This window comes from Zingiber officinale, chromosome 9B (genome assembly GCF_018446385.1).
Source record: "Zingiber officinale cultivar Zhangliang chromosome 9B, Zo_v1.1, whole genome shotgun sequence".
NCBI lineage: Eukaryota > Viridiplantae > Streptophyta > Magnoliopsida > Zingiberales > Zingiberaceae > Zingiber > Zingiber officinale.
The window spans coordinates 9,440,518-9,512,606 of NC_056003.1; the positions used below are offsets into that span (position 1 = coordinate 9,440,518).

The 72,089-nt window shown below is 43.9% G+C and overlaps 3 protein-coding genes and 1 long non-coding RNA gene across 4 annotated transcripts; 1 reads left to right on the forward strand and 3 right to left on the reverse strand.

Annotated features, from left to right (window-relative positions):
• Positions 1–29,240: 29,240 nt before the first annotated feature.
• On the reverse strand, positions 29,241–29,818 carry LOC122025007. Its single transcript, XM_042583763.1, has one exon. It carries the CDS (start codon positions 29,751–29,753, stop codon positions 29,541–29,543), a length of 213 nt encoding a protein of 70 aa, XP_042439697.1. The 5' UTR covers positions 29,754–29,818; the 3' UTR covers positions 29,241–29,540.
• A 5,533-nt stretch (positions 29,819–35,351) lies between these two features.
• On the reverse strand, positions 35,352–44,209 carry LOC122022549. Its single transcript, XR_006123011.1, has 5 exons — positions 44,120–44,209; positions 43,898–44,042; positions 43,627–43,778; positions 43,439–43,527; positions 35,352–35,750 (listed from the first exon to the last, which is right to left on the reverse strand). It is a non-coding gene; the product is annotated as an uncharacterized LOC122022549 (long non-coding RNA).
• Positions 44,210–45,282: 1,073 nt separating this feature from the next.
• LOC122024829 (senescence-specific cysteine protease SAG39-like) lies at positions 45,283–46,648 on the reverse strand. The gene is made up of 2 exons (XM_042583547.1): positions 46,137–46,648; positions 45,283–46,041 (listed from the first exon to the last, which is right to left on the reverse strand). The coding sequence occupies exons 1-2, from the start codon at positions 46,597–46,599 to the stop codon at positions 45,449–45,451; spliced, it is 1,056 nt and encodes a 351-aa protein (XP_042439481.1). The 5' UTR covers positions 46,600–46,648; the 3' UTR covers positions 45,283–45,448.
• A 22,201-nt stretch (positions 46,649–68,849) lies between these two features.
• Positions 68,850–70,643, forward strand: LOC122022490 (omega-hydroxypalmitate O-feruloyl transferase-like). Its single transcript, XM_042580511.1, has 3 exons — positions 68,850–69,037; positions 69,112–69,537; positions 69,615–70,643. Exons 1-3 carry the CDS (start codon positions 69,035–69,037, stop codon positions 70,476–70,478), a joined length of 1,293 nt encoding a protein of 430 aa, XP_042436445.1. The 5' UTR covers positions 68,850–69,034; the 3' UTR covers positions 70,479–70,643.
• The last annotated feature ends 1,446 nt before the right edge of the window (positions 70,644–72,089 follow it).

Consider the following 72,089-nt stretch of genomic DNA (forward strand, 5'->3'; position numbering starts at 1 on the left):
GCGAACAGACCCGGACCAAGACGAGGATAACTGAGACGAGCTGAACCGGAGCAGAGAGCCTGGACCAGAGTCAACTTTGTTGACTTGACAGGTCCGGGCGCCCGGAACCATTCCGGGCGCCCGGGGGTTCATATTTGACCAGATCGAAGCTGATCGCGAGCTGACCGTTGGGGGATAAAATTTATCCCCCCGGGGGCGCCCGGAACCCCTTCCAGGCGCCCAGACCAGTACTATAAATAAAGTACTGATCCGTACATTCAAGACAACTAACTTGTAATCAATTCCTTCTGTGCTTTCAATTCTGTTCTTTTCATTTGTGCTGTCAACGTTGTAAAGAGGCTACTCCGCCCAGAGGAGAATCAGATAGTGCGCTTACATTCCTTGGATTAGCAATCCCCTGATTGCAAACCAAATAAAACTCTGGTGTCTGCTTTTCTTTACTTAGTCTCTTTTATTTATTTATTACAAATGTTCATTATATAGTTGAAATCCGAGAAAGGTTCAAGTTTTATTTTGTAGGGAAATTCACCCCTCCCCTCTTGCCGGCCTCCAAAGGGACCAACAGGTATATGGTGAAACAAAAATTAACTCAACATCGCTTCTATAAAATTTTACTATTAGATAGGAAAACATGAATTACCAAAAATGACCGAATGTATCCACATGATAACACTAATATTAAACACATTAAAATATTTCTTAATGGACAAAGAATGCATAGGTGCTTCTATTCGAATCCAAAACATCAACAAGAACCAAACATAATATGATACAAGCTACAAGAAAATTTTATTATGTAAAGAGAAATATGACAAAACTAACTAACACCCAACATATATGCACCCCCCAGACTTAAATTTTTCAATATCTCAAAGAAATCATAACTCTAATTTGGAGAAAGTTTAGAGTGAGAGGAGTTACCAAGTGATGCACGCCAAACGTTTGAGTCATTCATGTACTGAAGACATCCCTCTATCTGATATTCACATTCTTCCTCAACTTTGAATTCTAAAAAATAAAATTAGACAAGAAAAACTAAGCAGGAGGTTAGGATTAGGAAAAAGAAAGGAAAGAAGAGAGATCAATAGAGGCACGATCCGTGCTTGCTCTCGGTAAAATTTGGCACATAAACTACATTTTTATAATTTATTTTTTCTTCAAGCGCCCGACATGACCCGTCTTGGTGGGCACAGGTGCCCATGTCGAACGTTGTGAGCTTCTCCGGACTCAGCCACGACCCGTTCTAGCTGGCACGAGTGCCTGTAGCGAGCTCTAGAATTGGCCACGACTCGTGCCAACTGGCACGGATGCACGTGACATCTTCAGGAAAACTGTCCTTGTGCTCTTTCAAAGAAAATTAACACAAGCCACTTTTCAAAATCATGCTCCTTCCCTGAAATTAAGTAAAACATAAAGTTATAACTACGAAACAAGAGAAAAGCATAAACGACAACAAGAAAGAAACTTGGGTTACCTCCCAAGAAGCACTTGTTTGCAGTCATATGCTTGACCCCTTATTATGATTACCAACATGTATCTTTAAACTTCGCTCATGGAGGAGTGAGATATTTCAAAACCCTTCTGCCAAGGGCCTAAATTGTGGAGAGCTCTTTCATCATGAGATCAATATCGTGAAGCACTGCTCCCTCCATTTTCATTTCATTGAAGGTTTTTTCTGGAGGTCGAAGATGATTCAGTTGAAGCATCCACCCTAGGAGCTTGATTATTACAACAAATATTGAGGCCTTGTTAAGTAGAAATAGAGGCTTTAGCAGTAGTGGAAGTGTCCAACCTCGAGGTTCTTGCTATCCATCACTTCCCACTCTAAGGGTTGCGTAATAATATCGTCAACCAAATCTAACATTGTAGCAACTTTACCAAAGTTTGATATATAATATCATCCACAAAATTATTGATATCAATATCTATCCCATCTATATTCTCATCGGCAATCAAGTATGCATTATCAAAAATTTCATCAGGAGCTATAATAAGAACATCAGCAAAGTTGGTTGGGAATGCATCTAAGTCTATCAATATCTGAAATTTCATCAACTATATTATTTCCATGAAAAACAATAAAGGAGTCCTATAGAGAGCCACATAATCAGTGGTCAAATTGCTATCGACTTTATAATCCATTCCCTCTAGCACATGATCTAACTGTATATGTAATTTTAGACTTGATGCATTAATTTGCTGTTGAGATCGGAGAAACCTAATTGCTCATTGCACCATGAGCTCTTCTAATTCTTGTAGTGTGGTCTTCATCTGACTAGGAGTAGGAGTTTCTAAGTCTTCGAATTCTCCCAAGTCAGTCGGCTCAACATGTTGAACTTGAAGTGGTTCGTTCATCATTGAATCATCCTGAAATCCTAATAGACTCTGATGTTCTTAGAAAGATTGTTCAACAAATTACATACTTCTATAATCAAAATGTTGATGACCCATCCAATCTTGATTGTATCGCTAAAGTGGGTTAGGAATATATTGCTGTGTATTTTCATACTTGAACCACGAATGATCCTTCCAACCATAATAAGATGTATTTAAAAATGTTTTGTACATAACTTGTTGTTGTCCAAATTTCTCATTTACTTCAGATTGGACTGCTATAAATTATTCCAACATCTTCTCCAAATTATACTTTTGTGGTGTTGTTGAGGCAGTGAATACTGGGATTCCATAGGCATAATATTAACTTGTTGAAAGATGTGGTGTAAACAAGACGGGTGAGATGAGCTGCTACAAACTCTACAAGCGTACTCCACTTGATCATTACTAGAATTATAAGTTTCATTGAAGCCTCCAAATTATCGAGAATATGGATCCATGGTTGCATAGAAATTAATTTCATGGTCACCTGAAGCAAAAGTAACAAAATCACAAGACACAGGCAATAATCATTGCATAACTCACATATAGAAAATATAAATCAATCAAGATATCCAACAAATTTTGGATTACATTTTCAATGCTATAAAAAGAAAAACAATGTAAAAATTAAAAAAAGAAAGAAGTCTAGAGTAACTATATTGCAAATCAACTAGTGTTAACTAAAATATCAGGCCTGATAATGGTGCCAAAAACTTGATGTGGGAAATCGTAAGTGCACAATTCTATCGTCAAGTAATAAAATATCACATCCACAGGTGTTGTTAATTAAACATTAGATGAGTTTACAAATCTAGTATCTAGAAGATAGAAGTCATGTTTGGTCACGAGAACAAAAGATTTAGAGAGGAGAGAGAGTAAGAGGAGAAGGTTTGAGACAGGGCCTAGTGTAGAAGGAGTCAAGAGAAGGCAAGTGGTTAAAGGGAGAAGTTGGATTTGGGAGGAACGATTCTCGGACTTTGGTTTCACTATAATGTTAGTTGATGTCTCCAAGTATTTTCCACTTTCCTACCTCTATGTTTACATACTTATAGACATTCTAACCAAATTGTCGATACGATCTTGAAGTATCAAAGTGTTTACCCCATATTCAAGAGGTAACACTAGAAAGTTCGCTTAAAAGATTATCCGTTGTCACGTGAGGACCAACAGTAATACAGTCTAGATTACTCAATCCACTTTCTAACACTAATTTAGAGAAAACCCATTAATCAATAGTTAACTATCCCTTACAAAGAATTAGCCTTTATTCAAAGTAATGACTCTAAAAAGTTCGCTTAATTACCCCTGTTACGTGAGGATCAACGGTCATAAAATCTAGAGCATTTCCCTTTCATAGTGACCAAACTCCCACATTCAATTGCACACACATTCAATCAAACAAGAACAAGACATAAACATATCATAGAATAGGAAAATACCAAATGTATAATTCATACATCAATATCACATCATATTTACTCTCTATATCCTAAAATTTAGAGGATCACTCTACAGAGAAGGAAATACATCCACAACCATAGAAAATAGCAGGCTATAACTCAAATCAGAAAGAAAAGAGAACAGAATACTTATCAATGTGTTCCCGATATCTTCGAATGAATTCCTCGCTTTGGTGGTAGATGGATCGTCGCGATGACTCCTCGATTGGTCGCTCTAGGGTTTGTCCAAGAGGGGAAAACCCTCTCCCAAGGAGTGGCACAAAGTCCCCTGGTCCAAGATGAGTCAAGCAAGGATTTTCTTGACCCTTTTATACCTCCCTTATATTTTCTAGATTTGCCCTCATTTGTTGGGCTCAGACAAAATCAAATTTTCACCCCTTAGACTCAGTTTTCTTGGGTTAGATTTTGAAGCAAACTTGTAGAGTTTAAAAGTATCTACATTTTGATAGGTGGTTTGAGTCCTGGCTCCAATCGATCCAAAAGTTATAGCACTTCAAAATTTGGTCTGTAGTTTGGGTCGGGCAGGGCAGATCTGCTAGATTTACAGGGTTCCGCCAAAATAGCTTTTTTTGACCTTTAGATCTGGGTTTCTCAAGTTGAACCTTAAATCAAAGTTGTAGGTCTTAAAATTATCTAACTTTTGACATGTGGCATGACTCGTGGGTCTAGATGAGCCGAAAGTTATGCCCATTTTAGTTTTAGTTCGTTGAGCAATCCAGAGGCTGACATGGGTCGTGTCCGCTAACACAGACACCCATGTTCAGCTCTGAAAAATGGCCAAATTCAACACTAGTCATTCCCACCAGCACGACCCCCCGTGGTGGAATATGTAGGGAGGCATTTTAATGTTGTTTTACGCCTGATTTCTTCTATATGAAGGCCAGAACATGTGGCTCGATTAAAATTTTATTTTGATAGTCTTTTGAATATCTTTTTCTTCCCAAACACTTCATATGTTGGCTCCATGATGAGGCTCGATGATGAGGCATGACTATCCTATGTTAAGCCTTTTTGTGCTCCATTCTTTCTCATTATTGGCCTTAGGAGCACGTCCGTGTCATGAGACACGACCAGAGTGTGCTCCATGCTCCAACTTCATGTTCTAAGGGGATTTTGTTCCATTTTTCCTCTAAAAATACGTCCTATCAATGAAAATAAAAAAGAGCAATTTTTCAAACTAAAAATAATAAAATGAAGAACATTGAGATGAAAACATAAAATATATTCATATGAACAAGATGTGCATAAAATTATATGAAATAGCTCATCACCTATCCACAAAGCAATGGTTAAACTGAGATGGTCAATGAAGAAATAGCTCGAGGACTTTAAATTAAATTGGATCATGTTAAAGGCAGCTGGGTGGATGAATTGCCAAGCATCTATAGGATTATCGAACCATGCCAGGAGAAAGCACCAGAATGACTCATTTTCATCTTGTTTATGGAAGAAAGGCAATTGTCCCAGTAGAGATTAGAGAAGAGTCATTCCGAAGGGGCAATTATAGATAATATAATTCTGAACAATGTCTCCTATATCTTGATTTAATCACTAAGATACGAGAATGAGTAAATACTGGGCTCAAAGCATACCGACAGTAGATGTGCATTAGGTATAACAAACGAGTCATTCCTTGTACTTTTTAAGTTAGTGATCTGATTTAGAATAAGGTTAAACCGGTGGGAGACGTAAGCAAATTGGAGTCACAGTGGGAAGGACCCTTTTAGGTAATTAACAAATAGAGTTCAAGGTCCTATTACCTAGAAGATGTAGATGATAAAAAACTTGATCGACCATGGAGCGTCAACCACCTTAAACCTTACTTAGAGAAATATTTTGCGACTTTAAGATTATCTCTCCAGGCTTATTTATGTTTAGCACTTCTCTTATTGAATAAATGGTTATTTCTCTTTTAGAACTCAGATATTGTTCCAAATTCTCCTAGACTTAGACGTAGTTGGGGTTGAAATTCTCTAAGCTGCGGAAGCAGACTCCCTTTCGTACAAGGGTCAAGCAAGTATCATATCGCCTTATCATTTTCAGGGCTCAAACTCTCCCAAACTTGAACGTACTCAGGGTTGAGATCCTCCAGACTACTATAGTGAACTCCCCTTCGTACAAGGGTCAAGCGAATATCATATTGCCTTATCATTTTCAAGGCCTAAACTCCCTCGGACTTGGGCGTAGTCGGTTAAGATCCTTCAGACTGCGATAGCGGACTCCCCTTTGTACAAGGGTTGAATGAGTACTGTATCGCCTTATCTATTTTAGGATCCAAACTCTTCTAGACTTAGATGTAGTCAGGGTTGAGATCCAAGGTTGTGATTGCGGACTCCCCTTCGTACAAGGGTTGAGTAAGTACCATTTTATCTTATCCTTTTTAGGGTACAAAATTCCCCTAAACTTAGACATAGTCAGGATTGAAATCCTCTAGGCTACGGTAGTGGACTCCCCTTCGTACAAGGATCGAACGAGTACCATATCACTTATCATTTTTAGGGCTCAAACTCCTTCGGGCTTGGACATAGTCGAGGTTAAGATCCCAGGCTGCAGTAGCGAACTCCCTTCGTACAAGGGTTGATTAAGTACTATATCGCCTTGTCCTTACCTAAGCCCAGATTCTCCCAGATTTGGATGTAGTTGAGGTCGAGATCCTTGCCTCCACAATCATAACAAAGTACATCATAATCTCAAACATTCGTTAATATGAACAAAAGACTTACAAAAAAGATAGATTCATTTTAAAGCTTAAAAGTCAGTAGCATATTCATCAAGGATAATCTCATTAATATTCAAAATATCGATGATTGGGAGGGGGGAGTTAGCCGAAAGCTTCTCGTTCTCTACCAACTGCTTCAAGGTGTCATTGATGCCATGTCACACCATTCAATCGAAGCGGATGCTAACCATATCATAAATTCCTCTGACTGAAAGAATTCCTTTTCTTGATGGCCCAACGCTCGTCTTCTCCTGCTTGGTACTTCTTAAGCTCAAACACCTGGCCCTCCAATTGATCCTTCTGGGTCTCCGACTCCTGGACATAGGTTTGCAGCTCCGTTAGGGAGACCTTCTGGCTCCGCACCTCAGCTCGAGCATCTTCAATAGCGATAAGGGCAGCCTCTAAGTTGCAGTGATAGGTTTCCGCCAAAGTTTTGGTCGACTCAACCTCCCCTCGAGTCACTCCCAGTTCCACCTTTAGGATCGCCACCTCTTGTCGACTGACGTCTAGACTAGCTTAAACAGCTACCTCCTTAGCTATGGTAGCTTCTAATTTCATTTGATGAACATCTGCAGCAGTCGTCAGTGTGTCTATCTCCACCTGTAGCTGACTCATGCTATGTGTCAGGCTGATTCTTTCCACTGTCGCTTCAACTATTTCCCTCCTTATATGGGTGATTTTCACCTAATCAGAAGCGGGGTATAATTGTAGTTGCTTTAAGTGATCAATCTTTGAATGCGTAGCAATTATTACCTTCAGGATTGCCATCTCTTGAATGTACTCGGGGTCGAGATACTCCAGTCTATTGTAGTGAACTCCCCTTCGTACAAGGTTCAAGTGAGTATCATATTGCCTTATCCTTTTTAGGGCCCAAACTCCCTCGGACTTGGACGTAGTCGATTAAGATCCTCCAGGCTGCGATAGCAGATTCCAGGTGGTAGTCTTTCAAAGTCGAAGAAGGGGCAATTCCCACTACCAATGAATTGTCCACGAGATGGATCCAGGAGGTTTAACAAAAAAAGAATTTGGGTTTTCACATCCCTTGTGATATAAAGGGAGCTCCTTGATAAGATTAATCCTAGAATGGGAAGAAAGGAAGAAGATTTCATCCTCCATTTTCTTCAAGTAATGGAAAAAGGAAGGAGATAGTGGAATACGATACAAATGAAATAGAATCACGATCTTAGTCAAAATATGAAAGGAATTATAGCCAAGCTATGATAACGAGATATGAAAATATTGTGACACTTTATGAAGAAAACAAGCATAAGAAAATGTAGACCACTTAGCATATATATGGCTTCGGAAGAAGGTTACAAAGCCTGGAGGAGGACGGTATGATCAATCATTGCTATTTAAAAGTCTTAGCAAATAATCAGCTGGAACTCCATAAGCCATCCTCAGTGGATCCAAAGACGCCCTAATAAAACTCGAATCGGTAGATCTATACTAGAGAGAGGAGGAAGATTCGCTAACCATGGAAGGTAGTACTAAGGGATCGATGAAAGGAGGGGTTGTAAAGGTGGACTAAAAGCACTTACTATGTGAAGAAGAGAACTTGAAGATAAAGCAGACAAAGAAGTGGCGATGAGAGAAGCAGTAAGTGCATACAAAAGTGTTCTTATTTGTCCTAGTATAGCCCAACTTATTTAAGAGGAATCGTTGGATCTCTGCTATTAAAAGACGAGATCGATTTTCCACCGTAGGATTGAGGAACAAATAAAAACTCGAGATAATCATTACTTGTTGAAAGATGTTTAGTTTTCTTGGCCATAAGTCCTATCACATTAATGTGATGTAACCTCAGAGGTACGCTGGTGCATTATGGGTTTAAGAATCAAGGTGGATCATGAACGCAGAGTGCTTAAGAGGAGTGGTTACATTAAAGGATAAGACGACTAAGACATGCTAGCATTTAATTTATAATCGCTTCGTAAATATACAATAGATTTTGCCAAAGGGCTTAAGCAATCGAAGTAGATGGGTATTATTTTGGTTACACTACAATCCAGTTAATCGGACTTTGTCTCTTTTGACTAGACTTAAAGGCGAGACTTGTGATCTGAGGAGTGATCAGTAGGCGCTACATGGATAAGAAAGGATTGGTGAAAATTGCCGAAGTGGTTCCAAACAAAAAATTCTTTGGCCTCCTGGCCTCTCTGCCCTCCCAACTCCACAACCTCCCAGCCTCTCGGGCCTCTCGACTCCACAACCTCCCAGCATCTCGGGCCTCCCGACTTCACAGTCTCCCTGCTCCACAACCTCCCGACTCCTTGGGCCTCTTGATTTCTAGAGCCTCTTGGCCTCTTAATTAGACCTCCTAGCTCCTAAACGATGTAGAATGAAGGACCGTTTCAGGAAAAGAATAATCATCGCTCAAATCTTAGATTATATATTATGGGAAAAGATAGCGAGGAGAATAAATCTGACATAATTTAAGGAATTAAATAATGATAGCGTGAGGATCGGAAAAAAAAATCTATTAATCTCAGTTATTATAGGAAAAAGGCAGTGTGGACAATAAATCTTACCTTATTTAAGGAATTAAGAAAAAACAGTGTGAGGATTAAAACATAAGAAAAATGTCTATTAATCTTGGCTATTATATGGAAAAGACAGCGGAGTAAATAAATCTTACCTTGTTTAAAGAATTAACTAACGACAGCGTAAGGATTGAAACAGAAGGAATAGATCTACCTTCTCTCTATAAAAGGTAATTTTCATTGGCATCCAAGGTACGTATATGCACACCTATGTATATCAAAATTCTAATACTCATCGTCATTATTCTTTAACTTAAGCGTCAAAGTGGCTGCGCCAGAGAACCCCCTAACTGTCATTCTAACATTCTCCTTCTTATTTACTTTCAACGAGGCTCCTGACCACTCCATTTTGACCCATTATTACTTGACGATTAGTGATCAAGTTGGCAATAGAGCTAACTCACTAGTGAATCACACGCCCACATTTCGGGCAAGATAAAAAAATATGCATGTTATAGTAAAAGATGAAATCGTCATCTCGACGGTCCCTCTAGGTGATGCAAGAGGATCCGTAGATTATTGTTATTATTTTTGATAATTTTCACCTTGTTAATATTTAAAGTATTTTTAGTAATTTTTATTTTTTTTATTTTTAAATTTTTAGTCTGCTGGGAATTTTTTTCTTCATATTTTAGAATTTATTTCCCTTTTTTAAATTGTGATATATATATTGAGATTTATTTCCTTTATTTGGTTTAGGGTCTAAATTTCATATAAACATGTATTTAGCTATTTGAGAATTAATACTCAAATATTAAATATTTTTTTTTCAAAAAAATCGAGAGGACACCGGTTATTTCTTGTTGTCTTATCCTCAAATCTCCAATTCTCGTCAGCTCGCAGTATAATCGCTATCTACCCCGTGTCAATTGGTATCAGAGATGATAGGTTCTGATTGAAGAAGTCGAGCATCGGATTTAATGGAAGGTTATTTACAACTTTTTACCTTAAACTATCCATATCTAGAGCAATTGAATATCTATAGTAAGTACTATTATACAAATTGGAAGTTTCTTTTGTTTATTCAGGAATTTTTGGGTGGATTAAAGCAACTTGGTAAAGCACCATCCTTGTTCTTATTATGTGCCACAAGCAGCCGGGTTTTGCTATCGGTCAGTTGTGCAAGAAGTGTGATGGGAAGTGAGTTATCTGTGACTCGTACGTTCACCCTCGTCTGTGTTTGTGTTGAAATTGGTGAGTATTTTGGTAGAGCTCTTGAGGAGAAATAGATAGTTTTTCTTGATACTTAAACTTTTGATTACAAAGCCTTTATATAGACTTGAAAGAAACTTAGGGGCAAGTAATCTAGCAACTTAGGGGGCAAGTAACCTTAGAAACTTAGTGAGCAAGTAACCTTAGTGATGAGTAAACTTAAGTGATAACACATTAACTTTAACACTCCCCCTTAATGTGTTGTCGGATTCCAAGTTTGGCTCGGAGCTGTTGAAATCTTTCTCTCGGAAGTGCTTTTGTGAAGATGTCAGATAATTGCTCCTCAGATCGACAGAACTCAAGTTGAATTTCTTTATCTTCAATTGCCTGTCGAATGAAATGATGCTTGAGTGCTATATGTCGAGTTCGGTTGTGGTGAACTGGGTTCTTAGCCATAGCGATTGCAGATTTGTTGTCGCAGTGTAGCACGGTTCCTTCAATCTGATGGTGACCGAGATCAGCCAAGATTTTTCGAAGCCAAATTGCTTGTGAAGTGGCTACTGATGCTGAGATGTACTCGGCTTCCGCAGACGATTGTGCAACACTTTGTTGTTTCTTGGATACCCATGAGAATATTGCTGAACCAAAGGAGAAACAGTACCCCGAAGTGCTTTTCATGTCATCTAAGGATCCACCAAGATCACTGTCACAATATCCGACAAGATTAAGTGCGTGATTCTTCTGAAAGCTTAGACCGAGGTCAGTTGTCCCTTGAACATATCGTAAGACCCGCTTTGCTGCACCGAGATGAAAATGGCTCGGACTCTGCATAAATCTTGAAAGTAGACTTGCAGCATACATGAGATCAGGTCTAGTTGCTGTGAGATATAACAAATTACCAATGAGGCTACGGTAATAAGTGACATCCGCTGCTTTTCCTCCATCTTCCTTTTTCAATTTCTCCCCCATAATGAGTGGTGTAGAGACAGGATTACATCCTAGCATGTTGAATTTCTTCAGAATCTTTTCTGCATATATCTTTTGGCAGATAAAGATTGTCTCTTCTTCTTGGTAGATCTCCATGCCCAAGAAATGTCGAAGTAGACCCATATCGCTCATTTCATACTTTTGAGCCATGTCATCTTTGAACTCTTCGATCATCTTCTCGTTGCTTCCAATGAAAATTAGGTCATCAACATAAAGAGTGACTATAAGAACATCATTACCTTGCTGCTTGACATACAAAGTTGGTTCACTCTTGCTCTTTTCGAATTTTGTTCGGTTGAAATAGTTGTCGATCTCACTGTACCAAGCGCGAGGAGATTGTTTAAGTCCATATAGCGCTTTCTTAAGTTTGTAGACTTTCTCTTCTTTTCCTTTGAGGATGAAACCCTGAGGTTGATCTACATACACTTCTTCCTTCAATTCACCATTGAGAAATGCTGACTTGACATCAAGCTGATAAAGTTTCCACCCTTTGCTGGCGGCGAATGCAATTATAGCTCGGATTGTGTCTAGCCGAGCTACTGGGGCAAACGTCTCCCCGTAGTCAATTCCAGGCTGTTGAGAATATCCTTTGGCCACAAGTCTTGCTTTGTGTTTTTGAATGGATCCGTCTGGGTTGTGCTTTACTTTGTAGATCTATTTAACACCTATAACTTCTTTGTTTCTTGGTTTATCGACGAGCTGCCATGTCTGATTTTTTTCAATTACACGAACTTCCTCCTCCATCGCTTTTTTCCATGGTTCTTCTTTGATTGCTTCAGCAAAGTTCTCAGGCTCAATTGAGCAATAATTGCATGTAGCATATATATCGCTCAATGATCTGTACCTTTTTGGAGTTGCGCTTGGGGATGAGGAGTTTGATGAAGTTGGATCAGTTGAGCTTTCTTCGTTCGGTTGAGATGAGCTTGAATCTGGTGTGCTTGGCTCAATTTCATCTTCTTTGTCAGTACTGATCAGAATGTCTTTCTTTTCAACTTTGTTTTCTTCCCAATTCCATAAAGCATTTTCATCAACTTGAACATCTCGGCTAATAATAACTTGACCCAGCTGTAGGTTAAATAGTCTATAACCTTTGCTCATGGTGCTGTAGCCGACAAAAATACATCTTTCGCTAGATTCGTCAAGTTTGCTTCGTTTCTGTTTTGGAATTTGAGAATAGCAAATGCTTCCGAATACCTTGAGATGGTTCACCGATGGTCTTCTACCACTCCATGCTTCAAACGGAGTCTTGTTTGGTATGGCTGTGGTTGGGCATCGATTAGATAAATAAACGGCTGTGTAGACTGCTTCAGCCCAGAAGATTTTGGGTAAACCTTTCTCGTGCATCATTGATTTTGCCATTTCAACGATTGTCTGGTTTTTCCTCTCGGTAACACCATTTTGTTGAGGGGTGTACCTTACCGTTAGTTGCCTTTCTACTCCTTCATCTTCACAAAAATTGTGAAATTCTTTAGAAGTGTATTCTTTGCCTCTGTCACTTCTTAAGGTTTTGATGAAGCATCCACTCTGTTTTTCGACGAGACTCTTAAACTTCTTGAATATCATGAATACTTCGGACTTCTGCCTCATGAAATAGACCCAAGTCATACGAGTGTGATCGTCAATGAAAAGAATGAAATACCTATTCTGAGCATGAGAAAGGGTGTCCATCGGCCCGCAGACGTCGGTGTGGATAAGTTCCAACTTTTCTTTAGCTCTCCATGATACTCCTTTTGGGAAAGGTAATCGATGTTGCTTTCCAAACGCGCATCCTTCGCATACATGTTGCTTTCCTTCTATGTGAGGAAGTCCTTGCACCATACTCTTGCCAGATAACTCTTTGAGGCTTTGTAAATTGAGATGACCGAGTCGTCGATGCCATAAGGTTGATGTCAGGTAGTCCGAGGTAGAAGCTTGATGAGCTTTTAGGTCGGCATAATTGATGTTGAGAGCGAAGCTTCGATTGACCATTTTGATCTTTGTGAACACCTTTGACTTATCTCTCTGTCAAATATAACACATTCATTGTTATCGTAGCAGCGCTTGTACCCATTTTCCACCAATTGTCCGAGGTTGAGTAAATTTTGACTCAAGCTCGGCACACACAAGACATTGTTGATGCAACTCGGTCCTTCCTTCGTCTCGATGGCGATTTTCCCAAGTCCTTTTGACTTTGTTTGCTCTCCGTTTCCAAACTGAACAGGAGCATTGATGCTAATGTCGAGTTCAGAGAAAATTTCTGAGATTGGCGTCATATGGTTGCTACATCCGCTGTCCAGCAACCATTTTCCTTGCTCCTTGTTGGTGGTCGTGTGACATACATAGAATGTTCCATGTGTCTCCTCAGCTGTTTGATTTTCTCCAACCTGATTTGCCTGATAAGTGTTCCTATTTCGGCAATCTTTGGCGAGGTGACCAAATCGATTGCATATTTTGCATCTCGATTGACCTTTGAACCAACAGTCCTTCTCGGAGTGATTTGGCTTATTGCAATTGCTGCAATTCGATGAGTTGTCTTTTCCTTTTCCTTTTGAGATACGTCCACCTCGTCCTCTTGATTTCCATCCAAATCGTGATTGACCTTCTCGTTCGTTGTTACCAATTTTGAGCTTTGATTGGAATGCACCCTCTATTGGCTTCTCAGAATGTCTGGACAATCTTTGCTCGAACGATTTTAGGGACGCCATCACTTCTTGAACGGTGAGTGTTGTTAGGTCCTTTGTTTCTTCAATGACGGCAATAATGGGATCATATTTCTCAGGAAGACAGATGAGAATTTTGCGTACCAGCCTTTGATCTGTAATATCTTCACCATGAGATTTCATTATATTGACCAGATCAAAGATTCTGGTTGAGAATTCCATGAGTGTTTCTTTCTCCTGCATCTTGGCATTTTCGAAATCCTTGAGTAGTGATTGGAGCTTAATCGCTCTTACTTTCACATCTCCTTGAAATTCGCTCTGCAAGATCTCCCACGCATCTTTAGCCGTGTTGGCTCGCATGATTCTGGGAAATATAGCCTTAGTGACTGCTCTTTGAAGGATTGAGAGAGCACTTGCGTCGGCTTGTCGAGACTTCTCTAATTTCTTCAGACCGGCCTCATTGAGGGCAGTGGCTTCCTCGGGCTCTTGTACTTCATTCTCCACAATCTCCCATTGGTTAAGAGGTCGAAAGATGGTCTTCATCTTCACGTACCAGAAATCATAGTCTTCGCCATTAAACTCTGGAATGAGATGGTTGATGTTTGTTAAACTCGAGCTGGCCATGGATTTGGATTGGTAGAACCTGGACGCTCCGATACCAACTGTTGAAATTGGTGAGTATTTTGGTAGAGCTCTTGAGGAGAAATAGATAGTTTTTCTTGATACTTAAACTTTTGATTACAAAGCCTTTATATAGACTTGAAAGAAACTTAGGGGGCAAGTAATCTAGCAACTTAGGGGGCAAGTAACCTTAGAAACTTAGTGAGCAAGTAACCTTAGTGATGAGTAAACTTAAGTGATAACACATTAACTTTAACAGTTTGCAATGAATGCCACTATGGTTCCTTCCAAGGAGGGTAGTGTAATTTGCGGCAGAGTTGGCATATTTGATGCTTACTATTGACAGTAAAAAGGTAAAATTGTCACGCGGCCCTTTGAAAGGAAGGTAAATTATGGGAAGCAACAAAGCTAGATGCTATATATCATTCTTCATCTCAAGTCACGATAAAAGGCTAGCTAACAGCATGGTCACTGCTTTTCTTGTTCACTTCATCCTCGGAGGCAATGGCGACCCTCTTATGTAGGTTTTTGAGCCCTGACCTGCCCAAATCCATGGGCAGGCTCCATGGCGTTTGGCCTGATGGTACTAGCCTCTTCATCGAAGCAAAATCTTTCATCCCACCATGTAATTGCCCTACGACTAAAGCTGCAGAGGCCAACTGCACTCGCTTGTAGGCATCCTTCAGTTCATCACTGATTTGGCCATTCTTCTCAACTCTGATTCCTAGAGCATTGCCTACGGAGATAGCGAGAAGCACTGTTACCATGCAATCTACTCCAGCCGGAGCCATGTCTTGAATTTTGAATGGTTCAAATTGCAGAACTCTGTGGGCTTTTATAGTCTCCTCAGTTTGGATGGTCAGCGAAGGTTCATTAACAGCAGAGAAAGGGAAGAGAAGAGAAGTAAAATATTTATATTTTTCTTATTTGGAAGGAAGGAAAGATTCATTAACATAAAATGTATTATGGTGTTTGGAAGACAAGTGAGGGCATTAAATATATAAAGTTATAAAATTATCCTTAGTTTTACTAAAGACTTATGCGTTCAAGAACCTAGTGCATCTTAAATACATTTATTTGTTAAGATTTACACGTTCAATCAATTATAGCTAATAAGTCGATATCAACGTCAGCGTCGAAGTCAGCATCGGCGTTAGCGTCGAAGTTAACGTTGGCATAGAAGTCGGCATCAAAGTCAGTGTCGGCGTCAAAGTCCGCGTTGGCGTTGAAGTCGGCGTCAGCATTGACTAAGTGTGAGTGTTTGTCATCACAACACAAAGAATACCTAAAACAATGATTTTTGAAATTAATATACTAAAACAGTCATAAGAATATAAATTTTTTAGTTCTCCTTACCTTTCCTTACACCCCAAATCGAGGTGTAAGAAATTCTTTAATTTTATGGGTAAGAAAAGTTAAAACTTACCCTTTCTTATGTTTCTTTCCATACCTCACTTCCTATTTCAAACTTCCCTTCTCTCCCCTTCCCCTTCCTCTTCTCCCAAATATATATATATATATATATATATATATATATATATATATATATATATAAATTTTTAAAATTATCAAATCACATAGAATAGTTTTAAAATTACCAAATTATATACCTATTTCCAATTTAACCCCTATCAGTCGATTGATTTTTTTTATCAATCAATTGATTTTATTCTATACAAAAACGTCAAATTTTTAAGTAAATCAATCGACTCATTTAATTTTTTTATAAAAATTAATTTATTAATTTTAAGTAAAATCAATTGATCAACTAAACGATCTTGAATTGACATGAAATTAGTTTTTATGTATTCGTCTACCTCTCTTGATTATATCCATACTCTCAAATGGTAATTTGACTCAATATATTGATAACAATGATTTTTTGAATAAAAAAATATTTAAAAAATTTAATCTGTGTTCCAAAAATCATTGCTCTTAATATATTTGGTCAAATTGGTATTTGAGAGCATGGATATATTCAAAAGAGGTAGGCAAACACATATGAACTAGTTTTATGTCAATCTGAGATCATTTGGTCCATCCGAGGTTATTTGGTCCATCAACTGATTTTGCCAAAATCAACTAATTGACCCAATGACCTCAAATTGACATAAAACTAGTTTCTATGTGTTCGTCTACCTCTCTTAATTATATTCATGACCTCAAATACTAATTTGACCCAATATATTGAGAGCAATGGTTTTTTGAACAAGGAAATATTTAAAAAATTTAATTCGTGTACAAAAAATTATTGCTCTCAATATATTAGGTTAAATTGATATTTTAGGGTGTGGATATAATCAGGAGAAATAGAGAAACACGTAGGAACTAGTTTCATATCAATCCGATGTCATTTGTCATGAAACTAAATGACTCAATATATTGATAGCAGTATTTTTTTGAATACGAATATATTTAAAAAATTCATTTCTTATTCAAAAATATTGATCTGAATATATTGGGTCAAATTGATATTTGAGGACATGAGTATAATCAGGAGAGATTGGCAAACACATAAGAACTAATTTCATATCAATCCGAGATTGTTTGGTCTATTAGCTGATTTTGCCCAAAATTGGCTGATCCTGTCCGAATCGCTGAATCCACGGACGCTGGGCACGTGGCGCTCTCCTTGTTGCTGACGTAGATCTCCGCCCGGTCGTACGGCGCTCCGGCGAACCTACAAAGAAGTCGGGTCGGGAAGGGGCTCCCGACGACGACCCTCCGACGCTCAAATCAGGCAAGTGGACAACAAAGAAGTGGCTCTCAATATCAGAGAATGCGTACCTCCGGCGAAGTGTGAAGCTCCTTATATAGAGCTAGGAAGGGGCTCCCGCACACATACCGAGGCGAATACGTGTCCTCAGCCCATACCTCTGTATGGGCTTGCCAGAAAAGCTTACCTGACACCATACTGCTACAGTCCAAGCACATCTCTGATGGGACAGCAGAACCCTCTGCCATAAGATACTGCGTATGGCCTCCTCGTCGAACATACCTGCTGTCAGAAGATGTTCCCTTGTCCTTTTCTCTTTTTACCCTATGCAGAGCGTCCGACCGGTCGGCAGTTCCCTCGCGTCCGACCGGTCTTATGTTGTGTGGACTGTTCGCAGTGTTGCTACTTTATGCCTTCGGCCGAGCGGCTTACCCGCTCGGCTATACGACTCTGTTCAACATGAGCGTCGGAACCCCGACTCCACGCCGGGGTGTCTTTGCTTCCGCTTGGAACATTCGGCCGGTCGCCCCAATCTTTATCCGCTCGGCCAAGCTTCTGGTTAGCCTTTTACCTTTCAACCTTCACGTGGCGTTGACTCTGCTAAAGGGGGCCCCCCATTCTTACTGCCGGATCACTTGCCTCCCCTTCAAGTCTAGTCGAGGGAGGCGATTAGTCCGACTGACTGGACGATTGTTTCGTCGAGCGGCTCTTTCGAGAAATCACCCTCCGCTCGGCAGATGTGGCGATAATTACGGCCTCAGTCAACGCCACCATCCCTCGGATCTCCTTGGAAGTTGCACCAATCTCCGTCATTAAGGCCAAGCACGCGCTCTGCGCCTCGATAAGGCGCTCATTAAATGCTCTCCCGTGGCGGAATGCCACGTGGCATTGCTGCCGTCAGCGTACGGCGGCGGCGTCGCAGGCGATGAGACCTAGGCGATTTAAAATGGACGGTGCGATGCGTGCTCCGGTTCTCGCGACCTTAATCCGACGGTGGAGGCCGCTCGGGCTAAACCCTATAAAGCCTTCGCCTCCTCTGCCTTCGCCGCATTTCTGCTTTCGCGTGCCCCTTGCTGCTTCTCGCGCTCCAGAGTTCTGGCGATCTTGCTCTCCTGATTCCGGCGATCTTCTGTGTTCTTCCCTCGATCCTCCTCCTCATTGTAAGGTTCTCCTTCTTTCTCTTTGGTTCTTGTGTTTTCTCTGCACTTCTTTCCCGAATTTCGATCCTCGGGGCCTCGTTTCGTTTGTTGTCTTCTTTTTACCTTTCTTTGCCTTTTTTGATTTCGTCCGTTTGGACAATGGCCTATTCCTCTCTGTCCCAAGACCAAACCCTCGGCCCATGGTACACTACCATGGAGTCGCGTTTCGATCGGCGCGACGCCGATGTTCTGATTAATAGTTTTGACATCCCCTCCGACCTTGAAATCATCCTACCCACAGTTTCCGCTCGGCCACACAAACCGCCGCGCGGAGCTTTCTGTGTTTTCCGTGACCAGTTTACAGTCAGTCTGCGATTTCTGATCCATCCCTTCTTTGTAGAAGTTTGCAACTTTTTCGGCATTCCGCTCGGAAGCCTAGTCCCCAATACCTTCCGCTCGGAAGCCTATCCATAATATTCCCCTTTGACCGGAGGTTTTCTATTATTTCTATTACCCTAAACAGTCCGAGCCAGGCACTTACATATTCCAGGCTCGGCCCGGCTTAGTTTTCTTAAATAAACTTCCTTCTTCCAATAAGCATTGGAAAGAATTCTACTTTTATATCCGCCTTCCTGCGCGGGCTACCTTCCGAACCCAATGGCAGGTCGGAAATCCTCTCTCCCCAGAACTCAAAAGATTGAAGACCCGACCGGATTATCTTCACGCCGCCAACATGCTTGCCGGTCTGCGGTTTGACATCCACAAATTCCTTTCAGAAGGGGTTATGTACATATTCGGCCTGAGTCCGATCAGAACCCCCCTCCCGAGCAGCTTCGGTAAGACTTTTATTCGTACCTTTGCTTTGATTGCTAACTGATTTTCTCCTTTTTCCTTTGCAGCTAACATTGTCATGGAGTCGGTGATGGCTGGTATTTTGAAGAGGAAGGCGGCGGCGCTCGAGGCCGCGGCGACCAAAGAAATGGAGACGCTCGGCATCCAGCCGATCGGCTCTAATGAAGAAGAGAGCGGGATGAATGCTGGGGAGTCGGCCACTCAGGCTTCTCTCCTAGAGACAGCGGCTGGCGCAACTGTTAGCCAAGAGCCTTCCGCTCGGGAGGAAGGCTTCGCTCCGGAAGAAGAGCGGCCTCCCCAACAAAAGAGGCGCCGAGTGGAGACTCCCCTTCGGTCAGCCACGTCCGCGGTTCAGCCGTCCGCCCGGGTCACTGCAAGCGCTCGCGGTAAGGCTCCAGAGGTCGAGGCTATTTCGTCCGACCGGACCCCATCTCAATTGGACGTGCCGGCGGACCCTCTTGAGGTCGTGCCCGTCAGCGTCCTTCTGTCCGCTTCCCTCCGAGTCCAGCATTCAACAGTTTTATCTCAATTTTCGGCGCCGGCCTCTGATCCTCTTCCATCCTCCGCTCGGACGACCCCCGGTCACGGCCGCACTGTTAGGGTCACCCTGCATCTCCCTACCGAGGAGATTTTACCCGAGGCCGATCGGCCATCAGTGCCTGAGCACACGATCACCCTGAAGGGGCCCTTAGCTGAAATGTGGGTCGATGCTCGGGCCCGCGTTGCTCTGATTCCGCTTAGGAACCTGGCCAACAGCCATATGCAAGAGGCCACCGGGGTAATTGTATTTTCTTTTAGATCTTTTATGCGATATTTCCGATCGGCTTATTAATGATTTCGTTATCTGCAGAGATGGGTAGAGGAGATAACTGTTTCCAACCGCCTGGCGATGGTGGACGAAGAATTAAGAATACTGAAGGCCGCAGGCGGTCCACTCGGCTCCTAAGGCCCCTCTTACTCTGAGCTGCAGAAAGAGCTTAAGAAGGCCCAAGACTTGTTGACGGTCGAGCAGAAGAAGACGACCGATCAGGCCCACACATTGGCCGAGCTTGAGCGCGTGAATAAATCTCTAGATCGTAAGATAAGCCTGGCGACTGAGCGGAAGAACACGGCTATCTCCGATCTGGAGAAAAAGAATGTCGAGGCTCGGGGCTTGGAGCAGAAAGTTAAAGAGCTGACGGACCAACTGGCCGGCGAGAAGGTGACCCGCTCGGCAGAGGCGAATAAGCAAAAGTACGATCTTAAAACTCTGCAGGAGTCCCTCACTGCCTCCCAAGCAGCTTTTAAAGAATATCAAGAGGCCGAGCCAAGCCGGGTTGCTGCCCTGAGACAGAGTTACATCCGCTCGCCTGAATTTTCGGAGAAAGTTTGCGAGCGGATGTACACTGCCTTTGACCTTGCTATGACCGCCACCACAACATATTTGAAGTCCAAGGGTCTTCTTCCCGACTCTGCTCTCATCCCGGCCGCAGATCAAGTGGCGCTCCTCAACAACATCCCGAAGGATCTTTACGATTACCTAGAATAGAAGTTTATATGTAATTCGGCCGCTTTGCCAAAGACTATCCTTTTTTTTGTAATTTGGCCGCTCGGCTTTAGTTTCTTCAATATAATATCTTTTTGCTTACTTTGTCCTTTTGCTAGTCAATATGTGTGCTGTCCACTCGTCTCTTATCACACCTCTCTTGTGTTCGAAAGGGCTTTTTACGAAGTATTTTGCGTAACTTTTCCGCTCAGCTGAATATGTCCTGCTTCGACAGAAGAGGTTGTTCGCTGGATGTTGATGAAGTACCTTTGGATACTAGGCCGAGCGGAACGTACAGGTGGTCGGACGATATTGACGGCGAGTACCTTTGGGTATTTGTTCACAAGTTCTCTTTATTGCCTTCGTCCGGCCGGAGGGTTTATAGTCGCCGGCTCGACTCTCGATTTTTAATGTCGGAGCTCGATGGTCTTCCGCTCGGAGGATTTATAGTCGCCGGCTCGACTCTCGATTTTTAACGTCGGAGCTCGACGGTCTTCCGCTCGGAGGATTTATAGTCGCCGGCTCGACTCTCGATTTTTAACGTCGGAGCTCGACGGTCTTCCGGCCGGAGGGTTTATAGACGCCGGTTCGTCTCTCGATTTTTAACGTCGGAGCTCGACGGTCTTCCGGCCGGAGGGTTTATAGACGCCGGTTCGTCTCTCAATTTTTAACGTCGGAGCTCGACGGTTTTCCGCCCAGAGGGTTTATAGACGCCGGTTCATCTCTCGATTTTTAACGTCGGAGCTCGACGGTCTTCTGGCCGGAGGGTTTATAGACGCCGGTTCGTCTCTCGATTTTTAAAGTCGGAGCTCGACGGTCTTCCGGCCGGAGGGTTTATAGACGCCGGTTCGTCTCTCGATTTTTAACGTCGGAGCTCGACGGTCTTCCGCCCGGAGGATTTATAGACGCCGGTTCGTCTCTCGATTTTTAACGTCGGAGCTCGACGGTCTTCCGCCCGGAGGGTTTATAGACGCCGGCTCATCTTTCGATTTTTAACGTCGGAGCTCGACGGCCTTTAAGGCTAATTTTAACATTGCCGTTCGGCGAAGCTATTTGTCATCCTTTTATCATTTTTGCTTCCTGCATTATAAGGACATATGCGACCAAAACATATGTAAAATCACATCAACGCACCTCTCACCCAGCTCGGTACGGATGGAGATGATTCGCGCTCCATGGTCGATCTAGCCGCCGTCCGTCTTCATCCTCCAGATAATAAGCACCCGAGCGGAGCTTTTCGATGACTTTGAAGGGACCCGCCCAAGGAGCCTCCAGCTTGCCGACGTCGCCGACCGATTTTACTTTCTTCCAGACTAGGTCGCCAACTTGGAACGCTTTAGGGATCACGCGCCGGTTGTAGTTTTGCTTCATTCTTTGCCGGTACACCATCAGCCGGACGGACGCCTTGGCTCGCTCCTCGTCGACCAAATCCAGCTCCATGTTCCTCCGCTCGGCGTTATCATCATCATAATTCTGGATCCGGACGGACTCGACACCAACTTCAACCGGGATCACCGCTTCGCCACCATACATCAAATGGAATGGCGTGACGCCCGTTCCTTCTTTTGGGGTTGTGCGGATAGCCCATAAGACGCCCGGCAGCTCGTCCACCCAGCTTCCTCCCATGTGGTCGAGCCGAGCCCGAAGAATGCGAAGAATCTCCCGATTGGCTACTTCCTCTTGGCCGTTGCTCTGGGGATACGCCACGGAAGTAAAGTGTTGCTCAATGTCATAACTTTCACACCATTCTTCGAGCTGCTTCCCTACGAACTGTCGTCCGTTATCAGATACGAGCCGGCGAGGGATGTCGAACCAACAAATTATATGCTGCCAGATAAACTTCTTGACCATGTGCTCGGTGATCTTGGCTAGAGGCTCGGCCTCCACCCATTTGGAAAAATAGTCGGCCGCCACTAGTAGAAATTTCCGCTGCCCGGTCGCCATAGGAAACGGACCCACAATATCCATTCCCCATTGGTCGAACGGATAGGACACGGTAGCTGCTTTCATTTCCTCCGCCGCTCGGTGGGAGAAGTTGTGATACTTCTGGCAGGAAAGGCACGTCGTGATGGTCCGAGCGGCGTCTGCTTGCAGGGTTGGCCAAAAGTATCCGGCCAGCAAGATCTTCTTAGCCAGCGATCGTCCGCCAGGATGCCCTCCGCACGATCCTTGATGCACTTCTTGAAGGATGTACGCCGCGTCTTCCGAGCTCACACATTTCAAAAGCGAGCGGGAGAAAGCCTTTTTGTAAAGTTGATCTCCAATAGTGTGAAACGGCCGACTCTCCTCCTCAGTAGCTGGGCTTCATCCCGATCAGACTGTGTAGCACCCGAAAGGAGAAACTCCATGATGGGTGTCCTCCAATCGCTCGGAAACGTGAGGCCTTCCATCCGGTCGACGTGCGCCACCAAAGATACTTGTTCAATTGGCTGCTGGATGACGACCAGGGATATTGAACTTGTGAGGGTTCAGCTTAACTCCATACTGTCTCAGCGTCCGGAAAGTCTCCTGCATGTCTTTCAAGAGATCGGCCGCTCGGACGGACTTGATGAGAATATCATCCATGTACACTTCCAAATTTCTTCCGATATGCTCCTTGAACACTTTGTTCATCAAGCGATGGTAAGTTGCTCCCGCGTTCTTCAGTCTGAACGGCATCACATTGTAGCAATAAGTGTCGTCGGCTGTAACGAAGCTGACCTTCTCTTGATCCTCTCGGGCGAGCGGCACTTGATGGTAGCCCTGATAAGCGTCGAGCATGCATATCAATTCGCAGCCGGCTGTGGAGTCCACCAGTTGATCGATCCGGGGCAGAGGATAAAAATCCTTCGGGCACGCTTTGTTGAGATCCCGGAAATCGATGCACACTCTCCACTTGTTGCCCGGTTTGGAGACTAGTACCACGTTCGCCAGCCAGCTCGGGAACTGGACCTCGCGTATGTGGCCGGCCTCCAGAAGTTTCTCGACCTCCGCTCGGATTATGATATTTTGTTCGACACTGAAGTCCCTCTTCCTTTGCTTCACCGGCCGGGCGTCCGGTCGGACATGGAGCTCGTGTTGCGCTATACTCGGCGAAATTTCGGGCAGCTCATGTGTTGACCAAACGAAAACGTCACATTTCTCTGTAGACATTTGATCACTTCCTCTTTCCGGCCCGCCTCCAGATCGGCCGCAATGAACGTGGTGGCCACCGATCGGGTCGGGTGAATCTGCACTTTCTCTTTTTCTTCATAAACCAAAGAGGGTGGTTTTTCGGTTATAGCGTTCACCTCGATCCGTGGCGTCTTCCTAGCGACACTAGCTTCAGCTCGGACCATCTCGACGTACCATCACCGAGCCGCCAGCTGGTCTTCTCGTACTTCTCCCACTTTATCTTCCACGGGGAACTTGATTTTCTGGTGGAAGGTAGAGACGGCCGCTCGGAACTCGCTGAGCGCCGATCGCCGATCGCCCCAAAATAACATTGTATGCTCAAGGAGAGTCGACCACGACGAAGTTAGCAGTCCGCGTCCTTCTGAGCGGCTCCTCTCCCAGCGAAATAGCCAGTTGGACCTGTCCGACCGGCATAACTTCATTGCCCGTAAACCCGTAGAGGGGGGTTGTCATGGGCAGCAGCTCGGCTCGATCAATTTGCAGTTGGTCGAAGGTCTTTTTAAATATAATATTGACCGAACTTCCTGTATCAATGAAAACGCGGTGAATAGTATAGTTAGCTATTACCGCTTTGATGAGGAGAGCGTCGTCATGCGGCACTTCGACTCCCTCCAAGTCCCTGGGTCAGAAACTGATTTCGGGTCCGCTCGCCCGTTCTTGGCTACAGCCTACAGCATGGATCTGAAGCTGCCTGACGCTCGCCTTCCTTTCTCTGTTGGAGTCTCCTCCAGTCGGCCCGCCAGCTATAATGTTGATTTCGCCTCGGGAAGTGTTGTTTCTATTTTCTTCTTCCCGGGCGGATGATCTAGGCCGCTCCCTAGACATCCGGGGATTCTCACGCCTCGGAGTATGATGCCACTCGGGAGTCTGTCTTTGCCGCCTGTCGGGTATCATCCGATCGGCTTCATGAGGTCTCTGTCGCCTATCGGATGATGGCGATCGACGGCCGCCACTCCGAGGAACGGGGTGGGCGATCAGAGGAAGGCTCCGGCAATCTCTTGTGTTGTGCATGTCCGTCCGGTGGAATGAGTAAAACATTGGGGTCCATACCTTCTTTTTTGGTTTGGGCCGCTCGGCAAATACTTCTTGAATGGTGTGGGATCTTGCCTGTTGTGGTGGGCGGGCTGCTTCAGCTCACGGTCCTCTGGGCGGCTGATGAGCAGTATGAGGCTTCCGCTCGGCAGGGGTTGACCGCTCAGTTGAAACTTCTTTTCTTCGGGCCGCCTGGGCTTCATCCACATTGATGTATTCGTTGGCCCGGTGCAACATATGATTGTAGTCTCTGGGCGGCTTCCGAATGAGCGATCGGAAGAAGTCACCGTCTATGAGGCCTTGCGTGAACGCGTTCATCATCGTTTCTGAGGTGGCCGTTGGAATATCCATGGCCACTCGGTTGAACCGTTAGATGTACGCTCTGAGCGGCTCTCTGGGCTCTTGCTTGATGGCGAACAGGCTGACACTTGTCTTCTGATAACGCCGACTGTTTGCAAAGTGGTGGAGGAAGGTCGTGCGGAAGTCTTTGAAACTTGTGATGGATCCGTCCGGCAACCTCCGAAACCACCGTTGAGCCGATCCCGAGAGGGTGGTTAGGAAAACCCGACACTTCACTCCATCTGTGTATTGATGAAGGGTAGCTGTGTTGTCGAACTTACCCAAATGATCATCTAGGTCGGTGGTTCCGTTGTATTCACCGATCACCGGGGGCACATAGTGCTTTGGTAGAGGGTCTCGTAGAATGGCCTCTGAGAATTGTCCATTGATCCGCTCGGGAGAAGCGTCCGCTCGGGGGGCCTTGCCTTTTCTGTTGTCTCGTATTGGCACTTCGTCTGATGAAGATCCTCGATCACGATTACCTGCTGCGGCTTCCGGAGGCGTGCGGAATAGGGCCCGATGAAATGGAACCGTGGCTTGAGGTGCTTCCGCTCGGCCCCCTGATACTGATGTCGCCTGCTGCTCAATCCGCTCGGCTTGCGACTTTTGTCTCTGTTCCACAAGCTTAACTGCTCTTGTCTCAATCAGAGCGTCGAGCTCTTCCATGGAGAGCGTCACTGTATGTGGTCGTCCAGCTTCGTCCATTGCTTCCGCTCGGATGCAGGTGCGTTCCCACAGACGGCGCCAATTTGATCCTGTCCGAATCGCTGAATCAACGGACGCTGGGCACGTGGCGCTCTCCTTGTTGCTGACGTAGATTTTCGCCCGGTCGTACGGCGCTCCGGCGAACCTGTAAAGAAGTCGGTCCGGGAAGGGGCTCCCGGCGACGACCCTCCGACGCTCAAATCAGGCAAGTGGACAACAAAGAAGTGGCTCTCAATATCAGAGAATGCGTACCTCCGGCGAAGTGTGAAGCTCCTTATATAGAGCTGGGAAGGGGCTCCCGCACACATACCGAGGCGAATACGTGTCCTCAGCCCATACCTCTGTATGGGCTTGCCAGAAAAGCTTACCTGACACCATACTGCTACAGTCCAAACACATCTCTGATGGGACAGCGGAACCCTCTGCCATAAGATACTGCGTATGGCCTCCTCGTCGAACATACCTGCTGTCAGAAGATGTTCCCTTGTCCTTTTCTCTTTTTACCCTATGCAGAGCGTCCGACCGGTCGGCAGTTCCCTCACGTCCGACCGGTCTTATGTTGTGTGGACTGTTCGCAGTGTTGCTACTTTATGCCTTCGGCCGAGCGGGTTATCCGCTCGGCCATACGACTCTGTTCAACATGAGCGTCGGAACCCCGACTCCACGCCGGGGTGTCTTTGCTTCCGCTCGGAACATTCGGCCGGTCGCCCCAATCTTTATCCGCTCGGCCAAGCTTCTGGTTGGTCTTTTACCTTTCAACCTCCACGTGGCGTTGACTCTGCTAAAGGGGGTCCCCCATTCTTACTGCCGGATCATTGGCTAATGGATTAAACCATCTCGGATTGACATGAAACTACTTACTATGTGTTTGTCTACCTCTCCTGATTATATCCATGTCCTCAAATATCAATTTGACCTAATATATGATTTTTTGAACAAGAAAATATTAAAAAAATTTAATTCGTGTTTAAAAAATTATTACTCTCAATATATTTGGTTAAAAAATCATGTATTTTCTTGTTCAAAAAAATCATATATTAGGCCAAATTGGTATTTGAGGGCATGAATATACTCAGGAGAGGTAAAGTAACACATAGAAATTAGTTTCATATCAATCTGAGGTTGTTTAGTCCATTAGCCGACTTTGTCCAAAATTGGATGATGGATCAAATGATATAGGATTTATATGAAACTTGTGCTGGTGTATTCATCTACCTCTATTTATTATATACATGTTCTCAAATATCAATTTGACCTAATATAGTAAGAGCTATTATTTTTTTAACATGAATTAAAATTTTTAATTATTTTCTTATTCTAAAAATTAGTGTTCTTAATATATTTTATCAAATTAGTATTTGAATGCATGAATATAATCAGGAGAGATAAATAAACATATAAAAATTAATTTCATATCAATTATGATTTGGTTGATCAATTGATTTTACTTAAAATTGATTTTTATAAAAAAAAACATAAATCAATCGAATGATTAAAAAAAATCAGCCCACTGATTTACTACACAATTTGACATTTTAATACTAAATAAAATCAATTCATATATATATATATATATATATATATATATATATATATATATATATATATATATATATATATATATATATAGTTTTGTTAAAATACGGACATGTGCATGCGGACTCGTCCGCGACATAATTTGATTTCTTTTTATATTTTTATATTTTTTTACCATCATCGTTCTCCTCTCTCTCGTCGTTGTGTGCCGATCGTGACAACCTCGCCTACTCGCCTCTGGCCGGCCGGCCGGTCGACCGCCACCCACCAGTCACCCCGCCTCCTCACCTCCGACCGCCCACCACCCGCCGATCACTCGCCGACCGCAACCCACATAAGGAAGCCTAGAATTCTCTGTTGTATTTCTTCATTCTCATCGAAGCTGCTCGCCGTGCCTCCTCGCCCGGCCGCCGGCCATCTGCCCACCGCCGGCGGCCTCCGGCCGCCTGGACCCATCCACACTATAGGCCAGGGGGTGAACCCGTTGGGGATTGTGGCATGGATTCCGGCTGCTACCGCCTGCCCACCGCCGAGCTGAGAGGAAGTCTCGGCGGCGAGGGGATCTAATCGCGACGGAATCCTGCCGCGATCTCACCGGAATCTAGCGTGATCACGTCCAGTCGCGATAGCGTCCGGAATCTAGCCGCGATCACGCCAGATTGGGACGCAGAGAGAGAGAGAGACGCAGGCGCGCGAGGAGGATCGCGGCGAGAGAGAGACGTAGGCGCGCGAGGCTTCGGCCGGGACGAGAGGATAAGAAAATAAGGAGAAATAGGATGACGCGATCAGAAATAATGAGAAAGAGTTTGTCTGTATAATTCCATAGATAAAGGTCCGTAGGATAACAATTATATATATATGCGTGCGAGCTCTCATTATATCAACGGTATTTTTATTTTTTTAATTTTGAATTAAAAAAATTAATTAATTTTTTTTTTAATCTTTACATGTAAGGTTTAGATTTTCCAATTGGAATATAGTGTTCAAATTGAAAAGGGTTTAGATTTTTCAATTGGAATATGCTCAAGCTAAAAGATTTTAAGATTTTATTTTCAGGATTTAGACTTTCCAATTGGGTCATAGTGTCCAGTTATAAGAAAAAATAAAAAATGGAAAAAAAATTTAAATATTTATAGGATATAGTAATATATTTGAGATTTCTATTTGAAAAAAAAATTAAGATTTTATCTTAGGATTCAGATTTTATAGTGTTCAGTAAAAAGAAAAATAAAAAATAAAAAATTTAGAATTTATAACAAGTACCCTAATATATTTAGAATTTATATTAAAGTAAATATTAATTTTTAAAAATTAAAAAATTAAAAAAAGGATATTGATGTTCTAAGCGTGTAGAGTCGCGGAGACGTGCAGGATATCATATTATATAATATTATTGTAACAAGTTTGGCGAAAACTGCTATGACATGACTTTTAGTCAAAGTTTCTTCCATTTCAATTTTATTAAATGTTAATTGATAATATTTTTTGAAAATTTTCTCCTTAGGGCAGATTAATCACCCTTGAGGGTATTTCATGGAATTTGCATCATCAACAACGATCACCAAACAAGGCACCAAACGTCCGCGGCGTGTTCCTACTTTCACAGTGACACGCGATCCTCGTGACTAAAAGGTACGAGCGAAAGTGGGGGGCGTTAGAGACTCTGAGAAGACCACACACAATGGAGGTCACCAAATCACCGTCTTTTTGTTGTCACTTGGTGAAAATTGCTCAATATCAGTCCGATCAAATTCATTGTCCAAAGGAACAAGCAAATTTAATAATTATATGCTTAATCTTGTTCCGACTCTGAATCTACGATGATGTTCCATATCAAATCAGCTTAATCATGCGAGAAATGAAAATTATGGCAGACTAATTAAAATTAACCAAAAACGCTTTTTTTTTCCCTCGGTGGTCTTATAGAACTTGCAGAGTGAAAAGACGAGGAGTAAGAAGTACGGGTACTGGTCACAATCTAGCAGCTGATATAGATAGATGGAAGAAAACACCTTCAGTTATATGCCTTGCGGTGCTGGGTTGAGTCTAGCCGGCATAGACGTGGACGCCAATGACGATGAGGAAGAGGGTAATGAGGGCGAAATAGATGATGGCGTGGACGAGAATCGACGCGCTGCTGGTGTGGAAGTTGCTAAACTCGACCACCCGTCCGCTCTTACCCGGGATCTGGAACAGTAGTCCCGGCGACATCAACACGAACAATACCACAGCCACCAATACCGGCCCCCAGTCCGCCATCGCCTAAGCGCTAAGAGTTGAAGAAAAAAACAAGGAAAAGAGAAACGGAGATGTAAAAGGTGCTTCCAAGCTTTTCGAATCAAAATGGAAACCCTAGTTAATGGCAAGCCGACCCAAGCGGGAGGATGTGTTGGTCCGCGGAGAGGAGTATTTTAAATGATTCCTATTATTTTATGATTACGTGGAGTGTTCTTATGTCGCCACGTAGTTAGACTAGGTTTGACTTACGTTTCTTCTAAATTCGCGTCATTTTCTCTCCAGATATTTAGGCGCTTCGTCTTCTCCGATACATTGTTTGAAAGGCAAGATCACTTCCAGATTCCGGAAATTAAAGCCTTTTCGTCAGCGTCAAGAGTCGGTTCGTCCTCGTTTCCCTTCGACATTCTCCTACCAAGATTCCTTTTTTATGCTTCTGTTTGTGCAACCAAATAATCCATGGATGTTTAGTGCTTCGTAGGATTAAATGTATAGAACTCTAGATCAAATGCTTGTTTGTTATCGGGGTCTCTTCATTGATAGAGTATATATCATACCAGGATTCATTTGAGTAAAAAAGGAAAAACAATTACTATGCTTGTACAAAAGGGAAGTTGTTCAAAGTTCTCTCACTGTGCTACCATGAAAAGTTTGCGACAGAGGAACAAGCTAAGGTAACTAACGGATGTTGTATATATCGTAATTTTGCACACAGAAATGTTCTGGAATCGCATTGACATAAAGACACTGGAAGGTTGCGCCATAGGGGGAAGATGTCTTCGACGAAAATATATTTTCCAATTTATTGTGTCAGCAACGTAGGCCATTAAGTGTTAGGAGTTCCGCCAAGTTGTGTCCCCTGCTTCAACTACTTGGTACAAGCCAAGCAGCTGACTGTGTTGGCACATACAGGAGAGATAAGTGGCCTCTTTGATAAACCATTTCTTCCATGATAAATTAAACTATTTCCAGGCGAAGAGATTGCAATAAGGTGGTCATATAAGCGGTGACAAGAGTGACAAGAAAGAAGACGTCATTGCAACACCTTGATGCTTGAGGCGGGGAAAGAGGTTGCTGGCCATTGCAGGAGGCTTTATCTACAGTGTCACTTGCCGGATAGCAAGTGCGAGTGAGCTGTATAGCAACATTAATGTTGCTCGATCTGCAGCATCATCCTTGACATTCAGAGGAATGCTGGGGCAACAATGCACCAACAAAGGCGAACAAAGGGGTGATTCTTGGGGCTATGATCATCGACTTGCTCGATGCTGGAAACCACATTGTAGCTGAGTGCTGGGTTCTACTTCCTCATCATAGCCACGGTTGAGTCCATGCGACCATAAGTCTGAAGGGTAAAGGGAGCAATCTGAGGAGTAACTATGGGATAAGGACTGAAAGTTGATATCAAGAAACAGCAGCAACATTAGTCAATGAGGGACGATTATGCATAGGACAATCCATTGTGGATGCGATGTGATACCCAATTGATTAGAGGGTTAATTTTCTCTCACGCCTAGTCAATTAACAGTCAGCTCTAAGTTGATATTGTAATTTATCTCTACTGCGGTGATTGAGAGAAACTTATCTGACACGAGGTCAATCGCTAGAGTGGAGGTCAATGTTAAGATGATCAACTTCCGGATGTCAAAGGGTCGAGCGAAGAACAATTGCAATGGCTGGTCGGGAGGTCAGGCCCCGACCGGAAGGAGATGGGTCTGAGCTGACCTCCACTCAGGCTCGGGATGACACGCAAGACAGCTGACGCTCAATATGGAGTGACAGGATGCAGCGGAGTCCCAACCGATCAGCTACCCCGCTCGACCAAGCAACATGACCATTGTAGTATTTCTCGATATCCTTTTAGGAGATAGTACCGCTGACACGAGGCATGGTCGACAGGCGGATCGTACGACCGAAGCTTCTACTGTCGCGTCAGGAAGATGCATGCCTTGTTAAGGTAGGGTGTCAGAGGTACTTTTCTGACAAAGTCCTTTTATGGGATACTTGGGAGAGCATGCACATGTCTCAAGAAGCACGCACGCGTTGCCCATCAGGACTCTCTATAAAGGGGAGTCCTTCACCTACCATTGTATTCCACTGTTGCTATTGTTGCTCTACTTCTCTATATTTTCCGGTAACTGACTTGAACGTCAAAGAAGAGACCCTTTCTCTGACCCGACACTGACGCCATTTATTTTGTAGAGCGGAGCAGAGTCCATGTCCGGTCAGCGAAGCCACCACCTCTTAACTTTCTAGCTTCACAGTTTCGGACAGGATCAATCTTCCTTCACATAATCTGAGGATGAGCTATAAGCGACATCTAGAATGAACATAATCATCTTTTACTATAATTGTGGATGCAACGTATTGAGATTTAATGATTTTGATTCAAAGAAAAAGTATACACATCTTAATTCATAGAAAAATTAAATATGTATGTTATATATAGCATGTCATGTTACATTGTTATATCATTCTGTTTAAATTGAAAACAAAATTTGCATGTTATAGTAGAAGTGAAACGTAGTGCTTCGATGCGTATATTTATTCTTAGTTGAGAGAAACATGCAGGTATCAATTTGGTTAGAAGAACTGATAGTTGCTAGTTAAATGTTTTTATCAATTCAACTTTACTCGTGCATTTTGACATCAACTGAAATATTAAAAGTATTTTTACGATTATGAATTTATCATATAACTTTACTCCAAAAAAGTCTTATAGCATATTAATTGTACGAGTTTTAATATCAATTTATTTAATGGCCCATGCATTGTGGGGATCAACCAACTAGTTTTATTTGGAATCAAGGTTTTGTGATGTTTGCATAAGGTTTTGCCATGTTACTTTTGATGCTGTTGATTCGCATATCGCTAAAGCCTTATGGTTGCTAATAGGAGATGAAGAACAAGAAATATGCTGAAGAGTTCCATTGGTTGGCTGGTATATTCATTATTAGATCTTGCCATTGGGAATTGAAGAATAACATTTTGCATGAAATTTATAACTGTCTGCCTTAAAATATCCATGTTTAGGGCAATTGAATATCTATAGTTAGTACTATAATACAAATTGAACGCTGATCGTTTCTTTTGTTTGTTCAGGAATTTTTAGGCGGATTAGAGCGACTTGGCAAAGCACCACCACCCTGTTCTTATTACGTGCCGCAAGCAGCTGGGGTTTGCTATCGGTCAGTTGTGCGAGAAGTGTGATGGGAGGGAGTTATCTGAGACTCAGGCGTCCACCCTTGCATCCTCAACTTTGTTTGTAATGAATGTCACTATGGTTCGTGAGGGTCATTCTGGTCTTGTATTTTGATCGCTTGGCTGCCAAAGTCGATTGCAGACAGAATCCTTTATTTCCATCATCTCTAAGAACTTCTAAGAAGTAAGTTGAACTAGCCATGAATCACTTAAAGTTTAAACAATCCCAATTATTTGTTCATCACATGAAGGAAAAAAAAAGACACACTATCAAGTGCACGAAGGCAACAAAGCTAGATGCTATATATCATTCTTCATCTCAAGGCAAGATAAAAGGCTAGCTAACAGCATGGTCACTGCTTTTCTTGTTCACTTCATCCTCGGCGGCAATGACGATCCTCTTATGTAGGTTTTTGAGCCCTGACCTGCTCAAATCCATGGGGAGAGTCCACCATGGGGTTTGGCCCTGATGGAACTGACCTCTTCTTCGAAGCCAAATCTTTCATCCCACCATGTTGCCCTGCGACTAAAGCTGCAGAGGCCAACTGCACTCGCTTGTAGGCACCCTTCACTTCATCACTGATTTGGCCATTTTTCTCAACTCTGATTCCTAGAGCATTGCCTACGGAGACAGCGAGAAGCATTGCTACTATGCAAGCTACTCCAGCCTGAGCCATGTCTTGAGTTTTGGATGGTTCAAATTGCAGAACTCCGTGGGCTTTTATAGCTCTTAATGATAGCTCAAGTCACGCTTATAAGTCTTCTTAATATATTAAATTTAGTGTAAAAATTAAAAAGTTGTCCCTTAGTTTTTATCAGCATGAAAAATATATTTCATTTTTTAAAAAAAATATCAAAAGACACCTTATATATATCTTTAAAATATCATTATTCCCATACTATTATAGCAATTTCGGGTATAACTTCGTGAAACACGTTTAGTTAAAGTTACTCCAATGTAGAACTTTGCTTAAAGTTGGTCTAAATAATTTTGACCATAAAGTTGGACTAGTTTAATTAAATTGGAACAATTTTAATCAATATTTGAGTAGTTTTGTCCAATAAAAAAAATAACTATAATTATTTAGTAATTTTGAGCGTGTTAGAGAAACTGTCTAAATCTACTATTAACAATGTTGAAATCAGTATTTCTGAAATATAAAGTGCTTTTAATGATGATGAAAATATAGGCTATTCTTTTGTTCAATTTAGTGAGTCATGTGTTATTTCAGTTGATTTAAACTTCTTCTACCTTACTATCATCTACTTTATTTAGGTACATGACTATGCTAGTCACTAATAAAGCTCTGTTGCTTCTTCTAATTAATTAATCAGGTTTAGTAGCACTTCAGCACCCAGTTTCTTTTTTGTTCGTTTTATTCCTACGAACTTGCATTTTCTTTATATTCGCCCTTGGACTTTGCCTTTCCATTTCCTATTCTTCTTCCACGCATCTTGTACGCACTGAAGGCTTAGCACCAAAAATATCTCACTAAACTAATCGCAACATGCACGGTATCAAAGACTCAAAGCTTAAAGAACGGTCTAACTCTGCTCCAACATCATTTCTTTTTCCCTGCAAAGTTAATTAAACATGCGCGTAGAAAAGCAAGCAGACACCACAAAGCTTGAAGTAAAGAGGGATTTAAAGCCAATCAAGCAAAGAAGGAATGAAATTGAAATGCTCCTACAACAATAAACAACTGTCCAGAAACAATTATTGATCCTCTTTTTTATCCAAGAGCACTAAGCATGCAAGCAGTGAGGAGTACCTCCCCACCATCCAACACATCTTCAACCTTGGTAAGGGTACACCAATTTCTAAAGCTGATGTCCCTCTAGGTGCATAGGCTTTTGTGATAGTGTGCAGGCAAACAACATTGTGGAGTTCCCACTCAGAGGGAATCCGACTTAAAAATGGGAGAAGCTAGTAGAGCCTGCCAAGTACCCCCTGATTCAGTGTTGAAGCCCTCCATTATCAGTTGCCTCCATCGTCCCCTTGCATTAAGCTTCCTTTGTCTCCCTAGCTTTTTCTCTGCTCCACTAGTGCTAAAATTTCCACGATTGAGAGTAGCATGTAACTCCATGGTTTCAATCATTTTGCCTACCTCAGCTTCAGGCTGAGTTGGGTCATGACTCCAAGAATACAAGGTTTTGCAGAGGAAACATCAGGTGGGAATCATGTGTAACTTGGCTGAGTTGATACATAGACTGCATGGCCCAGCCCAGCAGCTCTGAGCCATGCCATGCCTGGCCGAGACATGGCACATTGACAAGCCGAAGGAAGACAAATAGTACATATTTGATTACTCATCTAAAAGCTTTAGATGGTAAAAAAAACATTTTATAAACTTGAAACAATAACATATATAAAAAATTGATGAAAATAGCTTCCAGTCCAAAAACTGAGCAGTGATCAAAAGCCTCCCTGCTAAAAATGGAGTAACTCCAGTTTGTCCGTTTGATCTCAAGCATCTTGTTGCAATGAAAACGTCTCTGATTATTTTTCTAATTCCTTATAGATCATATTACAGCCTGCAAAATGCTATTTGGATACATCCATACAACAGTAAGGATCTGTGACAATGAGGCAAGCATAACGCAACTTCTTAAGGGGAAAAAATGGTGATGACTAGGGACAGATGATATTATTCTGAATCAAAAAGTTTAAACCACCGGTAGTTCACCAGTCACTAATGATAACGCTCTTCTTGGGCCGATCTCCACGATCCATCTCTTGAGAATCAATCAACCTCATCACATCCCCATGCCTTCAAGAACTTGACCAAAGACGACATGTCTCTTGTTCAACCATGGTGTCTGCATAAACCCAGTTTGTGTAAACACACTAATGCAATCTTGGTTTTGTGATGACCCATTACATTGCAATGAATTGAAAAGAAATATATGAAAGCAACACCCTTTCCAAGAAAGTTATACATTTCCCCAAAATTGAAGCTTGGAATGAAGTTTAAATGAGCTTAACTATAAAAGTACCAGTGTTTCAGCTCCCTCGATACTGAAATTTAGTTGCCCATGTAGTCATTCAGACCTATTCAAGTTTTCAAACATTTCAAGGTGCAGTCGTGAGAACTAAATGTTCTGCAGAATCTACTGTTACAAGATAAGCTAAACCATGATGGATCTCCTTGCATAATATTTTCGCATTGATGAAGCTTAACCATAATGTTTTGGAACAAAGAGGCGCTAAACCAGTGAACATTTCCTTTCCCAGCTTCGTTTTTGTGAGATAAGGAAAACTAAGATCCTTTTTAAACTTATATTTCATGAAGTAGCCTAACTCGCTCAGGAAATGCCAATCATGGATAGAGATATACACATATAGAGATAGTGATAAGCCTGAAAAGCGGTTCAAAAATCAGTTTTTGTTTTATGAGTGTGGTTTTGCCTCTGAGGGATTCCTGTGAAGTAAGCTTGTCAATGAGAAAAGGCATGCACCTAACAGACAAATGTATATCGAGTATTCAATTAAAATACATGACGCAGGAAATCACAAAGATCCATCCTCATACTAATTATCAGATAGCTTTATTAGTTAGAAAAAGAAAGAAAGAAAAGGAGACATTCTGAAGGAGAAGCAAGTAATCTACGGAAGTGATGAGCTCCATCATCATCAACTTTATTAACATTGTTTGGACCAAAAAATATTATCCTTTTAGTTTGCACCATGCACGTCAGCATGAATATTATCCATGTGCGGGTCAGGTACAAAAGAAAAGAGATCTGTTGGACCCCGTGATAATTTTGATGTGATCAACCAAGTTAGTTAGGTCCTGCGTTTTGTCTGAACCCTGTGTTTGAGTGTGCAGGAACTTAGGAGCACAGGAAGTCGAGCGGAAGACGCAGCTAGCGAGAAGGACGACACGGGAAGGGAGCCGACGGGCTCGGTGCGTCCGAAGGACGAGAGAGCTGCGGAAGAGTACTCTGGTAGAGCGAGAAGAACGTGCGCGACGTTCGAGGGACGAGAAGCCGGACGGAAGACTGCTCGAGGAGAAAGCCGGGAACTGGGTTCGGGTGAGCCCTATTCCGGATGGCCGCAATCACCTAAGGAGCCGAACCGGAGCAAGTCAACTGGAGTTGACTTGTCAACGGTTCAGTCGACCGAACCCCATGATCGGTCGACCGAACCTCAATCCTCAGAAGACCAACCGCTGGTGACACGTCAGAAGCCACGTCAGCAAGCCAGTCGTTGGGGGACTGATTGGTCGACCGAACCTCTTGATCGGTTGACCGAACCAACGTTTATCCAGAGACTCAGTCGAGCGTTTTGATCGGGCCAGCGCAGAGGAAGACCGTTGGCCGATCGGTCGACCGAACGCAATGATCGGTCGATCGAACCTGAGCTCGATCCACAGAGACTGCACCTGGACGGAAAGATGGGCAGGTACGGCTAGTTCGGTCGACCGAACCTGGGGATCGGTCGACCGATCCCTCTCGAGTCAAACCTGATCCCGAAGATCAGGTTAACAGATAGACTCTAGAACCCCTATATAAAGGGGGTCTCGGGGTAGCTATTGAAGAACAACGAATACGAACGAAGTAGCAACTCTAATAATCTCTGTTTAAGCAACTACTGTGCTGTCAAAGTGTAAAAGGCTTCTCCGCCTTCTGAGAAGGAGTTTTTCTTACTGCGCTTTTCTTACTGTCCTGGATTATCAACCCACTTGGTTGTAACCAGGTTAATTTCTGTCTCCTTTTATTTCTGTAGTTGATTTTATATTGTTGCTTTATTTTAAGAGTTGGAAAGCTTTGAGGAGGGTATAATTTTTATTTGCAGGCAATTCACCTCCTCTTGCCGGTCCCCACTGCACCTACAAGTGGTATCAGAGTCCAACAGACTCAGAGGGACTAACCTCCATCTGAAGCACAAAGATCAGAACAATGGCCGGCACGAACATTCATCCCCCGAAGTTCGACGGAGATTTCGCTACATGGAAGCGAAAAATGGAGGTATTCTTTAAAACAGATTTTGATATTTTAATTACTATGAAATATGATTTTGCAGCTCCTAAAGACAAAGAAGAAAACACGTGGAGCAAGAAGGAGTAAGCCGATTTCGTCGCCAACGGAAAAGCTGAATTCCACCTCTTCAGCGTTCTGCTACCTCAGGAGGTAAGCCGGATTGGAAGCTACGACTCCGCGAAAGATCTCTGGGAAAAATTCCTGGAGCTTCACGAAGGTACTTCCGAAGCGAAGCTAGCGAAGCGCGACATCCTCCGGAACCAGTTAACGAACCTCCGGATGAACCAAGGCGAGAAGGTAGCGCAACTCCAAGCGAGAATCAAGGAGCTGATAACGCAACTAACGAACCTTGGAGAAGAGGTAACCAACCGGGATTCGATCCGATACGCGCTCAATGCCTTCCCGAGAACTCCGGAGTGGGCTTCCTTAGTAGATGCGTATTACATCTCTAAGGACCTCGAGGTAAGTACTTTAGAACAATTATTTTCCACTTTCGAACTTCACGAGTCTCGAGTTTCAGAACCCAACGGAGCAGAGAAGACAAGTCAGAACATTGCCTTAAAGGCAAAGATGAACAGTTCTGACTCCGAAGCCGCAGTCGACAAATCCGAAGCGGCACTACTGGTAAGACACTTCAATAAGTTTTTCAGTACTAACAAATTTAGATCGCAGAGGCAGCATCGAAAGAAGAGGATGGTTCGTTGCTACAACTGCAACAAAGAGGAGCACATCAAAGATGACTGCCCAAAGCTAAAGAGAAAAGAGAAAGAAAAAGAAAAGTCAAAATACAAGAAACCAGAACCTTCCAAGCACAAGAATCTGAAGGCTACGTGGTCAGATTCATCATCCTCTGAGTCAGACATCGAAGAATTCTTAGGGTTGGAGCTAATGGCGAACCATCAGCCGGAAGAACACTCAAGCTCAAACATGAGCATGGATAAAGGGGGAGGAACGTCAGAAGAAAGCAGCAGTGAAGGGGGAGCGTCACCAGATCAGGTAAGTAAGGTACGCAATCTAACCCCGAATCAATCGTTTAGATTTATTAAAGCTCTTTCTAAAGAATTAGATAAATTAGAAAAAGAAAATGAAAATTTGAAATCAGAAAATGAAAATTTAAAATTGGAAATTGGAAATTGAAAAATTGAAATCTGATGCATGCTTAAAGATAAATGTTTTTCCAAAATCAAAACTTAAAATTTATGGAAAATTAAACTAGTATATAAGGAAGCATCAGGGTCAACTTAGGAAAATTCCTAAAAATTATGTACCCCCTAAATTTTTGACTAATCCAGTAGGAAGGATCCTTTATTGGGTTCCAAAATCTGTGCTAAATTAAACATATAATTAAAAGCTTTATAGAGAGAAAATTAAACATTTTCCTTATGAAGGCTTTGTCTAAGGAAGTGGTTGTTGCTCTAATAACCAAGAAGGCCTAGTGCCTCACTACGACCTGGAAGCTGAAACAAAATGTTTAATTAACTTTCCGAAAAAGCATTAAAAGTAGAATTAAAATGCTTTGAAAGTATACAAACAATTTTTTTTCTTTTCTAAGTTTTGGATTTTTACTTAGAATTTTTTTTTCTATCTTAAGAACTTGCTTCCCCGTTTTTGCTGTGATCAAAGGGGGAGAGAAAAGTACAAGTTTAGGGGGAGTTAGGAAAATTAAAAGTTTAATTTTTTAATTACTGTTGCAATTTTATTTATTGCAAATATTATGCTTAATATGCTAGTTTAGTAATTTTTCTTCAAAATTACTTTTTTTGTCTGTTTTACCCTAACTTGAACTTGGGTTGATGCACATCAAAAAGGGGGAGATTGTTGAACCCCGTGGTAGTTTTGATGTGATCAACCAAGTTAGTTAGGTCCTGCGTTTTGTCTGAACCCTGTGTCTGAGTGTGCAGGAACTTAGGAGTGCAGGAAGTCGAGTTGAAGACGCAGCTAGCGAGAAGGACGACACGGGAAGGGAGCCGACGGGCTTGGTGCGTCCGAAGGACGAGAGAGCTGCGGAAGAGTACTCCGGTGGAGCGAGAAGAACGTGCGCGGCGTTCGAGGGACGAGAAGCCGGACGGAAGACTGCTCGAGGAGAAGGCCGGGAACTGGGTTCGGGTGAGCCCTATTCCGGATGGCCGCAATCACCCAAGGAGCCGAACCGGAGCAAGTCAACTGGAGTTGACTTGTCAACGGTTCGGTCGACCGAACCCCATGATCGGTCGACCGAACCCCAATCCTCAGAAGATCAACCGCTGGTGACATGTCAGAAGCCACGTCAGCAAGCCAGCCGTTGGGGGACTGATCAGTCAACCGAACCTCTTGATCGGTCGACCGAACCAACGTTTATCCAGAGACTCAGTCGAGCGTTTTGATCGGGCCAGCGGAAGACCGTTGGTCGATCGGTCGACCGAACACAATGATCGGTCGACCGAACCTGAGCTCGATCCACAGAGACTGCACCTGGACGGAAAGATGGGTAGGTACAACAGGTTCGGTCGACCGAACCTGGGGATCGGTCGGATCGGTCGACCGATCCCTCTCGAGTCAAACCTGATCCCGAAGATCAGGTTAACAGATAGACTCTAGAACCCCTATATAAAGGGGGTCTCGGGTAGCTATTGAAGAACAACGAATACGAACGAAGTAGCAACTCTAGTAATCTCTGTTTAAGCAACTACTGTGCTGTCAAAATATAAAAGGCTTCTCCGCCTTCTGAGAAGGAGTTTTTCTTACTGCCCTGGATTATCAACCCACTTGGTTGTAACCAAGTTAATTTCTGTCTCCTTTTATTTCTGTAGTTGATTTTATATTGTTGTTTTATTTTAAGAGTTGGAAAGTTTTGAAGAGGGTATAATTTTTATTTGCAGGCAATTCACCCCCCTCTTGTTGATCCTCGCTGCACCTACAAGATCTTCATGTTTATTACATTAAATGCAGTAAGTAACTGGGAAATTTAGATCCCAAATTTCTCAAAGTAGGAAAGAGGACAAGACAGGCTCTGTCCTGTCCCCTTGCGCCACCATTCATGGTCTCCAACCTTGAAAGAAGAATTTCCAGATAAAAGGACAAAGTCCTCCCTCCACAAAGCCTCAGGCTCTTGTTTGTTTGTGAAAAACAATTCCTATTTTTTTTAAAAAGAGATTATCTTCTGCTGTTTGAATGTGATACTGAAATCTATTAGAAAATATTCTTAATAAGGGGGAAAGTATTTTCTCTTTCTGTAGGTCCAACTCGTTGAGTGAGCCGCTCAAGCAAAAGTAGAGCCAGTCATGCGGGACAAATCAAGTGCCCAACCAGCTCCTGGAAAATATTTTCCCAAACAGATGGAATCTAAGCAATTCAATCCCAACTTACTCGTGTATCTAGCAGCTAGCAAACAAGTAACAATATTTTCATATGATTATTAGGTAAGCAATAGAAGCCCATTGAGTTCTAGCTTAAGAACAAAATTGCAAAGGAAATGTGTGAATTTATCTGAATAAGATACAGCTTTGTAGTACTTCATGTGGAAACTTTCCAATTGCCGTGTCCAAAACTAAGCAAGCATCCACATGGAATTACAAATATTTCAGTTGACAAGAATGAAAGCAACTGAAATCAGCTATTTTGTGTTGGCAGATACTGTCTTTGAAATGACCAAAAATACAATTCTATACTATTTGTCAAGTGAAATATTGGCTAGCGGAGAGATGCATCCATGCTAAATACTAGAACAGATTTCAGGTATCAATTTCAAACATTATTTACCTTAACTGTGCAAATGAAGAACTGACTTCCATTAGTGTTGGGCCCTGCGTTTGCCATACTAACCACTCCAGGACCCAGATGAGCCACTGGAAATTTCAGAGTAAATAACGATCCCTTATAGGTATAATAATACTAATTACAATTAATGGCTGGCAAAGTTTAACTTACACTTGAAGTTTTCATCTCTAAATGTACGGTCATAAATGCTTTTACCACCAGTGACATGAAATTAAACAAATCAATTATCAGGAAATCAACCTATTCGAGTCGGGATGTGTTTGAGTGAGGAGATAGACTTTCCAAATCCAGCTCAATGGCGTTGGATATAAGTGCGACATGGAGGCGCCTCTATACAAGATGAGTCAAGCGGTTGTTGCTCCATCGCCTCAAGTAGTTTGGAACAATGTATCAAATTCATTTTCAATAATCTAGGCATCATCTATCTCCAAAAATCAGTCTGAATGTCAACTATTTGCTCCATCTAAGCCTATTGTGTTGTTGAGGGAAGCACTGGTACCAACACTATGGAAGCATGATTTGCAGGCAATATGAAAGAGGAAATACCCTAATTTGTTGAATCATCTCTTGACAATAAACTTAGTTCATGGTGATAAGAGGAAATACCCCAACTTCCACTAAATACATTAGAGATATAGATGTTAGGACTAGGAGTAAAAAATCTGAACTCAACCTATATATACTGTACCCCATCAATTGGAAAGACGTGCTTAGATTTATAAAATCTAGAATGAATCATCCAATGATTTTACTAGATATTATAGTTTATGCATTTTAAAATCTATGAATAACATGCCCACTCACTCACAATCACATTAAGAGGAGGTCCAAGTAACTTTTCTGAAAGCAACGATCAATGTACAGATGCCCAAATGGATCGTTTTTATATTATTTTTACATTGGTTACCTAACCTTGAAGATGGTTTTGATCAATATAATACGGCCTTTACTGAACAAACACAATTTGCCAATAACAACAATGTTAACCCTGCTAGTGAATTTTAGAGAAATGTTCAAGATCTCAATTATATGATAAGTATAATAAATCATGTGGTAGCCTAAAACAAAAAAAAAAATTGTGGTAAAATAAATTACCATTGTCAAACTCCTACCAAAACATATAGGTATCAAACATGAAATAGAATACTACTAAAAACCAATTACAATTTGAAATTTCAAATCCTAATCAATTGCCACCAATATGCCTCCAAGATTTAAAAAAAAAAAAAAATCTGGCATTGGCATCACAATTGAACATAGAGATACAGAGCTATAATTGAGGGAATTTCATAAATTAGCATGATTGCATCAGCTTCTATCAATGCTATGAAGTATTCATCTTATGTTATGGTGATACATAGGCTACCAATGCACCATGGAGACTAAATTTAAGTTCACTGATGTAAACAAGTAGGACATTTATCTGTTAACACTACAGGATGTGCGAAGAAGATGTCAACCTTATTTAACTTTAACAATTTTCTTTTACCAAATCCCTGGATATTTTGTATATACGTTTAGATCTTCTTTATATGTATGATTAAAATTCATTCATAGTATGCCATAGAGAAAGAGTCCATAAAAGTGCTACACTTTCTTGGTCAAGCACATTGTAGCACTTCAGCACTCATGGCCCTACTTTTAAAAGGCCATTCATTTCAGGGTTTTTGTGTGTGTGTGCATTCTTCAAGCTTCTTACAATGATTGGAAGTAGTTTGACTTTTTTATGCATTCAAACACAAATCATGTAGACAAACCAGAGATCTTACATTTCCCTTCTCAAAGTCTCCACCTTGAATCATGAAATCCTTGATTACGCGATGAAATGAAGATCCTTTATATCCAAGGCGCTTCTCTCCTGATCAAAGCACAAAAAAGTCAAGAATCCCAAGTAACCAAAAAGAAAATTTTTATCCAAACAAAAAATAATAAATAAATAAACAGAGGATGAAATGACCTGTGCAAAGAGCACGAAAATTTTCAGCTGTCTGTCTGGGGGGACATCATCTCCGTACAATCCTATCACATTTTTCCCAACGTCCTTTTCCACAGGGTTGCCAATGCGTATGTCAAAATATACTTTGTTAGTTACCTTGGACAGCAACTCAACTACCGAAGATCCCATCCCCATGACACAAAATAACATGGAAAAAGACATTCATCAAATCAACATCGAATGAATTAACGACAGAAAAGCCTTAATCGATCGAAAATCAAAATCGTCTAACCTTGAGCATTCAAAGGCAACGAGGAAGCCGATAAAGTTCCCGGCCGCAGCTAGGAATTCGGGCCCTCGAAAGCATTCAAAGGTCTCAGAAGAAGATGTCTGACAGCGATGCCCGGAACACCGGTAACATTTAGGACTACTTTCGCCTACCAGACAGAAAGCTAAGATGTAACGAAATGAAACTGAAGCAAGAGTATAGAGGGATGGAGAGAGATCCACTCACGATGGAGGTCAAAAAGCCGCCATTGATGGGGAAGGAGGCGAAGAGTGGGCGAGGTTTTTGATGCGCTTGAACCCCAAGCCAACTGGCGATTAAAAAAATGATGAATATAAAAATATATTTATATTTAAATCCTATGCACTAACCAGCTGTCTTTGAGGCTGTACAAGATGAGCACATATCTCTTAGACCATTTTTATGATCTAAGAATATGTCACTCATATTTACGATCGGATCGTGATCATGATTCGGTCGCAAATTATTACGATCCCTTTTTGGGTTCAACGTCCCCATCAGGCTATAGTTTTTATTCGAAACGAGCGGTCGGAGATCGTCCGGAAGTCTCTGGTGCTGGATAAGTGGTCAGGTTACTGGGCGGCGAGCGAGGGTGTCCTCCGGGCGGCCTCTGGCGCCCGCTCTGAACAAAACTATAATCTGATGAGGACGGTGAACCCAAGAAGGGATCGCAACCATTTGCAGCTAGATCACGACGATGATCCGACCGTAAATACGAGTGGCACATTCTCTAGACCACAAAAAGTGGTCCAAGAGATCCTGTCTCGTACAAGACGAGCCAGTTAAATTTTGAGATGTTTAAATTTATTTAGTAAGATAATCGAGTTGAATTTAAAATGAACTAAGATTGTTGGTGTTATCGAACTCTTAATTAAAGCTTAGCTTAACTTGAGCTTGATTTGTTTAGATATTATCGAACTCTTAATTCAAGTTTATTTAATTGCTTAAAACTTTAAAGTATTTGATTGATTTTTAAACTTGATAATTTAAATTTTTTTATTTTATTATTTATTTAACATATTGATGCGAATTTTATTAATAAATATAGTTCGTAAATATTGTTCATGAATGTTGTTTATGAATACTATTCACTAATATTATTCATGAATATTATTTACTAAGCATTGTTTACAAACGTTAAGAAACTAAATACATATATATTCAATTTTATTTATTTAATAAGTTGTTCAAATTTATGTATTTAATTAAACTTATATATATATAACAAATATAAATCAAACTTATTCATAAACTCTTATAAATTCATTTATAATCAATAATATCATCATTTGTTCGCTCGGTTGTCATGATTTATCTCTTTCATGATGATTTAAGATCAGGTGCGATCAAAATATTAGAAGCGAACGATTTCATCTTGTAAAAGTATAATCAACAAGATCAGAGACAATAACTATACGTGTACACATACTTACGGAAACATACATACAGACATATAGCTATACATTAGCGGATAGTGACTGGATATATAAGGCGTACATGGACTAGTGAATATGCATGCAGCTTGGTAGGTTGAATTCAAGCGGTTGGGTAGGAAGCCTCCATGGCGATACCGCACAAACCTTCCTTGGCATCCACATCTCGCTCCATCCTTATATACCCTTTCTCTCCCCAGCTAGCACCCCAAGAGTTCTTCACCAGCCAGTACTCGGTGCCGTCACTCGTCGCGCCGTATCCCACCGCAGTCACCCCGTGATCCAGATTGGTGCCACACTCGCCCGTGAAGACGCCGCTCGTGTAGAACTGGAAGGAGAACCCGCTGGCCTCTATCGCCACCGACACCGGCTGGTGGGCCACGGCCTTGCGCAGCGCCTCCTCGTCGTTGGCCGGCACGTCCTCGTAACCGCGAATGGCGGCGGCAGAGGGGGAAGATTTCTGTTTGCTGCAGGTGTCGTCGCTGGCCTGGTAGGGGTATTTGGCTTCGCCGGCGAGGCCGCCGTTTTTTATGATGAACTTGAACGCTTCGTCCATGAGGCCGCCGTTGCAGCCCTGGTCCTCGCCGTGGACGTCGCAGTCCACCAGCTCTTGCTCGGAGAGCGAGATCAATTTGCCGGTGGAGAGCTTGGTGATCCCCTCCATTGCGGCCACAGCGGAGAACGCCCAACAACACCCTGTTTTTGTTCGTCCAGCGCATACATTTAGGTATATCGTATTTGGTTGATTAACTAACTAAATAGTTCATTCAAATTGGTATTAATTTATATACCACATTGCCCTTGATCTTTGACGGGAGTGACTGCGCCTTTCGCCCTCCAGTCCATGCTCACTGGCGTCGCAGAGATGCTCTCGTACCTGAATCCTCTGTTCCCGATTGCGTTCGCCGGAGCCTTGATATTCTTGAAGCCAGTGCGCGAGGTCCTGAATTCCTCGTTAGTCATATCGGCGAACTGGTTTACGCCCAGCAAGTACTTGTGCCTCCCTGCGGCGTTGAACGACTCGATGCGCTCGACGTTGGACTTGAAGATCTGGAACCGGCGCAGCTTCTCTGCCTCGTCCTGGTACACGCGCCCGTGCTGTGCCATCCACTGCTCGTGTCTCTCCGCCATTGGCATCTCTGTATTGATCAGCTTGCGCGGCCGAGTGCTGCCGCTGCTGCTGCTTATCATTAGAGCTAACAATGCCGCCAAGAAGAAGCACTGTTTCATGTTGGTGGCGGCCGGAATACCCATCAGCTGCTCGATTTCCAAATGGTTTAACAAGAAACTAAATATTGGCTAACTGATGATATGTGAAGGCAATGAACCTTCGAACTATTTATAGGAAATTTGCATATCCGCTGATGCTTTCGCTCTTATGCTCTGCTGGTCTGTTCTTGCTACATGCACCACGTACGCTATGATCGACTCGATAACGACAGCTGCGTGCCGTGGAATACGTTGCATCGAGATATATAAATAAATAAATATACATTTGATTGGAAGATTCCATGCGTCTGTTCTAATTAATTAATTAATTAGTTAATCATGAGCTAAGATCCGATGGTTACGTTCTCTCTTTGGCAAAGACGTACGTAGAGTTCTGTTGTTGATTTAAAACATTGATAATTAGTAAGCGATTAGTTAAGAGCATTCATTTTGTTTGCTTTTTAGTACGTTTATATTAATTTTAAATGGCTTGCTATATTTATTTTGTGTTGGACTCTTATTATAATTTCTTTTTAGGAAAATAATTAGAGATACTTCTAAAAGAGAGGGCAAGTTAATTAGTTGAGGTGACAACTTTTTTGCCCATGCTAAGTGATACGGTGATAATGTGAATAGTGGACGGTCCCAGAGACAACGTGAGGAAAATAATGAAGATGATATAGAAAAAACGTCAAGAGAAGATAATAGTTAAGGTTTGTTGATCATTTTTCTCAGGACTTTGACTCTCTTACTTATTTTTCTTTTTTTAGCATGATTCTCAATTTATTCTCGATCAGTCGTAATATTGACCAGACCCCTAAGACTTATCCATTTCCTAGGTACGACTCTCGATCTATTTTCAGTCGACTCCAATACCGACCAGACCCCTAGGGCTCCACCCATGATCACTACTTCTCGGCATGGCTCTCAGTCTACTTCCAATCAGCTTCATTGTAGACCAAACCCCCAAGACTCTGTCGATGATTATCTTAGGCATGTCTCTCAGTCTACTCTCGGTTAGTTCCAACGTCAGCCAAGTCACAAGACACTACCCATCACTTCTCCTGACATAGCGCTCACAGTCTACTCCCGGTCGACTCCAATGTCGATCGGAATCATTATTATTAGAAAATAGTTATTTGTTTCCTAATTATTAGAGAATAATTATTGATGTGGATATAATCTTGGGGGCTTGGAAGGAAATAAGAAGAAAGAGGGGGTCATTTTGGTCATTGGGAAGGAGGAGAACTTTAGGGTTAACAGTGCTTATAAGCACTGTCCACCCACCGCCTACGGGGGGGGGGGCAGGTTGGACCGGTCGCCGTGAGGAGAGGAAGAAGATGGACTTCTCCTTAGTCCTTCAACGTTGCTGTCGGACATATCTACCGGCGACAACCGCCCTTAGAGCCACCTCCTCCCTTCTCCTTCGACCCCGGCGCCTCCCGCCATGGCTGCCAGCGCCTCACGTCGTCACCGCCGCCTCCAGCGGCTGCGGATGGCGTTGCCGATGCTCCCGACAGGCTGTGACTCCTCCTACAGCGGCCGCGCAGCGCGTCTCGACGTTGCCTACGCCTCCGGCGAGCGCCAACACCTCCTCCAACGACCACCGGTGCCTCCGGTGGGCCGCTGGTATCTTCCCTTCACCCTGTATGCTGGCGGCACCGTCATCTTCACCGGTCGTTGTTCTCCGGACACCGCCCACAGCGGCCGTCTCCGGCAACCAGCGCCGCCGTCTCGGGCGACCACTGCCACAGCCGCCTCCAGCGGCTAGCACCTCCAGCGGCCGATGCCTCCGGCGCCCAGCGCCTCCGGCGTCCACCGCCAGCCGGTGCCTCTGGAGTCACGTCGTCACCCTCCGAGTAGCCGCCGTCCGAGGGTTCAGGTATCACACTATGCCCATAATCTGGTCTGCGAGCCGAGAGTGTGTTCGGTCTTCGTGTCGCTGTCGTATCGCGGCCTTCGTGCCGCTGTTGTATCTCGGCCTTGGTACCGCGGTTGTATTCCGGCCTGCGAGCCGAGGTTGTAGTCGGACAGTGCATCATCCTACGGATCCATATCGCATCCAGCTCCGAGCCACTGGAGCCAGCTACTCACCGAGTGGACATTTATCTACTATTCAGAGCCGCGACGACTCGGTCAGTATCCCGATCAGCTCATCCACCTATCCGAGGGCGCCCCCCCCCCCCCCGGGCCAGGGTACGTCTTTGTATTCATTTTGTACTTATTTTGTTGTCCTATTATTATGTGGATGCTTATATGTTCGCGGGACCTACCTCGAGCATCGAGGTATCAAGGATCGGGGCAACCCGATCACTAGTTGCAGGTGTTGTTGACCAGAAGATATCGGACGACTTAGTCAACATAGAGGACAGATCGTCAACCAGGTCATGGGGGTGCGGTCAACCTTCCAGACACGTCACATCGGCAGGTTCTTATTCTCAGCTTCCCGACAGGATCAAATTGGCGCCGTCTATGGGAACGCACCTGGTCTGGAACGTGAAGACGGACGACCCGGAAAGTTCCGACATCCTCATGGCCTTGAGGAGTTTCGACGAGTATATCGTATCCTCCTCACTCCACGGGTATTCGGGAGTCAAGAAATTGAGTCAGAACCTTTTTTGGTCGGCAGGTTAGTTTTTCAGCTATATTCTCTTTCGGTTATAGAATTTATCATAGTTTCTCGACGAGGACTCCCGTGCCGATCGGCCGGGTTTCCAACATATCCGAGCCACCGGCTCGATGCCAAAGGCTCCCGAGCCGATTGGTTGGGCGTGTCTTTTCCGATCCCCCGGCTCGATGTCGAAGACCCCGTGCTGATCGGCCGGGTGTATATTATCCGAGCCACCGGCTCGATGTCGAAGGCTCCCGCACCGATCGACCGGGCGTATATTATCCAAGCCACCGGCTCGATGTCGAAGACCCCGCGCCGATCGGCCGGGCGTATATTATCCGAGCCCCCGACTCGATGTCGAAGGCTCTCGAGCCGATCGGCCGGACGTATATTATCCGAGCCACCGGCTCGATGTCGAAGACCCCGCGCCGATTGGTCGGGCGTAAATTATCCGAGCCCCCGACTCGATGTCGAAGGCTCTCGAGCCGATCGACCGGGCGTATATTATCCGAGCCACCGGCTCGATGTCGAAGACCCCGCGCCGATTGGACGGGCGTATATTATCCGAGCCCCTGACTCGATGTCGAAGGCTCTCGAGCCGATCGGCCGGGCGTATATTATCTGAGCCACCGGCTCAATGTTGAAGACCCCGTGTCGATCGGCCGGGTGTATATTATCCGAGCCACCGGCTCGATGTCGAAGACCCTGTGCCGATCGACCAGGCGTATATTATCCGAGCCACTGGCTCGATGTTGAAGACCCCGTGCCGATCGGTCGGACGTATATTATCTGAGTCACCGGCTCGATGTCGAAGACCCCGTGCCGATCGACCAGGCGTATATTATCCGAGCCTCCGGCTCGATGTCGAAGGCTCTCGAGCCGATCGGCTGGGCGTATATTATCCGAGCCCCCGGCTCGATGTCGAAGGCTCTCGAGCCGATCGGCTGGGCGTATATTATCCGAGCCACCGGCTCGATGTCGAAAACCCTGCGCCGATCGGCCGGGCGTATATTATCCCAGCCCCCGGCTCGATGTCGAAGGCTCTCGAGCCGATCGGCCGGGCGTATATTATCCGAGCTGCGAGATCATTGTTGAAGACCGTCGAGCAGCGACGTTAAACTCTTGAGTCGAACCGGCGAGTATAAAAAACCCCGGCTTGAAGACCGTCGAGCGGCGACGTTAAACTCTAGAGTCGAACCGGCGACTATAAAAATCCTGGCTTGAAGACCGTCGAGCGGCGACGTTAAACTCTAGAGTCGAACCGGCGACTATAAAAACCTCGGCTTGAAGACCGTCAAGCGGCAACGTTAAACTTATGAGTCAAACCGGCGACTATAAAAACCCCGGCTTGAACACCGTCGAGCGGCGACGTTAAACTCTAGAGTCGAACCGGCGACTATAAAACCCCGGCTTGAAGACCGTCGAGTGGTGACGTTAAACTCTAGAGTCGAACCGGCGACTATAAAAATCCCGTCTTGAAGACCGTCGAGCGGCGACGTTAAACCCCCGTCTTCACGGACTAGCTTATCAGTTATTTCATCTCCCCCGTTCAGGGTTGAGTGATTATTACTAGTCTCGGATCGGCTTATCAGAGCATCTATCTCCCCCGTTCGGGGTCGAGTGGTCTTCGCTGTCTCAGACCAACTTATCATATATTCTATCTCCCCCGTTCGGGGTCGAGTGGTCTTCACTGGTCTCAGACCAGCTTATCAGATATTCTATCTTCCCTGTTCGGGGTCGAGCGATTGTCACTATCATATATTCCATCTCCCCGTTCGGGGTCGAGCAGTCTTGGCGAGCATCTATCTCCCCCGTTCGGGTCGAGTAGTTTTCGTGAGCATTTATCTCCCCCGTTCGGGGTCGAGTAGTCTTCGACAGCATATCGGATATTATTATCTCCCCGGTTCGAGGTCGAGAGTAATTCATTGGTCTGGGACCAGTTTCAGATATTTTATCTCCCCCGTTCGGGGTCGAGTGTGCTTCACTGGTCTCGGACCAGCTTCAGATATTCTATCTCCCCCAGTCGGGGTCGAGCGGTCGTCGGATATTTTATCTCCCCCGTTCGAGGTCGAGTGTTCTTCACTGGTCTCGAACCAGCTTCAGATATTCTATCTCCCCCAGTCGGGGTCGAGTGGTCGTCGGATATCTTATCTCCCCCGTTCGGGGTCGAGTGTTCTTCATTGGTCTCGGACCAGCTTCAGATATTCTATCTCCCCCAGTCGGGGTCGAGCGGTCGTCGGATATTTTATCTCCCCCGTTCGTGGTCGAGCGTTCTTCACTGGTCTCGGACCAGCTTTAGATATTCTATCTCCTCCAGTCGGGGTCGAGCGGTCGTCGGATATTTTATCTTCCCCGTTTGGCGTCGAGTGCTCTTCATTGGTCTCGGACCAGCTTCAGATATATTCTATCTCCCCCGTTCGGGATTGAGCAGCCTTCACTGGTCTCGGACCAACTTCGGATATTGTATCTCCCCCATGCGGGTCGAGTGGTCATCACTGGGCTCGGGTCAGCTTATCAGATCTCTTATCTCACCCGCTCGGGGTCGAACATCTTTAATGATCGCGGGCGAGAGTAGGTCCAATGGTTTCGTACCAGGATATCTCACGGGCTCTATGCCCGCTCGGCTAAAGACTTTCGCGTCCGTGCGCCTCTATTTCCCGGGCTACGCTTCCGTTCAGTTCACTAGTGATGCGTCCACTCGGCCTCTTCCGCCAGACATCTTTTCAGTCGATCGACATCCTTCCGATCGCCTGATCGGCCTCTTTGCGGTTGCGCGCTCGACAATCGCTCGCGTACCAGTATACAATGAGTTCAACGATTTGACTTTAATATCGAGAGCGGTTCAGCCCTTTGCGATAGACTGTCCAGTCAGTCGGATTAGCGCCTCCTTCGACTAGACTTGAAGGGGAGGCTTGTGATGTGGATATAATCTTGGGGGCTTGGAAGGAATTAAGAAGAAAGAGGGGGTCATTTTGGTCATTGGGAAGGAGGAGGACTTTAGGGTTAACAGTGCTTATAAGCACTGTTCACCCACCGCCTACGCGGCGGCGGTTGGACCGACCGCCGTGAGGAGAGGAAGAAGATGGACTTCTCCTTAGTCCTTCACCGCTGCTGCCGGACATATCTACCGTCGACGACCGCCCTTAAAGCCACCTCCTCCCTTCTCCTTCAACCCCGACGCCTCACGCCGTCACCGCCGCCTCCAGCGGCTGCGGATGGCGTTGTCGATGCTCCCGACAGGCCGTGACTCCTCCTACAGCGGTCGTCGGCGCATCTCGACGTTGCCTACGCCTCCGGCGAGCACCAACACCTCCTCCAACGGCCGCCGGTGCCTCCGGTGGGCTGCTAGTATCTCCCCTTCACCCTGTATGCTGGCGGCGGCGTCATCTTCACTGGTCGTTGTTCTCCGGACATCGCCCACAGCGGCCGTCTCCGGCAACCAGCGCCTGTTGGTTGCTACTCGGTAAACCTAATGGTTCCACTGTATAAAATTTTGTACAAAAGTCTGAACCTTTACCTAGCTACCATGTGTTATTTTAAATTAAACTTGGATCGCCTGCGGAACTTAACACATTTGATCCAAAGTTTAATCTATTTGTTCTTTTAGGTTTAAACTCGGATCTCCTGCGGAACTTAACACGTTCGATCCAAATCACCTAGGTTATTAATTTCATTAAATATTAGTTTCCGAAATTGGCTCCCAGTACTGACGTGGCGAGGCACATGACCTTCTTGGATATGGGAACAACCACCACCGACTAGACAAAGCCTTTTAAGAAAAGTTAATATTTAATTTCCTTAAATAACTTTAGGTCAACCGAAAAGAACAATCAAATCACAAGGAAAGGAAAAAAAATAAAAGAACACAACATTGAAAACAAATTCGAAATACTAGAATCGTATGCCTCTTGTATTTGGTATTATTTCCAAAAATAACTAGTATGATGCGGAAAGGAAAAATACTAGTTATACCTTTTAGAAAGACCTCTTGATCTTCTACCGTATTCCTCTTCTAACCTCGGACGTTGTGTGGGCAACGATCTTCCAAGATGAGAACCACCTAGCACCTTCTTCTTCTTCCTTCAAGTTTCGGCCAAGCACAAAAAATCCAAGGATGAAGAACTTTTTCCACGAACCAAGGTCCAAGGGATGCAAGCTTTCTCTCCTTCTTCTTCTTCTTCTCCAAGTAGTATCCGGCCACCACAAAAGCTCTTCTTCTCCAATGGAAGAGTTTCGGCCACCACAAAGAGGAAGAGAGGGAAAGAGGATGGTCGGCCACAACACCAAGGAAAAGAGGGAGAGAATAATAGAAGTTGTATCTCATGAAGGCACCCCAACCCCCTCTTTTATATTTCTTAGCTTTGGTAAATAAGGAAATTTAATTATAATAAAATTTTCTTAACTTTCCTTGACATGAATTAATTAAGAAAAATTAAACAAAATTTCTTAAAACTCCATGTCTTGGTCGGCCACATCAACAAGACCAAACAAAGCAATTTCAATCAATAATTAAAATTCCTTATTTGTCTTCGGAAATTTTTAAAAAATAAAATTTCCTTTTAAAATCCCTTCATGGTTGATAAAAAGAAATTTCTATAATTTTAATTATTCTACATGTGAATAATTTATAAAGAAGAAAAATAAAATATCTTTCCAATCTACAAATAAGGAAAGAGATCTAATCTCTTTCTTTAATCTTTTGTAGATCCTTTTAAAAGAGATATTTTAATTTTTAATCTCTCCAATAAATTATATCTTTCACATAAGAAATATTTAAAATTAAAATTCCTTTTAATTTAATGGGGGCCGACCACCTAAGCTTGGGTTCAAGCTAGGGCCGACCACCCATGAATCAAGGCTTGGCCGGCCCTAGCTTGATCCACAAGCTAGCTTGGTCGGCCCCCTTATCATGGGTATGAAGGTGGGTATAGGTGGGTATAGTACTCTATAAATAAGAGGTTACGATAGGGACCGAGAGGAGGAATTGGTTTTGGCCTCCCGATAAAATTAAGCATCCCGTGTTCGCCCCGAACACACAACTTAATTTTATCAATAATAATTCATTCCACTAGAGAACTATTATTGAACTACCGCATCAATCCCAAATTACATTTTTGGGCTCCTTCTTATTATGAGTGTGTTAGTCTCCCTGTGTTTAAGATGTCGAATGTCCACTAATTAAGTGAGTTACTGACAACTCATTTAATTAATATCTTAATTCAAGAATAATACCACTCAACCTCATCGTCATGTCGGACTAAGTCCACCTGCAGAGTTTAACATGACAATCCTTATGAGCTCATCTTGGGGGCATTATCAACCTAGATTACTAGGACACAGTTTCCTTTTATAATCAATAACACACACTATAAGTGATATCATTTCCCAACTTATCAGGCTTATTGATTTATCGAACTAAATCTCACCCATTGATAAATTAAAGAAATAAATATCAAATATATGTGCTTATTATTATATTAGGATTAAGAGCACACACTTCCATAATAACTGAGGTCTTTGTTTCTTTATAAAATTAGTATAAAAGAAACGACCTCTAATGGTCCTTCTCAATACACTCTAAGTGTACTAGTGTAACTATATAGTTAAGATAAACTAATTCCTAATTACACTACGACCTTCCAATGGTTTGTTCCTTTCCATTTTGGTCGTGAGCTTCTGTTTATAATTTATAAGGTACTGATAATATCATCTTCTGTATGTGACACCACATACTATGTTATCTACAATATAAATTAATTGAACAACTACAAATAGATGTAGACAATTTGACCAAATGTGATTCTTTATTTAAAATAAATATTTACAAAAGCTTAGGCTTTCAGTATATACTCTAACAGCGCCGCCGTCTCGGGCGACCACTGCCACAGCCGCCTCCAGCGACTAGCACCTCCGGTGGCCGGCGCCTCCGGCACCCCAGCGCCTTCCGCGTCCAGCGCCCCGACGTCCACTGCCAGCCGGTGCCTCTGGAGTCATGTCATCACCCTCCGAGCAGCCGCCGTCCGAGGGCTCAGGTATCGCACTATGCCCATAATCCGGTCTGCGAGCCGAGAGTGTGTTCGACCTTCGTGCCGTTGTCGTATCGCGGCCTTCGTGTCGCTGTTGTATCTCGGCCTTCGTGCCGCGGTTGTATTCCGACCTGCGAGCCGAGGTTGTAGTCGGACAGTGCATCATCCTACGGATCCATATCGCGTTCGGCTCTGAGCCACTGGAGTCAGCTACTCACCGAGCGGACATTTATCTACTATTCAGAGCTACGACGACTCGGTCAGTATCCCGATCAGCAGCTCATCCACCTATCCGAGGGTGCCCCCCCGGGCCAGGGTACTGTTGGTGCAACCTTAGGTCAAGGTTGACCTGGTTGACCTGACTCGAGTTGACATGACTCGAGTTGTATTTTGATGTTTGACTTAGGAAGATTGTTGGTGCAACCTTAGGTCAAGGTTGACCTAGTTGAGTTGCATGTTGATGTTTGACACTCGTGGAAGAGTTGTATTCTTGATATGGGACAAGAATAGATGTTTGGGAGATTGTTGGTGCAACCTTAGGTCAAGGTTGACCTGGTTGACCTGATTCGGGAAAAAGTCCAAGTATGGAGACTTGGCACTGGAAAAGTCCAAGCAGGGAGCTTGGCACGCGAAAAGTCCAAGTATGGAGACTTGGCACGGGAAAAGTCCAAGTATGGAGACTTGGCACTGGAAAAGTCCAAGTATGGAGACGTGGCAGTGGGAAAGTCCTAACTGGGATGTTAGGCAGTTGAAAAGTCCTGGTGAGTGAAGCCAGGCAGTCGGGAAATCTTGGTGAGTGAATCCAGGTGAAAATCCTAGTGAGTGAAGCTAGGTGAAGGTAAAAGTCCTGGTGAGTGAAGCCAGGCATTCGGGAAAATCCTGGTGAGTGAAGCCAGGTGAAAATCCTAGTGAGTGAAGCTAGGTGAATGAGAAAGTCCTAACTGGGATGTTAGGCAGTTGGAAAGTCCTGGTGAGTGAAGCCAGGTGGAAAGTCCTGGTGAGTGAAGCCGGTCAAGGGAAAACCCAGATGGGTGAAGGGTGAAAGGACATCTGGTGATGGGAAGGCCAGGAAAATCCAGATGGATCAAGGGTGATCGGACATCTGGTGATGGGAAGTCCAAGTAGGTCATAGGAGTGATCGGATACTTGGTACGGAGAGAAAAGTCTAAGTGGGTAAAAGGGATTGACCGGACACTTAGCGGGGAGTCCTAGCAGGTCAAGGGAGTGACCGGATGCTAGGCGCAATGTACCAACAGGTCAAGATTGACCGGATGTTGGTTTGGACTTGGTTTGGGCGAAAACCATGAGCTGGATCGATCTGGTGATCGATCCGGGATACTGAATATTCGATCGGTCGGTGATCGATCGAACACATCGATAGCATGTGTGTTAATCGATCCGGTGACCGATCGGAGTCGATCGGTGAACAGAGCGAGGCGCAGAGGGGTTGATCGGTCCATGGACCGATCGGGGACGGAACGGAAGAGAAGGGATCGGTCCGTGGACCGATCCACATGGAGCCTGATCGGTCCACGCATCGATTCAGCACTGGCTGCGACGCAACCGCCAGATTTCTTCGTGTTTCTTCGTTTTCTTCGCAGTTATAAAAGTGCTGCTGCGAGCCTCTTGCTTCCTTCTTCTTCCTTCTTCCTTCTTGCTGCTTTTGCTTGTTGAGCTTTGTTGAGCTGCTTTGAAGCTTCGCGTGAGCTTCCGGCTGGGTCACCTGCTGTTGTAGGCGCTTGGAAGCTGCTGCTTCTTCCAGTCGAAGAGAAGGCAAGAAAGTTTACATTTGTATTGTACTTTATTTCTTGTTTTCCTTGTACTCTTCTCTTGTTGTTGCAAGAAGTTTCTGTGGCGAGGTTTCTCCACCCAGAAGGAGAGTTTTTATTAGCCGGTTTTCCGGGGACTCATCCACCGACGGATTGATTGGGTTCATCCACCTTACGGACACGCCGAGGAGTAGGAGCATCATCTCCGAACCTCGTACATCGCTGTGTTAAGGTTTGATATTCTTTCTTTCATTTCTAGTTTATTTTTCTGCTGCGCTAACGAATTGTAGGAAGAAACAAGCGATTTGGGGCGGCTATTCACACCCCCCCTCTCTAGCCGAGTACGTAGGATCCCAACAAGTGGTATCTGAGCAAGGTCGCTCTTCATCGGATCAACACCCGTGGGAGCAAAGCTAGAGATGGATCAACTCGGAGAAGACATCACCATTCCACCCTTCTACGATCGCGACGACTTCGCGTATTGGAAGGTAAGGATGAAGTATTTCCTTATGACTAACATTGAAAATTGGACTTGTGTACAATTAGGTTTCACTCTTCCGATGGATAAAGAAGGAAAACCTTTTGAGAAGAAGAAGTGGACGAAGGAGCAAATCCACCAATCCACAATCAACGACGAGGTAATGAAAATATTTGAATTCTCATTACCTAACGATATATTGTGTAGGATAGATGGATACAACAATGCCAAGGAGTTGTGGAACAACTTGGCTAAGTTCCATGAGGGGAACTCCACTTCAAGCCATGAAGAGGAGTCCAGTGAGCCAAGTAGCTCACATCATGGAGAAGAGGAATTAGAAGTTGAGGGCTACTCAACATATAAGGAAGAAGAGGAGGAGAGTTCTTCTTCAAGAATGGAGCAAGAGGAAGAAGCTTCTATCTCCGGAAGGGATGAAGAAGAAAGCATACATCCCACCTCAACCCTAGGTAACTCAAGCATTTCAATTTCAAATAAATTACACATAATGTGCTTTGAGTGTAGGGAGTATGGACATTACAAGAGTAAATGTCCAAAGAGGGTTAGAAAGACTCCACCGGCACCAAAGGTCAAGGAAGCCGGAGTCCCAACACGCAAGGGCAAGGAGCACGTGGTGTGCTTCCAATGCAAGCAAAGGGGACACTATAGGAGCCATTGTCCGAGGGGGAGGCAACCTCACAAGGGCAAGAGACCGGGCACAACGATAGGGGGAGCTAAGGCAAACCCTAAGGTAACCTCTAAGGTTCATTATTGCAATTCTAATAAAACTCATGCTAGTAGTTTTGTTGCAATTGTTAATAATGATAAGCATGTTAACTTTAGGAACCAATACATGTGCTTAGGAGCTAAACATGTTAGCCTAGGTAAGGATAACACTAGAAATATCAACCCTAGGATTAACGCTTCTAAAGTTAAGGAAAACCTAGGTAGAAATCCCAAGAAGACTAGACACATGCCTAGGAATACCTCAAAGAAAAATGACAAATTAACACTTGAGGTATTAGAGAGGGAAAATCAAGTCTTGAGGTCAAGACTTGATAATTTAGAAAAGGCTCTTAAAAACATGGAGAAGTCATCTCTAGGGTTTAAGGGTCAAAAACCAATGTCCAAGGACAAGAAAGGTTTGGGTCACAAACCTAAGTCCCAAATGGTCAAGCCCACCTATCATAATGTTCCATTCGATTATGGAACAAAACCTAGGGCTAGGAAGACCACCACCAAGGTCACAAGGGGAGTCACCCCTAGAGTTGATCTTGATGAGTCCCAAATGACCAAGGCTTTAAAGCCTAAGAGGGTCATTAGGAGGGTTGCTAGGGAAGTCATCCCTAGTGAATATTTAGTGAACCCAATGAGCTCAAATAGGTATTGGGTTCCTAGGAGCGTGATTTCATCACGCTAGATGAGTTAGGGTGTGCCAACCTTACTTGAATAGGTAGTTAACCTAATCATGACAAAAGGTGGCACTTTAGGAATTTTCAAGGTGTGAACAAGCCTTGAAAATGAACTTAACAATTATTCCTAAGGTGATGTGCCAACTACATTTGAGGAGTTCTCTTAAGTCAATCTAATTGGCACATAGTGATCTAAACATCTTTGATATATGATTTTAGATCTATTACACTTAGGAATATAGAACCTATGGCAAAATGATCAAAATTATCAAAAATGGCAACTAAGGCTAGAATTAGGTATTTCCTATACCTTTACATGTTACTTGCCATATTTTGTTTGCCATATGCCATGTCATGACATCATACTTAATTTATCATCATTTGATAGGTCATGATAAAGCTTAGGTTCTTTATATGTCATGCTTTAGTTAAGTTTCATACTTTATGCCATGATATCATGACATTGGCACATGTTTTCATTTATGATATTATGTCATGCCATGTCATCATCTCTTGCAGTAATAATCAATGAAATTGATTTAAGGATAGAAACACAATTTGATATTGAGATCAAATTGGTGTTTAGAAAATGCATGAGAACTTAGCCTAAGATGACCTAAACTCATATCTCACATCAAAATTGACTTGGATGTGTTTGATACACTTTAGATGTGTGTGAGATATTAGGATCATGAGTTAGGATCAAGGTGCATAGTTCTTGTACCTAGATGAGCCTAATTCAAGAAATGAAGGATCATAGGGAAAGCTTGTGTACAAGTCATGTACATCTAGCCCTAAGATTATGGTCCTAAATTCAAATGGTTTTAAAAGCATTTTAAAATTGATTTGAAAAACCTTGATGAAGCTTTCCTAGTGATAGTATTCATCATTGAACATTGTGATACAAAGTTGAGTTAAACTTGAACTATTTCAAAGTTTTAGAACTTTGTATCAAGATTGAAAAATGGAAGTTATTTTCATAGAAATCTATTTTTCCATGATAGTATATGTTATGAGGAATGTATCCTCAAAATTTCACAATTTTTCGAATTTTTTGGAATTTTCTAGGAGTTTCTGAATTTCGGGAAGGAAATTTCAGAAATCTGCCTATCAGAGTTGTGGACCGATCCAGGAAGTCCCTGATCGGTCCAGGTCTGTGTGGATCGGTCACTGGACCGATCCAGAGGAAGCATGATCGGTCCGGTGACCGATCAGGGCGTGCCAACTGCTGAATCGACTGGTTTCTGATCGGTCCGGGGACCGATCAGGGCGTGCCGAATTTCTGATTTTTCAGCTGTTGTCTGAAATTTCAGTTATGGAAATGGTGTTTTTGGATTTCTAAAGGTTTGGAACTCACAAAGACATTGTTGGTGCAATGGTCAAGGGGGAGTTGACCTTTAGGGGGAGTTTTTACTCCTTAAGACTTTTGAGGATTAGGGATATGGGATTATCACTAAGTTGATTGTTGAGTTTGGTATCAAGTGGGAAATTAAGAGTTTCAATGAAAGGTATGAGACTTTCATTAGGAAGAAACTCTTGACCTTGATACCCTCTTTTTCTTTTTGATGTGTGTCAAAAAGGGGAGAGTGTTCATTGGAGAATTATTGGAGAACCCAAGTTAGGTTATCGGGTTAACCTAAGCTAGGGGAAGAATGTCAAGGAATGTTCGAGGAAGAACATTGGAATTCTTTTTGATGTGTGTCAAAAAGGGGGAGAATTATTGGAGAACCCAAGTTAGGTTATCGGGTTAACCTAAGGGGAGAATGTCCAGAGAATGTTCAAGAAAAGAACATTGGACATTGGAAGATGATTGGAAAACCTAAGTTAGGTTATCGGGTTAACCTAACTTGATTATGGGTTTTGTCAAACATCAAAAAGGGGGAGATTGTTGGTGCAACCTTAGGTCAAGGTTGACCTGGTTGACCTGACTCGAGTTGACATGACTCGAGTTGTATTTTGATGTTTGACTTAGGAAGATTGTCGGTGCAACCTTAGGTCAAGGTTGACCTAGTTGAGTTGCATGTTGATGTTTGACACTCGTGGAAGAGTTGTATTCTTGATATGGGACAAGAATAGATGTTTGGGAGATTGTTGGTGCAACCTTAGGTCAAGGTTGACTTGGTTGACCTGATTCGGGAAAAAGTCCAAGTATGGAGACTTGGCACTGGAAAAGTCCAAGCAGGGAGCTTGGCACGCGAAAAGTCCAAGTATGGAGACTTGGCACGGGAAAAGTCCAAGTATGGAGACTTGGCACTGGAAAAGTCCAAGTATGGAAACGTGGCAGTGGGAAAGTCCTAACTGGGATGTTAGGCAGTTGAAAAGTCCTGGTGAGTGAAGCCAGGCAGTCGTGAAATCCTGGTGAGTGAATCCAGGTGAAAATCCTACTGAGTAAAGCTAGGTGAAGGTGAAAGTCCTGGTGAGTGAAGCCAGGCATTCGGGAAAATCTTGGTGAGTGAAGCCAGGTGAAAATCCTAGTGAGTGAAGCTAGGTGAATGAGAAAGTCCTAACTGGGATGTTAGGCAGTTGGAAAGTCCTGGTGAGTGAAGCCAGACAGTTGTGGAAATCCTGGTGAGTGAAGCCAGGTGAAAACCCTAGTGAGTGAAGCTAGGTGAAAGTCCTGGTGAGTGAAGCCGGGCAAGGGAAAATCCAGATGGATCAAGGGTGATCAGACATCTGGTGATGGGAAGTCCAAGTAGGTCATAGGAGTGATCGGATACTTGGTACGGAGAGAAAAGTCTAAGTGGGTAAAAGGGATTGACCGGACACTTAGCGGGGAGTCCTAGCAGGTCAAGGGAGTGACCGGATGCTAGGCGCAATGTACCAACAGGTCAAGATTGACCGGATGTTGGTTTGGACTTGGTTTGGGCGAAAACCATGAGCTGGATCGATCTGGTGATCGATCCACTGATACCGAGAATATTCTGATCGGTCTGGTGACCGATCAGTAACACATCGCAGCATATCAGGTTAACCGATCGGTCCGTGACCGATCAGAGTCGATCGGTAGCTACTGTCGAGCGCTGATCGGTCCGGGACCGATCGAAGCCTGATCGGTCCCGGACCGATCAGAGGTTCCTGATCGGTCCATGGACCGATCGGGGACAGAAGCGAAGGAGGAGGGAATGGATCGGTCCGACGATCCACATGGAGCCCGATCGGTCCACGCATCGATTCAGTACCCGTTGCGACGCAACGGCTAGATTTCTTCTGTGTTTCTTCTTTTTCTTCGCAGGTTATAAAAGGAGGGCTGCTGCTGCGAGCCTCTTGCTTCCTTCTTCTCCCTTCTTCCTGTTCTTGGTGCTGCTAAGCTTGCTGTTGAGCTTTGTTGAGCTGCTTTGAAGCTTCGCGTGAGCTTCCGGCTGGGTCACCTGCTGTTGTAGGCGCTTGGAAGCTGCTGCTTCTTCCAGTCGAAGAGAAGGCAAGAAAGTTTACATTTGTATTGTACTTTGTTTCTTGTTTTCCTTGTACTCTTCTCTTGCTGTTGCAAGAAGTTTCTGTGGCGAGGTTTCTCCACCCAGAAGGAGAGTTTTTATTAGCCGGTTTTCCGGGGACTCATCCACCGACGGATTGATTGGGTTCGTCCACCTTACGGACACGCCGAGGAGTAGGAGCATCATCTCCGAACCTCGTACATCGCTGTGTTAAGGTTTGATATTCTTTCTTTCGTTTCTAGTTTATTTTTCCGCTGCGCTAACGAATTGTAGGAAGAAACGAGCGATTTGGGGCGGCTATTCACACCCCCCTCTCTAGCCGAGTACGTTGGATCCCAACAGGTACGTCTTTGTATTCATTTTGTACTTATTTTGTTATCCTATTATTATGTGGATGCTTATATGTTCGCGAGACCTACCTCGAGCATCGAGGTACCAGGGATCGGGGCAACCCGATCACTGGTTCTAGGTGTTGTTGACAAGAAGATATCGGACGACTTGGTCAACATAAAGGACAGATCGTCAACCGGGTCATGGGGATGCGGTCAACTTTCCAGACACGTCACATCGGCAGGTTCGTCTTCTCAGCTTCCCGACAGGATCAATTATTATTAGGGAATACTTATTATTTTCCTAATTTATGTATTTTTCTATTGTCGCTTGTAATGGTATTTATATATACCATATGCTATTATTAATAATATGTGAATTCTATCATCAATATGGTATCAGAGCTCTAAGCTTAACAACAACCCTTTTTTCTCTTTCTTTTTTTCTCCACAATACCTACCCGCCGCCTTCTATAATAGTTGCCGCCTACGACATCAACCGCCGGCTCCAGTTGTCTTCTACAATGGTTGCCGCTGACGACATCACCCATCGGCTATCCCTCACAAATACTCATGATTCTCCTATCTCTCTTGTGGTTCTCAACGTCAATGCTTAGACACCGTTAAAACTCACCACCTCCAATTATTCTGTCTGGTGCTTGTAGTTCAAGTCTCTTCTATTCGGATATGACTTACTGGGTTTTGTTGATGGCTCACATCCCTGTCCCCCTGCGCAGATAATGCCTACAGATGCCACGCTCTCTCAGGCGAATCCTGATCATATTCTCTGACTCCGCCAGGATCAATTTCTCCTCAATGCTATTATAGGTTTGATGTCTCCTACTCTTGTGCAATTTATTTCTTCATCAACTTCATCTAGAGACACATGGCAGATGCTGAAGAGAACCTGTAACGCCCGCCCCTCTGGTAGGGCGGGGTTACGGGAACATACATGCATATTAATCTATTTCTAAGCAGCGGAAGAATTTATTTCTATATTCTTTTATGTTTTTAATTTACTTTTATTTTTAAACACCAATAACTAATTAACTAAACATTTATAATCATATGAGCATGTTAAGCATAATTTTAAATTTAAAAAGTCATGATATCAATTTCCAACATAAGCATAAATAAGCATTAAGTAATCATGCAAAACATTAACATAAAATAGGCATAGTTCATATCAAGCATAAATTAACATAAACAGGTCTTTTTCCTTAGCCGAGCCACCACCACACACATCTCTTGCCCCTCATGTTGTTCCCTTAGTTTATCCATCCTTTACCTTTATCTACGGTACAAGGAAAGTAAACTATAAGCACATAGGCTTAGTAATATCCTTTCCTACTCACAAAAACCATGTATCATAGCATAATCACATAAGCATATAGCATGGAGACATAATCATCAAACATCATATCATGTAAAAGAGCATCATAACATATCATATCATTCTATATAAAAGCATCATGTCATATCATATCATAAAAAGAGCATCATGTCATATCATATCATATCATAAAAGAGCATCATGTCATATCATATCATAAAAGAGCATCATGCCATATCATATCATATCATAACCTATCATATCATAAAAGTATATGCAAGATGTCTTTCAAAAACAGGAAAAGCTTGGGATAGCATGCCCGCTTTAAGAAGCGTGCACACGCGTTATAGGAGCCCTATATAAAGGGGGTCCAGGCATCGGCGGAGGTATACTTTTCTCGCGATTTCTACTGTTGCACTACAATTCTCTTTGCTTCTTGCTTCGCCGGAGACTGACTTGAGCATCGGAGGGCCATCGCCGGGGACCCCTTCCCTGGATCGGCACTGACGCTGCTTGTGTTGCAGGTGGGAGTGAAGTCCACCGGAGGTCAGCGAGAGCGCCACGTCCCCAGCATCCGTCTCTTTGACTTTCGGACAGGATCACCATACAAAGAGGTGGCTATGGGTTGAAGATCACTAGCGTTCATGTGTATGCCATCAAACACACTTTTGAACAACACGTTGATAGAGCTTCTAGTGTCGACGAAAACTCTGGCCACACGACTACTGGCGATGACAATTTTGATGAAAAGTGCATCGTCATAAGGGAGCTACACTCCCTCCAGGTATTGCGGCCCGAAGTTGATCAAGGGCCCAATAGCTTGTTCCTGGCTGCAGCCTACCACATGTATCTCTACTCGGTGTTCAAGTGACTTCCTGGCTCTGGCGGAATCCTCGTCAGTAGGTCCTCCGGAGATCATGTCGATCTCCTGAATGACGATATTTCCCCTATTCTCTTCCTTAGGGGATTCCATTAGCTCCTTGCCCCGTCTTGCATGCTGACTTCCCTGACATCCTTTCTCAGGCAAGGGTTTGCTTGATTATGCTACAGTAGTGGGCGGATTGTCTAGTAGTCTTTGGAGTTTGGGCGCGATCTTGGGTGGAGGCAAGCCAAGTTCGACCGCCCGCTGAGAATCTCGGGCGAACTGGATGTAATCTCCTGTGTAATGGGTGTGAAACCTATGATAAGTGCAGTAACGGGGTCCCCACTGGGCAGGTTTAGGATCTTGGACAGCCTCGACTCGTTACACAATTCTGGTTTCCTGGACAGGTGAGAACCCAGGTCGGGGATCCCTAGTATGGGTAAAGGGTCGAGCGGGAGGTTGGGGCGGTTTTCTTTCCGCCTTGTTGATAGGAGCAAGAACTTTGGCTTCTTTTCTCTGAGCAGCTTGGGATTCCTCCACATTGATGTAGCTTGCGGTCTTTCCAAGCATCTCATCGAAATTCTTTACGGGCTCTCGAATGAGGGCTAGAAAGAAATCCCTTCCACCAGACCTTGGGAGAAGGCGCTCATCAGGATATTAGAGGTAGCGGACGAGACATCCAGAGATACATGGTTGAAGCGTTTTATGTATGCCCTTAGGGGTCCAGTGGACCCCTGTTTGAGAGAAAATAGGCAATGGCCCATCTTTTGGTACCTCCTACTACTGGCGAAGTGGTGTAGAAAAGCGTTCTTGAAATCCCGAAAGCCAGTGATGGATCCGATAGACAGTCTATCAAACCACCTTTGTGCTGAGCCTGATAGGGTATATAAGAACACTCGACACTTAATAGCTTTGCTATATTGATGAAGCAGCGCAACATTTTGAAACTTGCAGAGGTGATCCTCTGGGTCTTTACTGCCTTCGTACTCCCCAATAACTAGGGGCTTATACCCCTTCGGTAGCTTTTCCTCGAGCACCCTTGGAGAGAAAGGTACCTGTAGTTCCTCGGGTACCTCCTTGGGCTCCTCCCAGAGGACTATGGGCTTCCCCTTTTCTGAATCTCTTGGCCGTGAACTTTCGGCCCTAGAGGCTTGTCACTGTTCCTTCTTGTTGCTACGATCCCAACTGGGGTCGAAATAGAAAGCTCGGGGGAAGTTTTCTGGCTATTTCCTCTTAGACCCTTGGTCAGAAGCATGAATCTGGTCCTTCGAGGCTGCTGATCTCTTCGGTGGTTGTGAATCTGCAGTATGCCTCTCGGAAGCTGCTCGTCTTTTGACTTCCTTGAACAGCTCGTACTCTCCCACTGTCATGGTTACGTTGATCTTACCGGTGTCCTCCTTGTTCATGTTCCAGAACAGGTGAAGAAGATTCTCACAGATGACGCCAAATTGATCCTATCCAGAATCTGAGTCATACGAAGGTTGGCGAAGGTGGCGTTGGTGTTGATGGAAAGACGACTTTGATGCACCCTATGTCATTAGGAAAGTGAACATCCACGTGGTACCAAAGGTCGGTAGTAACCAAACAGGTGATACTTGGGCTCTGCACACACTCAGACAACACACGGAGCGTTAGAGACCAAAAATTAGGAAAAAAGTCCCCGGCGCAGACCCTCCGACGCTCAAGTCAGGTTCTTTTTCCCCGGAATAGCAGTGTACGAAAGAAGGAAAAAAGAACTGTTGAAGATGTGTGTGAAGGTGCACGTACCTGGCCAATGAAGAGGACCTCCCTTTTTATAAGATTCTGCCTGCCTTTTGAGCCTGATCATTGCCAGAGAATGTTGGGTGTCAGGGTATGTCAGGGGAGGAAGGACTTCTGGCGGCTTCCCATTGGCTAGAGGAAGGTTCCACCTTCAGTGTGTAGCAAACCATTGGAATATTCCCTTATTGATAGCAGTTATTCTTTGGTAGAAGGTTATAATCCCCTGACATTATTATCGCTTAGCTTTATCCGTCCCGCACAGATTCAGCTACAGACAACTCGAGGTGATTGCTCAGATATGCTACAAGGATTGAGCTTTAATGAAGAGGATGACCCATGTCGACTCGGTCGGGGCTTATCGGAGACTGTGGCCAAGGATCTATCCTTCATAATCTGGCTGCAGAGCCGGTCGGGGATTGTCTCATTCCAGGGCTTAGACCCGGAGACTTGCCCTGCCTGTGTCCCACCATGAATTATGCGGCTGGTGATGCGAAGCGGCCCTGACTCCCTTCTTCCCTTGATTGTTGACTGTCACGTCTTCTCGACTATTGGCTGCTGCATGCTTTTGACTATTGACTGTCATATTCTTTTTACTATTGACTGTCACATTCTCCTGACTATTGACTATCACAACATCTTAACTTTTGACTTCCTGATCTTATCATGTCCCTCATTTACGCACCGTATCATCAAACAACAGAGGCGAGCAATACAGCACAATTTAAATCATCCATCAATTTTATGATGGATATTAGGTTGCTCTAAATATCTAGAAACATAAAACTAAGTATGAATCATTAGATCCGGTATGAATTATCCTGATATTTTTCATTGGGCATGGTGACGACCAGACAATCATTGTTTAATTCTTTTATGTCAAATAATACGCCTAAATATGTGTTGGACCCCATGATAGTTTTGATGTGATCAACCAAGTTGGTTAGGTCCTGCGTTGTATTTGATCCGTGTGTCTAAGTGTGCAGGAGCTTAGGAGCGCAGGAAGTCGAGCGGAAGACGCAGCTAGCGAGAAGGACGACACGGGAAGGGAGCTGACAGGCTCGGTGCGTCCGAAGGACGAGAGAGCTGCGGAAGAGTACTCCGGTGGGCGTGAAGAGCGTGCGCGGCGTTCGAGGGACGTTAAGCCGGGACGGAAGGCTGCTCGAGGAGAAGGCCGGGAATTGGGTTCGGGTGAGTCCTATTCCGGTTGGCCGCAATCACCCAAAAGAACGGAGCGTCGGAAGCTGAAGAAACTAGGCTGAAAAGTAGGCTGCCAGCTTGGAGGCGCCTCCATCATGAAGGCGCCTTCAACCCTGTTGAAGGCGCCTTCAACAGGTCAAAGTGATCGTTCTGCGCGTGGATAAAGTTTTATCCGCTGACTCCCATAGAGGCGCCTTGGACCCTCGTTGGAGGCACCTTGGAGCCTCGGGATAGGATTTCCAGAACCTATATAAAGGCCCTTGGAGCTAGGAATTCAATAACAACTCAAGCATTCAATCTGTAGTGTTTCCTAGCAATAGTTCTGAGCTTTTGAAAATGTAAAAGGCTTCTTCGCCTTCAGCAAAGGAGAGTTTCTTTTAGTGTGCTTTTATTGCCCTGGATTAACAACTTCCTTGGTTGTAACCAGGTTAATTCTTCTGTGTCTTTCTTTTACTGTTTTATTATTTTGTTAACTATTGCACTAACTGAGTTGAAAGTACGAGGAGGGTATAGTTACTTTTTGTTTTCAGCAATTCACCCCCCTCTTGTCGGTCTCCGCTGTACCAACAATATGTACCCATGTGTTTCAAATAATGAAATTAAGAGTATGCTTTATCACTGTATTATCTTGTTAATTTTCTCTTTGAGCGTCCATAGAGGTTCTAGCATGTGCTGATCCTTTTGTGATTGCTTAAAAATTACTAAATGGTATTTTCTCCTCTCTTAGAATTGTAGTTGTGAAGTTGCATGCCCATGCTACACAACATGCATGGTTCGATCGATGTATTATCCTTTGGTTTGTTCACCGAACCATGCATCAACCATGACCTAAAGATCTATCATTAAATAATTTCACATATTGATTCTCTGCTTTTCTTCTTACTCAATAATTTAATTTCTTTTCTGAATTAGTCAAACGTAACCCACTGTTACGTGTTGATTAGGAGGCCAACCACAGTATCGCCGGCTGATGTAACTAACTCAGTAGCTGCGTTTGGTTGATTGGTTCCATGGCAGTGACCAACCCCAACCATGACCCGTTAGATTCGAACATATATCCTCCAACCCTAACAACAAGCTACCGCGGCCTTCTCATCTTAATTTGAATTCCATCTCTTTAATCAGTTCAGTTAAACAGGTGAGCGCCATGCATGCATGGCTTCCCTTCTATAAATAGCTCGATTTGCTAACCCACAATCAAGAAGCATCGATCCTCTCTAGTTCTTGCATATCGACAGCATTCGAGTTCGAGTTCGTGTTCTTCAGTTATCGAAATGGTACTGCAATCTCAACTCGTTATATATATATAGGTTGAATAATTACGATACAATTTTTCTCTACGTTTGATCAGGTTGCCGAGCTGAACGTAAAGCAGAGGGAAGCAACTCTAGTGGTGCCGGCGGCGGAGGAGACACAGAAGGGCCTCTACTTCCTCAGCAACCTGGATCAGAACATTGCGGTCATAGTGCAGACAATTTATAGCTTCAAGTCAGGGGAGAAGGGGAATGGCACGGCGGCGAGGGTGATCAAGGAGGCTCTGGCCAAAGTGCTCGTGCACTACTACCCGCTCGCCGGTCGCCTCACCATTAGCGCCGAGGGGAAGTTGATTGTAGACTGCACCGGCGAGGGCGCGGTGTTCGTCGAGGCGGAAGCCGACTGCGAGATGGAAGACATCGGAGACATTGGGATTAAGCCTGATCCGGCCACGCTGGGGAAGTTAGTTTATAACGTTCCCGGTGCCAAGAACATATTGGAGATACCTCCATTGGTTGTTCAGGTTTGATTTTGCTCTTGAATGATTTGATTTGATTTGATTTGATCGATGATCGCAATTGATTAATTCGGTATATTCAGTTAACGACTTTTACTTGCGGGGGATTCGTCTTGGGGTTGTCGATGAACCACTGCATGTTCGACGGCCTCAGCGCGATGGAGTTCGTGAACTCGTGGGGCGAGACGGCGCGCGGGCTGCCGCTGTCGGTGCCGCCGTTCGTCGACCGCACGGTTCTGCGGGCGCGCGATCCGCCGGTGATCGGCTTCCCCCACCACGAGTTCGCGGAGATCGAGGACGTCTCGGAGTCGGCGGCGCTGTACCAGAAGGAGGAGATGCTGTACCGCTCGTTCTGCTTCGACCCCGACAAGCTGGAGGCGGTGAAGCGGCGGGCGACGGAAGGCGCCGGCTCGCCGACCAAGTGCACCACCTTCGAGGCCCTGGCGGGCCTCGTGTGGCGCGCGCGCGCGCAGGCGCTGGGGCTGCGCGCGGGGCAGCGGACCAAGCTGCTCTTCGCGGTCGACGGGCGTCCGCGCTTCGAGCCGCCGCTGCCAAAGGGCTACTTCGGCAACGGCATCGTGCTCACCAACGCGCTGTGCACGGCAGGGGAGCTCCTGGAACGGCCGCTGGGATTCGCGGTGGGACTGGTGCAGGAGGCGGTGAGGATGGTGACGGAGGAGTACATGCGGTCCGCCATAGACTACTTCGAGGCGACCAGGGCGCGGCCTTCGCTGACGGCGACGCTGCTGATCACCACCTGGTCCCGTCTGTCGTTCCACACCACGGACTTCGGGTGGGGCAAGCCGATTCAGTCGGGGCCGGTGGCGCTGCCTGAAAAGGAAGTGAGCTTGTTCCTGGCTCATGGCAAGGAGAGGAAGAGCATCAACGTCCTGCTGGGGCTCCCGAGCTCAGCAATGGAGAGATTCCAAGAGGTGGTGGAGATATAGATGTGGATGGTGGTTATTATGCTTAATTATGAATAGAATAAGCTTGAGGCGGATAACCTAAACTGAAAGTATACGTAAGTTTGATCAAGGAGTTTGAAGGTTAGTGATATAGTCTGTTGTTGTAAGTGAATCTAGAGTAATATATAAAATTGATAGTTAAAATGATGTGATAATTAAAGTAAATGTGCACTTATCTAGATAAATTATTTCTCAAAAGTGAGACCTATACATTCGGATGGACTTTAATTCGACTGGAGCAATGGGGAGCAGCTCTTTTTATCTTATGGGTAAGTTCCTCGGCATATGATCGATCGACCTCATACTTAGCTCCTTATTCTTATAATACAATTCTCAGTATACAATCGGTCGCCCTAAAGTGTCAGTCGGACTTAAGCGCCTCAGTGCCTCACTCAGTGCCAATACACACAAAATAAACCCAGTCAACTCCTACAACGATCGGGCATATGAGGCTCAGTTCCCCGATTCTAGAATACAACTCCCAGTATATGGTCAGCCGGCTAGAGGGCTAGTCAGACTTACAGGGCATAGTTCCCCATCTCTCAGCGTTAAGACAACTCCCATCATATGAGAGGTCGGCCAAAGAGTCAATCGAACTTAAAGGACTTTGTTCCCCACTTCTCTTGCCAGCCTCCTAGCATACAATCGATCGGCCTCCAGGAGACAACATTATCAGATAATCACAACAATCTATCAGAGAATAACAACTACTTGACATAGGATATTCCACCACCAAGGCATATACAGGAAACAAAACCTTCCTTTGAGAGTATTCATGCAGTTTCCATTGTCTAACATTACTTAGCATATTTTGACATCAGACATTCTCAGTCGTCTCATTAATACGAGAGTTACAAAAGACGATTCATATGCATAAAACATAACCTTCCTCGAAGGGTAGCTATACACATTCTATTATTCGACATATTCTGACACCAGATATTTTCTAACACCTCATGATTACAGGATTCTAAGGATCAGTATAAAAAAAGATCCTCTCCGTTGACCAGGTATGCTTTATAGTGTCAAAATATGCATGCATCTACTGTTCATTTTCTTATCCACATTTCACTCGGCTATTGTATTAATTTGAACATCGGAGTGCTTGTACCAGGGTCCCCTCCTTGGTTCTTACTTTAACGCTCCCTTTTGCTCTCTTTACAGTGTGCACAGAAAAAAAATATCAAGTATCATTTCTTCTCTATTCAAGAGTCTTCTCATAGTCAATAATAAAGTCATCTGTCCAATCCATCATCTTTACTAAAAAAAAATAATAATCTCAGTTAGTTTCATTGACTATCTCTGAGGTGACTAGCCTTACCCCACGGAAGTTTTCCACCGGGTTCGAACCGTGAGTGTCTGGGTGACAACCTGGATGTCCTACCGCGGCACCATGGCCTCGGGGACCAAAATAATAGCCGTAACTGAGGTTTGAATCGTAAATGCTTGGATGACAATCTAAATATCCTATCGTAGCACCATGACTCCGGGGGCGAGGAGTACGATCTAATTAAGAATACATGAATAGTTCAGTGTGTTAATTTGAAACACGCCATGGTAATTAGATGCCATGCTATACTTGACATGTTATGA

Bases quoted from the DNA above. Each gene is read 5' to 3' on its own strand.
- LOC122025007 (XM_042583763.1), bottom strand. From the start codon at position 29,753: ATGGCGGACTGGGGGCCGGTATTGGTGGCTGTGGTATTGTTCGTGTTG.
- LOC122024829 (XM_042583547.1), bottom strand. From the start codon at position 46,599: ATGGGTATTCCGGCCGCCACCAACATGAAACAGTGCTTCTTCTTGGCG. The intron at 46,042-46,136 runs GTATATAAATTA...GAACAAAAACAG, and splicing joins CAAAGATCAAGGGCAATGTG to GGTGTTGTTGGGCGTTCTCC.
- LOC122022490 (XM_042580511.1), top strand. The intron at 69,538-69,614 runs GTTTGATTTTGC...CGGTATATTCAG, and splicing joins TACCTCCATTGGTTGTTCAG to TTAACGACTTTTACTTGCGG.